We start from the raw sequence: 71,417 nt of genomic DNA on the forward strand, positions 1-71,417 counted from the left end.
TTATTTACTTTTTGAAATTGACTAGGGTTGAGGTGTTTTGTGAAAACTTAAAAATTTAAAAATTTAATGATTTTGTTTCTTTGAAAAAAATATTTATTAAAAATATAATATTTTTAAAGTAAAGTACGACATTATATTATAATGTCATTTTAAGTTATTTGAAAATGAAGATTTTGTATTATAATTATTTATTAAAAAGGTTTTGGGTAAAAATCTTTCGCAGCGGACTTTCATAAAACTACTTAGAAAATTACGGATTATAATTTTGTTTTAAACCACGTAAAATCGTAAATAATTTAAATAAACTCCATATTTTAAAATACTTGAAATCGCATAATTTTTTTATGCATGCATAGCAGTTCTAAGTTTTAAAATAACCAACAACCCAAAATAAAAGAAGTGTCCAAAGTCCACAAATAGAAACCATATAGTTTAAAAATCCATAAAATAAACCATTTGAGAGGCTCCACCGAATGTTGAATCCAAGCCCTATGTCCGAGTATTACCTAAAAGGTTATAGCACTAAAAGGGTGAACTTTTAAAGCCCAGTGTGGGTCTTTTAACAAATAAATGTAATTAAACACATAATGATCAATCAAGTAAATATTTCACTTTATGCACATGATCATGGTTATGTTGTTTTATAAAACATTTATGTAATTTTATTTAAAATATCTTACCCATCACCGATACACACCACAATCGAGTTCCCCAGAATTCGTCCATCCAAACATTCCAATTTGTGAACAGTGTCACAGTAATGCAGATAAACTACCACTTTATAATATTGTAGACAAGCCACCACTTTGGTAGATAAACTGACACTTCTTCATCCTTTCACATATCCCACACCATGCATGTGATATGGCCACAAAAATCACTTTTTCACTTTGGCATGTGAGACAAGGTCATTATATCACTTATCACTTAAAATCACATAGGCATGCTTAACATGCTGATCACATATTTACAATATATATCAATATTTCACATTTTATAAATCATATGAAACTCACGTATGCCATAACATCACATGACATGAGAATGAGATTTTCATACATTTTATATCAATAATAATAATCAAGATCACACATCATACAAATCACAAAAAAAAAAGTTTCACTTACTTGGATATTCTAATTTGATGGGTTTTTATTCCTCTTTTTGAATACATAGAGTATTCTTGATAAGCACTATTTAATAATACTAATAAAATTTCAACAACATGAAACATATTTTCATATATTTTTTAATTAATGTAGAACCCACACCTGATTGTAAATATGATGTGTTACAACTTTCTAAGACGCCTACACTTGGATCTATCCAGTGGATCACCTAGTCACACAAGCGATAGTCCTTCGTTAAAGTTTACCATGATCACCATAAGAGATAAGTTTATTGAAAGAATCTCCCATTTGACACTTACCCTTGTGAATTAAGAATCATGATTCCTTTCAAAAGTTTGACGATTTTCCATGTTGATGTTGATCGGCCCTTCAACAAGACATCATAACTAAAAGTTAATAAACAAGGAAAAAACTCACTATAACTCTTATGAATATTCGGTCAAGAGAGAAATAGTGAAGGAGGAGTGGTTCTAATTCAACCCTTGTACTTACTCTATCTCAGTTGAAAAGGAGAGATCGATAGATCGTCTTAATTTTGATTCGAAAAAATTAAACGATCTAAAAAGGGGGTTGATTAAGAGTAAGTTTACAAAATAAATACTTAGAATATAAGAAACTAAGTGAAATAAATAGTGCAGGATTTTTTTTACTAAAAGAAATGATGTAGGTTGAAAAATGATGAAGAAAAAAGAAGGAAACACAACCGTCAGCGGTGGTGCTACAGCGGCAATGATGGCGGTGGTCTGACGGCAGAGGTGGGAGTTCGACGGAGGAGAAAAAAAGAATATGGGTTCGGTCACTCACTTAAAGAAGAGAAATGAGAAGAAAGAAAAATAAGAAAAAGAGAGGAGTTACATAGTGGTTGCCATAGTGGTGGAGGTTAGCGCTAAGGGCGACAGTGGAACAAAAAGAAGAAGAGAAGATGAGGATGGGTGATGGAGTTGTGGTGTTTATGTTGAATGGTGGTGGCTAACAGTGGAGAAAATGATACCAAAATCAAAATAATGGTGGTTCAAGATGGTGCAAAAGGGGAGGAAGAGAGAAAATAGAAGAGCAAAGGAGAGGAATGACAATGAAAAGGAAAAAAATGAAAAGATAGAACAAAAGGAAACTAATTAAGCTCTTAACAACTTGACCACTCAGTTGCTTGTTATCATTTTAACAAAAAATATTTAAAAGCATGGGATGACATTTGCTAAGGGTTTAAAACAAATTTGCACCAAATAGAAATTAACGAGAGGAAAGGGATTCGAACTCAGATCATTAATGACAGCTCCACCACTACTCAATCACTATAATTGATATTTATTATCAAATGTGATAAGGTCATCTAAAAAAATTCGGATGTGACCATTCTCGGTTCATTAACCCAGCTTCTACTAACCCGATTTTTGGGATGTAACACTAGATATAAGATAAAAACAAAATCAAAAGATGTAATCTTCTTATATGTTGTAGCTACATCCCCACGGATAGAATAATTAAAGCCACTTTCAATAATATTTTGTAGAACAGAACAAGTAGCATCAATCATCGTTATCAAGCTACAAACATAACTAAAATGAGAGCTCCAATGGGTTTCTCTAGCTCGTTTCACAGTGCCAATTTGGTTAAGTCCTTTACCAATTTCAAGTTCATAAATTGCCAACATATTTGCAATTTCAAATGATTGGGCAACTTGTAATTGATCATGGCATTTGCAAGATGCACTAATTATATTAATAATAAAGTTCAAATCAGAGAAAAAATTATGAGTAGGAATTACCTCTCGAGAAACAGCAACTAGTGCCAACTAGAGTCGATGAGCCAAGCAATGAACATAATATGCATAAGGACAATCATTTAAAAACAATGCTTGCAAACTGTTCCATTCACCCCGCATGTTGCTAGCACCATCATATCCTTGACCTCAGATATTTTGAACATCAAGACAATGCCGAGAAAGAATAACACATACTTCCTCTTTCAAAGTTATTGGTGCAATATCTTGGACATGTACAATATCAAAGAAATGCTCTTTTATAAATCCTTTCTCATCAACATGTCTCAAAATAATAGCCATCTGCTCCCTTTTAGATTCATCATGTGCCTCATTAATAATATTGATAAAAAAAATTAGAATCTCCAATGCCTTCACGAATTTTATGATGCACTTTATTTACAAGAATATGTAAAATCTCCTTTTGGATCATATGAGAAGTACATTTAGCATTTTTTTGGAGCATTGTCCAAAACAACTTTGGAAACTTTATTAATATAGGAAGCTAACAGTGTAATCAATTCAAGAAAATTACCTTGATTTTTTGAATTAGAAGTTTCATCATGACTTCTAAAAGCACATCCTTGCAAAGTTAACCATTGAACAACATCAATTGAAGTCTTGACTTGTAAGCGGTTACCTTTTTTTTATCTAATGTGCATTGATAACCTTGTCAATGTGCTGAGATTAATTTAACAAATCTTGACAACTTTTCTCAGCATTATTATGTGAAGAGCATGGACCTTGGCCAATATGATTCAAGAAAGCACACCTTTTTCCATTATTAAGTTTTTCCCAATTATTAAAACCTTTAACAATGAATGCATCTGTTCCATGATGAACAATCTATTTTGAAAAAAAGATAGCATGAGAAATAATATGTTGCATCTTTAATAAGGGAATACTCCAACCAAGTAAATTTGCAAAACCAAAAAGACCGAAATCTTTGAGGATGCTTATCACCAAAAAGTAGATACTCAAAAAGTGGCTAAACTAGGAGATAACATTGGGACAAGCAACGTGAAACCAGGCCACAAACAAACTTAAGTGTAAAATTAGAGAGAAAACAAGCATACCAAAGGACAGACTCCCCACACTTGCAACCATTCATAGCCAATAATGGCGAAACACAGCCCAAGAAGCAGAGGAACGAACAACCCGAGATCAGAGGCACATTGGATCCTCCTTTAGACCCCACAGCAAGTAAACCAACACCAACAAGCCAAGATCAGTCATCGTAGTCGATCAACTTTCAACTAAGTTGATCTTATTTGTTTTTATATAAAATAGATACCATTTTTAATGAGAAAGTCATTCAACCTATTGTGTCTCGCACGCTTAGCGGAAATATTCATAGTTTTTGTAGGGATTTTTGTCATGTTTGGGGTCATTGATTGTTGTTTTTTATTTGGTTTTTCTTACTTCACTAGAGTCTTTCGGCTTTCGTGAATGTATTACTCAATGTGTATCATTTATATGAATCACCTTCATAGATATATGAATCTTTTTTCTCAAAACAAGAAAATCGAAATTAAATTATAATTTTTACGATAGTAAAAATACAATTTCTCCATTTTAATAACTTATATCTTTAAATTTTTTAAAAGATTAAATCAAAATTTTATTATTTTTAGAGAGGTGAAAGTGAAATTTTACCATTATTAGTTTAAAATTTAAAATTTTTAAAGAGCTTAAATAAAAAAATTTTTATTTTAGGGCCCCTGCTGGACCGTAGTTATGCCCGGACCAAAATATATAAATTTAATACATGTAACAGATTAAACCAAAAATATAAGTACTAAATTAGAAAAAAAATGAGAAACTTAAGCATCAAATCATAGATTAAGCCAAGTGAAAAAAAAATTAAAGGAATAATAGGATGAGTTTAGATAGGAGATTGGGTGCGGTGCGGTAACTTTAACTTACTTTTTATCTCATGCTACTTTATTTAATTTTATCGCTACCACTATTTTTACAGTAATTACAAATTAACGCACAGTATATCTAATCCCACCCATAATTAGAAAGAACAGCTAATACTCAGAAAGTTAGAAAACAATAATAAAAGGGACAAATAAATAAATAAAAACGGAGGGATCGCCTATCGAATATCGATTTAATTGATTGATTCAAAACAACAGAATCGAATGGAATGAATGTAAGAGTCAGTGGATTCAACAATGAAAGGCGTCTACTCGGCGCCCGGAGATTATATCCACTTCAAGTCCCAAGTCCCTCTTCACAAGATCCCTGTAATTTATTTTTTTATTTCGTTTTTTGTAATTTTTATAAAATTTTGATCATGGGTTTAATGATTTACGCTTACTGTGGTACTGGGTATGTTTTTGTTTTAGCTATGGTCTATTGTGTGGTTGTCATGTTGGTGATAATTTCGATTGCGGAATTGCCAAGTGTTGTTCGAGCTGGTCCTATAATTTGTTTAATTCTATGTTTTACTTTTATAAATTTATAAGTCAAGCTGTTGTATTAATTTTGTTTCATCTGTGAATGTGCTTTTCTTTATTAAGCCACTGATCCATATGAACTTTGATTTCCCCATTGAGAAATTTTTTTTAAGGGATTTCAATTTGATATCTGAAGGGTTGGTTTTGGATTATGTAAATTATTGAATTTTTATCTGCCCAGGTTTACTAGTTGACATTGTTATTTCACTGGGGAAGAACGTATTTTTATTCTATGAGAAGTTATTAACCAGTTTGTAGTTGTCTGGTTTTCGTTAATGCTGCTGAAGTTTTGTTATTATTTTTAAACTTCTATGCTTATGATTTTGGATTCCTTATCTTCTCTATGGTGTAACTTGGCAGCTGTTTTTAAGTATATGGTTGGTCATATAAGGTACATTTTGATTTCTGATAAGTATTATGCTTTTTTTTCAAGTCTAGGATAGTTGACCAGTCCTTCTTGGTTTTTATATTGCTTAGCATGTGTCTCGAAAGGAGACACACAGCAAGTCTCTGCTATTACTTCTTATACTTATTTTTGAAGTTTCATATTGTTTTCACAGATTGGCACAAAGCAGTGGCGATATTATGATTTTGGTCCCAAAGTAGTTCCTCCACTTATATGTCTTCCTGGAACTGCTGGGACAGCGGATGTCTACTACAAACAGATCATGTCCTTGTCCATGAAGGTTGTAAGATATTTATTGTAATCTCTTTGATAAAATCTTGGTACTTTTTTTCCCCTTGTTTTAGTTCTTGGAAGAATTCCTTTGGGAGCTGAGATAGGCTGTTTTATCTCTCTAAACCCACAAGAACAATAGAAGGAAACCTTCATAGGCTATCAGTTCTTTTTTATGGCTGCTATATTTGTCTCCTTATTGCTTTTAGTATTAAGATATACTGGATGTTTTGTAGTTCTGTAATTCCTTATAACCACTGCCAGCCTGAAAGGCTCCCATTTCATTTGTTGGTTGGTGGAAACATTTTACTTGTTTCTTGTAGATGGATTTTCAAATAACTATATGGTCTCTTACCAAACATTATGTTTATGACGGTGACGTATTTTTACTTGTTTCGTCTAATAGTTTAAATTTCACAAATGTTTAGGGTTATCGGGTAATTTCTGTTGATATTCCATGTGTTTGGAATCATCAAGAGTGGATTCAAAGTTTCGAAAAGTTCTTGGATGCCATTGATGTTCACCATGTAAGAACTTATTTAATTTTATGGCATATCCTTCATTCCTTCCCTACCTACAGCATCTGTCTTTTTCCTTTTCTGCGGATATTTGATATTTATTATTCCTTTTATATCTTTCGGAATGAAGAATAGGCTGCCTACATAAAGTGACACAATATTTTACTCAATTACTTTCATAGTAAGTTCGTTTCATGGTTCTAAAATGGCAATCTTATCCCAATTTGCTGGTTTATGGCAGCAGCTGTTAATTTGAATTCTAGCATTTGCGTAGTAAACTGAGTAACATATCTTTTACAGATACATTTATATGGCACATCTCTTGGAGGCTTCCTAGCTCAACTTTTTGCCCAACATCGTCCTAGACGGGTTAAATCCTTAATTCTATCAAATACATTTTTGGAGACAAGCCGTTTTTCAGCGGCAATGCGTTGGGCACCTATGTATGTCTCTACTTTCTTCTTATCAACTCTAGGCTGGATTATATTATAGTTGTTTTATTTGTTGGATTGTGCATGCAGTGATCATTTTCATGAGGTTTGCCTCATAGCGTGCTTTAAATTTATTGGCATTTTGAAAACAAATAACTATTCATGTGCAGTTTGGTGTGGCATCGAGTAAAGGACAATTTTCCTTGCAATGAGTCAATTCCTGTAAATTGACCACCTGCTTTTACACGTGCATTTATTGGGTGAATGAAAAAGTGTATTCATTCTGCTTTCACATTCTTTTTTCTATATGAGCTAGTATTGCCTTGTGATATAGGTTTACCTATTGCTATACATAGGTGTATATTAACTATTAAGTTTAATCAATACTTTTCAGTTTCTGCTCAGTTTTTTCTCCTTTCATGATCTTTATTACTTGTTTCTTGTAAAAATGAGTGTTCCTAAAATATTACCTTGTCACATGCAGTGTTGGTTGGGCCCCATCTTTTTTGTTGAAACGATACATCTTAACAGGAATACATGATGGACCTCAAGAACCTTTCATCGCTGATTCTGTAGATTTCGTTGTTTCACAGGTAAGTTTCTAGGAACATAGACCATTTTTCTTTTTTGGTTTATTGTGACCGTCATTTTGTGTGAGGCACGTGTTGCTTTCATATAGTTTTCACATGAGATCTTGAAGCAATCTTGCATCAAGTTTATAAATGTACAATGCATTTTTGGTCTTCTGCTTGGTAGTTTATAAATGTACAATGCATTTCACATCCTCTTCTGCTGTTAGAATTGGTCATCCTGGCAAGAAAAAGTTCTTGTTTCCGTAAGCTAGATGTAATACTAGTACAGTTTTGCTAGATTTTTAACTTTGTTCTATCAATTTAGAAATGTAATCAGGTAAGGTGGATCTCACTCCGTGTATCATCTTTATGTTCAGTGAAATTCTGAACGCTTTTACTTTTCTATAGGCTATTGCCTTTTCGGTTAGAAGTCTGCATTATGTATCATGCTCTTGTGATCTGAGGCCATATATGACAATCATTTCAGGTCGAAACTCTCTCAAGAGATGACTTAGCATCCAGGTTGGCTTTCACAGTTGATAATGCTTCAGTTGGACCTCTTCTACTTTCAGATTCATTAATTACTATAATGGATGTAAGTTGTCCGAAACTCACTTTTCATGGGTTTGTACACAAACATATTTCAAGTATTCATGCTTTTATAGGAAACAAGGGTTATTTCCTACGTACATCATTAGCCTTTTTTTCCTTTAAAAGTGAAGGAAATATATATTGTAATTCCTTTTAAGTGTGATTTTATAATAATTTTTCGTTGAGTTCTTCATTGTTACTTGGATGCTTAAAATAAGCTTTAGCTGATGGCTCTATTATTAACATTGACTATGTGGTCTTGTAGACAAATGACTACTCTTCAATTCCTCAAGAACTCAAAGATCAGCTCGGTGAGAGGTATCCCGCTGCTAGGCGAGCTTATCTGAAAACAGGCGGGGATTTCCCATTTCTTTCCCGCCCAGATGAAGTTAACCTACATCTTCAGGTACATAACGTGTAATACTTAAATACATGACTTCTCTCATAATGTTTAGTACTGTCAGTATGTTCAGAAGCCTGTTATTTCTACTGGTGTGTTAAACATGGCAGCTGCACCTTAGACGAGTTGGAGTAGAAGCTAAGCCAGATTTGGTTCGAACCATCCCAAAAGATGGCTTTGGTGGGAGCCCCGGCAAAGAGAATGATGAAAAGAAGGATCATGATGACCAACCAAACGGCCATGGGGGCAATCCCGAAAGTACTTCCAAAGAAAGCCAGTCACCTCCGGCTCCTGAAAGTTCAGAATATCACGGCCTATATGATCAGCTACTCAGCAGTGCAAAAGTCATTTCCATAGGTCGCGAAGATTCAACATTGATGAAGGATCAACTCATTTTAGCCACCGGAGTCCTCCTTCAGTTGACTTGGGAGTTCTTTATCTTCTCATTGCTTCCCATTTATGTTTGCTCATTGTACATTACGGAAAATAATGTTTGGAAATTCAGAAAACTGGTGTAAAATAGAACATAACTTAGCAGTTTCTTTCTCATTGTTGTTGCTCACTGATTTTTCTCATGTATTTTTTAGCTATTTTAGTATTGTTAACTGAGTTGATAATTTTTAAGAGTTTATTGATCATGAAATCACGTGTAATATAATTACTTAATCCGAGGTTAGGGTTGTTGAATTTTTTATATTTAAACATTATTTTAATTCAATGAAATAGATTTGCATTTGCAAATGTTATACTTTCTTCTTGCCTTTATTCTATTTCTTGAAGTTACAGCTAAACTGAAATTCAAACAAAATGGCATCAAAGCTCTCTTCTAGAAGAATTTATAATCTATGAAACACGGACACATGGAGGAGCCCCTTGTTCCGGTGTCTCGTACCATGTGAACAGCCAAGCCAGGCCAAAAACCTGGTGAACTTATCAATGCATGAAAGGCAGTCTATGCGACTGCTGTATGTTGCTGATCTCGAAACCATTCTGAGGGCCACCATTCTGCTCTAATTGCTTCAACCTTTATATCTTCCTGTCCCAGTATTGTCAATGAATCAGACCCTTCGAAGGCTTCTTCTAGCCGCAAGACACCCATTCCACAAAAACCAAATGCAGTGGTCACACTCCCTGTTTTCTTACCGGAGGCAGTGTTAATCACCTCCGAACCAGCAGTAACTTTCCTTTCTACCTCTGAAATAACAGAAAGGTGTTAGCCGTGTTGTCACAAAGATAATTAACTTTGTCAAATCCTACCCGAGGGAGATTACCTTTTCCGTTATTATCAAGAAACTTTAAAGGAAGCAAACGTTTGCGAATAACCCCGTGGTGTGCACGAGCTATAAGCTCTTGCCCAACATAGCACCCTTTATCGAAGCTGATTGCACTTAGGCCTGCAAAAATTGTATTCAAGTGGAATTGCCTCCCCTAAACAACATAATAACAATGTCACAAACAGATGCAAACTATAAAATCGAAGTTGAAACATGCAAGAAATATTCGAGAAACTTAAGTATACCATTAGCAGCAAATCAAACAAGCACCTTTTGGAATTTCAGTTGAGCCTTCTGCAACACCCTTTTCTAATCTCCACAAAAGGTATTTCTCTTCATCCGTTTCTTTATCGGACTCAACTAAAGGTGCTGCAACAGAGAAAATAATACATATAAGCGACAAATAGGTAGCATGCATGAGTGGTGCGACTCTTACGAAACAATACATCTTAAAACTGATTGTTATCTCAAAGCCAATGACGAAAGTTCGGTGAACTCACGCGTGGTACCAGATGGGAAAATTCCCCTAAAACCGAGACAATCCAATCTAGGATCCTTAAACCATTGCCATCCAACATCATTTCCATGTGAAGCTGAATTGCCAGAACGATCGTCGCCACCCCTCCAACCAACTGAAGCTGCCACTGGTTCTTCAACGGATGGGGTCTTTTCAGACAGACCCCGACCATACCTCTGCCAGCAATAGAAGTCTTCCGCCACATTCTCAATATCAACTTTAGACCTCAACCGGTATCTGCAACATTAAGTAAATGCAACAAGCAATAACAGCAATTTTAGAGTTCCTATTACTGTAAAAGACAAGCACACATCACACTAGTTGGTATAATGATCAATGCCTTAAAAGATACAAGAACAGTTTAGATTTAATTCAACAAACAATATAGAATTCATGCTGATTGTGAGTTAAAAAAAAAACAAGAACATACTAATTACTTATCTTCTTTAAACAACAACAAAAAAATTGTTCTTTGAAAATCTAAATTCAATCAAAATTATAAATAAATAAACAATCTTTAAGAAAAACTAAAAATACCCACTTCTTAAGAGTAGCCAACAACTCATCCAAGACCGATCCATCAACATCGGCCAAAATCTCCACCGACCCATTCCTGTCCAGCTTCTCCTCCGGCCGGGATTGTCTATACAAGAAGAAGTCATACAAAAACCTTCCTTGAGGAGTCAAAAGAGCTGCATACATATGCGGAACTACGGGCGAGTTATCTTCATGTGGGGATTCACCGAACCTCCGTACATCGTTGGATAAAAGACCCTGAAGGAATTTGATGGTGTCGGGTCCCGAGAATCGTATTACGGACCGGGACTTTAACTGAGAGCAAAGAGGACCGGCATTTTGAAGTTGGTGAAGGTGACGATGGTGGATGAGAAGACAAGGCCTGAAACGGTTCATTTTGGAGTCGTTTTGGGATGAAGATTTGGTTTGTAATATTTGTTATAAGTTAGTATGTAGGTTCACACGTAGCCTTCGCTCAAGTTTTAGGATCGTGACATAAACACGTTTGGAGGGTTTTTTACCCAATTAGGATAGAAAAAAAAAATGTCAGAAAAAAAATTATCAAAATGGGTTACTTTTTCATTGGAGCCTATTTCGTAGGCGCCAATGAATAAAATAATAATAATTTTTTTAATAAAATATAAATTATACTTTTTCGGGTTAGTATATAACCCGTATAATACATAGTATTGGCGTCTATTTGGAAGGCTCCAATGGTGGTGCCTATTTGGGAGGCGCCAATGGTAGTGCCTATTTGGGAAGCGCCAATGGTGGTGCCTATGTAGCAGGCGCCAATGGTGGTGTCATATTAGAAGGCGCAAATGCTGTGATTTTTCTCTATAAATACCCCCAACACAGACATAAATTTGACTACAAAAATGGAAGAGAGAAGAAGGAAGGAAGCAGAAGAAAAGAAGGAAGGAAAAGAAGAAAAAAAGTAGGTATTTTGGTTTTTTTTAAAATAGAATGTAGAGTTTTGTTAGTAATTTTATTATTTGAAAGTTATTTTGCCATGTTATTAATTTTGTTAGTTTCTGAATGAAAAATTTTACATTAAAATTTTTATGTATTTTGTTTACATTTTGAAACTGTTTTAAGAAATTTGAAATTATTTTTTTACAGATCTAGTATTGAAAATGAAGAATCAGTTTTTTGTATGCGTTTATTTCGATTGAGAAATTTTAACAACAACTGTGGGATGTATATTTGAATGTCGCAAACAAGTAGCAATGAGATTTGATAGAAATATCTTGTTTGATGATATGAAGGAAAAAATTAGTGAAAAAATTTATAGACGTTGTGGGAGAAGGATATCAAAAGTTTTCTACAAGTTTCCAGTATCAACAGATCCAATAAAATTTACCGAAATGGAACTTGTAGACGATGAAGAGGTGGAAACAATGGTCGCTCTTTATTGTGGGACTTCGAGTAACAAAAATGCACCGATTCAGTTATTTGCTGAGTTAGCCAGTGTGGAGGCAACTGAATATCCCACTCCATTAGGTGAAGAAGATGGAGTTGAAGCGCCGTGTATGGTGGTTCCGGTATCATATGTTGATAGTCAATCACCTATACATGGGATAAATATTGATCTTAATGATGCAGCCGAGACTGATGTGGTTGGTGATGATGTATACTATAGTAGTGATCCTGTTGATTACGAAGTGGATAGTGAGAGTGATCCCGACGCAGACGAGGTCCCGGATGATATTGACGACGAAGGGGTGAATGAGGATGAAAATGTTAATGCGTCTTCAGTCGGAAACCAGATTCGTCGTATTGTGATACACAATAATCCTGGGGCACACATGTCTCGGATAGACCCCGATGCGGCACGGGCAGCTGAGTTTCCGGAGTACCCTGAAATACCACATGGTTACCGAATGGGCGTATATTCTGATCCAGATGAGTTGCGCGTGGGCCAGAGATTTGAAAGTAAGGAAGAATGTATGTTTGTAATTAAGCGGTATAGCATGAATATATCAGTAGATTACAAAGTCATCGAGTCTAAACCAACATTATATATTGGAGAGTGTTAGAGGTCGGCAGAAGGCTGCAATTGGCGGGTACGAGCTGCATTTATGCAGAAGTCGCAGATGTGGGAAATACGAAAATTTGTGGAGCCCCACACATGCACTTCAACACGTATGACAGAAGATCATCGAAAACTTGACTCCAAAACTATCTGTACATGCATCATGCCAATGGTGAAGGACATGCCGACCATTAAAGTTTCGGTACTGATTGCTGAAATACAAGCACGATTCCAGTATCGAGTATCATACCGGAAGGCATGGATAGCTAAACAGATGGCAATGGAGCAATTGTACGGAGATTTCGATGCATCGTACAATGAATTACAGGGATGGATAGCCGCCATGAGGGAACACGTACCGGGGACTGTAATTGAGTTGCAGACACGATCTTATGACGGTCCAAATGACCAACTACAATCGAGAAAAAGAATTTTCCATCGGATGTTCTGGACTTTTGATCAATGTATATGCGCATTTCCCCACTGCAAACCATTTGTGCAAGTAGATGGAACCTGGCTATATGGAAAATACACACAGATCTTACTTCTTGCGGTTGCTCAAGACGGCAATAGGAACGTACTCCCGATAGCATTTGCCATCGTCGATAAGGAGAACATGGAATCGTGGGAGTTCTTTCTTACCAACCTGTGAAGGTATGTGATTAGCAATGATAATATTTGCATCATTTCCGATAGAGGAAAAGGATTAATTGCAGCCATTAGGCGTTCTGGTGTACCATGGCGATCTGTTTACTACATCCGGCACATCGCGGCTAACTTCCAGCGATATTATAAGAATGTAGACTGGAAGAGACAAGTTGTGAGAATGGGTAAAGAATTACCTTATCTTTTAAATATAAGTTTTAATGTTTTAGAGCAATATTGTAACTTAAATTTTTTTTAATACATATGCAGCGTACGAGCTAGAGCCACACATTTTTCGCCAAAAAATGGCCCGGCTTGAGAGTGACATGGAGGGTCAAACCAACACATCTTCTCGGCAGTGGCTGGGGACCATGGAGCCGTGGCAATGGACTCAAAGTTTTGACGAGGGCTTTCGTTATGGTCAAATGACTACAAACTTAGTGGAGGGGATCAACACTGTGTTATTAAAAACATGGCATCTTCCAATTTCATCTGTCTTCTCGGCAACGTTCTTCAGGTTGGCTACCTTGATGCCAAGAATGGGTCAGCAACAAGTGAACCAGATGGAGGCGGGTCATGTCTTTGTCGAAGGCATTAGGGATGCAATGGTTGTAAACCGTTGAATGGCGAGGTCGATGACAGTAGAAGTATATTCATGACATAATGAAACGTTTCGAGTTACAGAGACCATCGGTCGTCGACCCAGTATACCACCTAGGTCCTACAGAGTTGATCTCTGAAATAGACGGTGCGATTGCAGAAGGTTTCAAACACTTCATTTTCCATGTGCACACGTCGTGGCAGCTTGTGCTAAAGTTGGGCTCAATGTAGAACAATTTATCGATGAAGTGTACACCATCGAACGCACGTTGCGTGTATGGGAAAACGAGTTCCCCGTGCTTCCTGACCTATTTGCTTGGGAGGTACCTCCGGCGACCTTCGAGCTAGTCCCAGACATAAGGTTGCGTAGAAACCTGAAAGGTCGTCCGCAATCATCCAGAATCCATAACGAAATGGACATTAGGGAGAAATCTGACGGCAATTTGTGTGGCGTATGCAGATTACCCTATCATAATCGGAGTAAATGCCCTCTTCGAAACTACCATGTTGGACAATCGTCTCAATCGAGTAGAAATTGATATGTACTTCATTACATAAATATGGTTTGAATCACAAAATTGTCTACAATTTATTGCAGTTATGGAGACATTTCTAAACCATTGTAATTTTATTTAGATAAGAACTATCATTACATAAATATGCGGTTGTTTATTACAAAACCCCTAAAATTGATGGTTTGATGGTGTGGTTCTAGGGGTATATTTTTGTGGAGCTCGACGCTCACGTTGTGGGCGATTATGATTATCAACATTCTCCTCGACAGTATGTCAGGGTGTCTGAAACATAGATGAATAATCATATGTCTGAAATGACATCGATGAACTTGATCTGGGAGGAGAGGAGTACGACGGTGGATATTGGCCGGAAGGAGCGGAGTACTGAGGTGGATACGAGGCCACGAAATAGTCATCGCCCCCTAATTCTGGATGATAAGAACTATCCCTAGAATGTGGTTCTGGGTCTGGCTCCGGCTCTGGCGCTGGCTCTGGGTCTGGCTCTGGCTCCGGTGCATGATGCAGATCTCGAAGGGGTTGCATAATTCGTGTCGTATACGGAGGGACTACAATCGACCGCCCACCAAACAGAAATGGTTTCCCTGTCTCACAGTACCACTGCATATACTCTATCGAGGGCTGCAAATCCGGAGCACGATCCATCTGAGGTACCCTCCCGAACCGGTTGTTCCATATCGTAATGTATTCTTCGTGCACTTCTTCCCAATTATCTCCATACCTCCCCTTCTTGTTCATCCTATGGATCTCCCCCAATTGTATTGGCAGTGTCGGGATATACTGTATGCAACCGAATTATCGAAGTACTCGATTGCCATGATACCACTCCACTACGTTAAAATTGATAATGGGTGCACTAATACACCATAGGTTTGAGTGGACGTGGGCAGATGATGGGATAACTGCCATAATTTCTGGAGTAGAATACGGCATCCAAATGAACTGCACAGTTAATAACGTTGTTATATTAACGCTGGTTGAGTGAGATAAAATAATAAAATTAAGTTTATATCCTAAAAATTTACCCCTCTCCAGCATGATTCTCAATCATTAGACGATACATCGGAACCGTCTGTGACTTCCCGATACTCGGATTACTACTCCACCTACGAAAACAAAAATGTTAGAATAATATAATATAGAAAAAGTCAACTAATTATTATAATGAGTAAAAATTCATCACCTATTAACGAGTGGAAATACATATGATTGATGCCTAATGGATGCCAAGAATGGCATCCGGTAAAGTGCCCATGACTGCAGCAGTATGAGGCATCCGCCCATGTCAACCGCAGAAGGAGCTGTTGTCCGACAAAGTTCGCGATACAGCATGGCTAAAACTGCGGACCCCCAACTATATGAACGAGTGTTATGCAAATTGGATAATAAGGGTAAGTACATCAAGTGGACCTTACTGCCGTTTGCATCCGGCATGAGTACACCTCCTATAAGGTGCATAATGTAAGCTCGAACAGCCTGCATCACCTCCCATTCATTAGCAGTACTTGGCAAATGCTCAAAATTGGCATGTAGCCATGAAAATCTCAAACTGGTAAATTTCCCCTGACTTGGCGAGCGTCCAAGTAATTCATTGCAAAGGGTAGCCGGCCTAAAGATTGAACTTACGCCCGTGACTGCATTCCCGTCTATGGGAAGCCCGAGCTGTAGTGCAACATCCTCTAGAGTGACGGTACACTCTCCGCACGGTAGATGAAATGTGTGGGTCTCCGAACGCATCGCTCGACTAAAGCGGAAATCAAGTCGTATCGCAGTTCAAAAGTCTGAATCAATGCCGCTGATCCGAACCCGGCTAACTCTAAGTATGGTATTAGGCATTCATCTGGCTGAAACCCTACACTATTAACACGGCTCCTCAATGCGCGGTACGGACCCAGACATTATTAAATTAGCAAAATAATTAATACAATATAATTTAATTCAACAAATAACATGAATATCAAAAACAAATTTTATTACCATCTCATTAATAGTACTTGATATGTGATTATTATTATTAATTAGAGAACCCATTTCCTACAAATCTGCAATAAAAAAATGAATTCAGTTAATTTGTTTCAAAAAATCAATAATTTCTGTTAAATAAATACAAAATCAAATAAAATTTATTTATATAGAAGTTACATTATATAAAAATTAAATTTGTTAACAACAACTATATGATTAAAAAAGTCAGTTATAATTAAACTTTTAATAAAATGATTTTTAATTTATTTATAATTAAACTTTTAATGAAATGATTTTTAATTTTTTTATAAACTTTATATGTTAAACTCACCAAATACTAAACTAAACACAACAACTTATAGCTTAATCCTAAATTACTAAACACAACAACTTATAGCTTAATCCTAAATTACTAATAAATTAAATTTAAAATAATTACAAACACAAAATATTGTGAATTTTTCCCAAATTACTAACAAATTAATTATAAAATAATTACAATATTCATACAAAAAATTACAATATTACAATATATCCCCACATTACAATATTCATACAAAATTACAATATTACAATATTCATACAAAAAATTGCAATATTCATACAAAATTATAATATTACAATATTCATACAACATTACAATATTCATAAAAAATTATAATATTCATGCAAAATTACAATATTACAATATTCATACAAAAAAATTGCAATATTCATACAAAATTATAATATTACAATATTCATACAAAAAAATATAATATTCATACAAAATTACAAAATTACAATATTCATACAAAAAATTGAAATATTCATACAAAACTATAATATTACAATATTCATACAAAAAATTTATAATATTCATACAAAATTACAATATTCATACAAAAAATTACTAATCCAAAACTATAAATACAAATTTAATTATAAAATAATTACAATATTCATACAACATTACAATATTCATAAAAAATTATAATATTCATACAAAAAATTTAAAATATTCATACAAAATTCTAATCTAAACTATAAACACTAAATATAGATAATTTATAATTAATAATTAATAAAAAATTCACAATATTTTCTAAAATATATCCTAAAAATTTCACAACCTATAAACCTTTTAAATTATAAACAAAATTATTTATTAAAAAAATACATTACCTTTTTTTTTTCTTTCTTCTTCTCCTTCTCTTCTTCTCCTTTCTCTCTTTTTTTTTCTCTACCATGTGGACTGATTTTGGGACCATTTACTATTACTTATAGCAAAAATAAAAGCTTATGAAGGGACAATTCACTAGCACCAGCAGCAGCATGCAGGGGGGCTGACACCCATTGGCACCTCTCCATCAGGCTCCTTCATTGGCGCCTACTCGAGAGGCGCCACCCGACCCGACCCGTATTTTAGATCCGTATTTTTTTCAAAAAAATATTAAAAAAATATAAAATTATATTTTATTAAAAAAATTATTATTATTTTATTCATTGGCGCCTACGAAATAGGTTCCAATGAAAAAGTAACCCATTTTGGTAAATTTTTTTTCTGACATACTATTTCAGTAATTTTTTTTTCTATCCTAATTAGGTAAAAAACCCCCACGTTTGGAGCAAGATGACTACGAAGTACACACACAACAGATGTTCGACGAATTTCCTGAATGAGATTTGGAAATGTTTGGATTTGGGGCAGATATTAGGGTAAAGTACATAGATGATAAGTTTTTGGAACCAAAAATAAAAAAAAATTACAATTTAGAAACTGTTGTTATATATTTTTATCATTTTATTCGTTCTTCCTTAATTTGTCATTAAATACCTTCATTTTAGTTGGCCACTAATTTTTTTTTGTTTAGATTCAAGTTTTTTTTTTCAAAAGAAGACTTGGGTTTTTACAAGAATTTGATTTATTCCTTATAAAATTTTAGTTTTTTTTTAAACTAAAATTAATTTTAAAAAATTAAGTGACCAAAATGAGTGTATTTAATGGTAAATTAACAACGAATTGATTAAAATGATAAATTTATGTAATGACGATAATTAAAATATGTGTAACGACAATGCTTAAATTGCAAATTTTTTAGGACCTCCCAAAAAAAATTTAGAAAATTGCAATCTTATCTCCCTATAAAATATCAAATTATAAATTAATATAAGAGAAAATTATGTTTTGGCCCTCTAAAATTGAAAAATATTCTATTTAATCCTTTCAAAAATGAAAAAAATCTATATTTGACATCTCAAAAAATTGTAATTCAATTTTAACCCTTCAAAAAAAAATTAGATTCACCCTTGTCAACTGTGTAATTTACCCATATATTATATTGTCACATCAACTAAGTTTATTTATTCAAACGTACATTGCATTTTATTTCAATATCGTAAAAAAATATTTTTTTTAAATAAGTTTAAAATGGAAGAGGATTTTTTTTTTAACTCATAGCCAAATTTGTATTTGAATAATTTGTTGTTAATGAGATGATCTTATTTGAATATCGAGGTCAGTTTTTAGGATTCTTTTTTGAATTCTTATACTTAGTTGATATAGATTCTAAACAGATATAGCATGACCTTAACATCTACAGGTGTTTGAACTACACAAATTCAAGATCGATGCTGGACAAATCAAGCATAGGCATCCTTATTATATTAGGAGTTGCACAAGTTGTGTAGCTTGGGTAAGTTCACCAAGTACGAGAGCTTAAGCAATTTAAGCAGCATGGCCTCTGCCTTAATCACGACGTCACAGATTTCTTCGTTCATCAAGTTGGCCAACTTTGGCAGCTTCACCACACACTTTCATGTTCTTCTTTCGATGCCATGAGCTTGCATGAATTCTTGGAAAGTGAGGAAGATCTTTCAGTCGATATAGATATGGATTACCGTAAGCCTTAAACCATTTGTTATAAATTGAGTTTGGTGCAAAATTATCATCTTCTACAACCTCTGAGATATGCCCAGGGCAATTGGCCCGAAACATACAACAAATTGCGCTCCTCTTTTCTCTGTATCCATAGCAAATCCAATTAGCATGATACTGATAAAAGGCATGTCATAATCGTAGACTTCCTTCCAATTGTATGTTCCAACTGTTAGGAAATTAGCTAAAGATCATGGGAGATATGTTGAATGAACTTTGTTAAACTTTTATGGCAGCATCACACCTCCAATCAATGGGAGGATGTAAGCTATAGCAAGACGCTCAATATTAAAAGGAGTTGGATGTTGTGGGAGCTGGTTGAAGTACCTCCTTAACCATGTAAAATTAATTTAAAAACCATTGGAGTTGAACTTATAGTCAGTGCCCTTCTGAACACTTCAACTAGTATAGTTGCCAAATTATTATCAAACTTTCCCGTTAATAGTAGCTCGTTGACTAAAAAACTCATCAATAACATTACATCTTTCAGCGTTATTATAGAGAAAAACGTATGGATCTCAAGTCTATTGTTCAATCTAAACAAAAATAAATGCTAAAACGAAAGTAAAATCTTCTAACTTGATTAACGTGATGAAAATTATCACCTTTTAAGTACTAATATCGAGTCGAAAATTCATTTTATTTTCAAGTTACTACGATATCAAGACACTAAATATCTTTCCATTATGGTTGCATGGTAAGCGACATCATGTTCCAATTTCAATAAGAAGCAACCATTATACAACTTTAAAAATCAAATGTAGAAAATTTAAGGAGTACAAGATAGTATAGAAGATGTATAAAGGATTTTAGGATTTTGTATAGAAAAGAAACAATTGGGATAAGACTTCTGACACCCACGACTAGTGAGGTTGTTTTAAATTTATGAGATTTTCTTTTATTTTAAAAGACCAATTAAGGTTTGGGAGTTTCTTTGAGTTTCTAAAGAAATCTCGACAATCATGAGTGTCGAGTAACTTTAAATATTTTAAAAAAAATTTCGATTCAAACTAAATCTTAATAGATCAGGTTAAATTTTTTAAAAATTTATACAAAGATTTCGACTCTTTTAAGTGTCCACAACAAAAAGACTAAAAGAGAGATGTTACATTAAATAAACTTTGACATTTATAAATACCGAAATATTCTCCAAAAACAATTTATTCTAGCATATTTAAATAAGAAATCCTTTCAACATTTGTGGTGATAAACATCAAATTTAGAAATATTATCCACAGAAACTCAAATCCAATAATTAAGAACATTTGACTTGGCAAAGCTTATTCAAGCAAGGTATTCAAAGCTAAATCGTTTAGTTTTTGGAGCTTAGTGAAATTCAGGCTTTATCCAATTCATGATCATTAAAATTCATTTTTTTTATACTTAATATCAACACTGAAAACGACCACATATTATATACTCAAATTCAACAGCTAATTTTTAATCTTTTTCTATAGTGACTTAGGTTGTGTTCTCCAATACTTCATAGATGAGCTTTTCTATTAAAAAGTATTTTTTCTTAAAAAATAATAAAGAACAGACGTCATTGTAGAAAATTTTTTAACTTATTTTACGTGCTTTTTCACAGATGAAAAAGTAAAAATTTTTAGCTTTTTTCAGCCCAAAAGTGCTTTTGGCTGATATTTTATTTTTTTAACCTTACTATTCCTTCTTCCAAATAGACGTTAGAAGACTCTTTTTCTTCCCTTTTCTCTTTTGTCTGAACTTTACTTTTTCCTCTGGTTCTTTGTTCCTCTTCTCCACCGGTGAGTTTATCTTTTTCTTCTCTTCTTCTTCTCTTTAATTGATCATTATGCTTTAGTATTTAGTTATTTTCTAATTGTTTGATTTTATGAAATATTTAATTATTATATTTAAATATTTAAATATAGTTTATATATTCTAATTAAATTTAATAAATAATTAATATTAATTACTTAGAATATTTAAAATTAATATTATATATTAAAATATTAACAATAAGTTATAATAAATTATTTTTTATATTTTTACTAAAATATCATAATATTAACTAATTTAAACATTATTTAAATACATATTTGTTACTTTATAATATTATGTCTAAAATGGACATTTTATTTCTTAAAAGCACTTTTTGACAGCAATGCTACAAACACTTAAATTTGTCAAAAGCATTTCTCAAAAGTACTTTTCCACAGCACTTTTTAAAAGCACTTTTTAAAAGCATTGCCAAACTAGCCCTTAATATTTGTCAAAAACTTAATCATTAAATTCATCGTTTCGCCTCCACTAGGGAACTAATTAAATTACATTAAATCATTTTAACAAATACTTAATATAAAAATAAATAAGGGATCAATATTATTTTTTACAAATTATATAAAAATAAAAAATGATATACTTTAATTTATAAAGTAATATTTTTTAATTATTATTTAATTAACACGTAAAATTAATTTAATTAAAACATACAATAATAACACATTGTTGATATGGTAGTATTAAATTAATTTATATAAAATTATTATTAATTTATGGAAGTTTTATTGCTTTGGGATGATTAAATTAAGTGAAGATGATTCAATAGATATGTTCTTTCTATTTATTTTGCGTGCCAAAAATAAAATCCAACATTCACACTACCAATAAATGGGCTGCCATCATCTTCACATCACGTTCACATGGAAGCAAAATCACATCCCTACATATGCCTTATTGCTATCTACCTACACCTTTTTTAATTATCAATCCAAACTCATAAAAATTTGATCCTCCGAAGATATAAATTATTAAAATTGTACAATTATATTTTAGCTTTTATACAAATAAACAACTTAATTTATCCCTCAAAAAATTTCTAGCTTCACCCGATCCAGATCCTAATGATTTGAACAAATAAATCAAAATGATATATACCTAAAATGGTTAAAACTTGAAATTGACCCTAACTCAAAATTAACTTAAATCTAAAATTGTTAAAATCTGAATTAACTCATCGAAGTAAAATATCTTTGTATATTTAAGTAGAAAACTTTGATTTGGCTTAGACAATTACTTTTACATGATGACATTCAATATTCTTTTATATATATAGAATAGTTTTACGCACTTTAAAATTTTTTATACTATTAATATTTTAATAATTCAATCGTCATATTTCAGGTTTCATTTATATAAATTATGCATGTCAAGTTTAGAGTAAATTAAAATTTTCTAACTATTTATTTTATATAAAAAAATTTCAACCGTTAAATATATATTAATATAGACGTTTTTTTTTAAATCAATATGAAAAAGATCATGAATAAATTCAAAAATTTTAATGCGTGATAAATACAAATATCAACCGTTGAATTACTAAAATATTAATCATAAAAAAAATAATTGAATGTATAGATAACACAGTGTGAAAGAACAACTTACTATATATACCGAAGTAGGTTATGGAATGATAATATGAAGAAAAGTTAGAAATCAATATAATGAAAATTATGCATGTAAAAGTACCTAGACAGCGGCTAATAAACATGAAAACAAACAGCAAGCAAGATTGTACGTATAAAACACTAATTAATCAATTGATAAATAGGCTAGCATTAACTTCAACTTTAAATATTTTTCTCAAAGTAGGCTAAGCCGCGTAAATGCTTCCCTTTCATCTCTTTTGAATAATCAATTTTAATTAACCCAAGTTGCCAAAAATCAAGGCCAAGCACCGAGTAATGTTGCTTTGAAATATCCGTTGATCATTTGGGTTATCTGCAATGAATGTACTATGGAAACAGACAATTCCAAAGGTCATGAAATAACCAGGTTGTTTCACATCAGTCATGGTGGAAACAATCTACACGTTGGGTTTGTCTTTGTCTTGTTTTGTTTTAAACGGCTCAACACGTATCAGTTTTGATAAAATTTTGTTTTGTCTCCAATATAAAACCTGATACCTTACTGTTCTTTTCATTTTCGGATTTATCTTGAAAATCGTTGAAGAAATGAAGCTGGCTTGGTGTCCCGAGACAGCAGCCAAGGCTTATATTGATACTGTTGAACTTGTAAGCATTTAATTTAAGCAATTTTCTGAAATTTTTTATTTCATTCATGCCTGGTTAATTGTTTTTGTTTTGCAGTGCGGTGTTTGTAATGATTCTGGTATAGCGGAGCTTGTTTCATCAATGGCTGCTGGGTGGAATGCGAGCTTCATTGTGGAGGCGTGGTCACACGGTGGAGGTACCGCGACAAGCATGGGTTTAACTGTTGCTTGTAGACATACAAATGGAAGACACGTATGTATAGTTCCTGATGAAAGATCGAGATTAGAATACGTTAAAGTCCCGGAAGTGGCCGGCATGTCACCGGAAGTGATTGTTGGCGAGCCTGAGGAGTTAATGAGTGGATTAAACGGCATAGATTTCCTGGTGGTGGATAGTCAGCAGAATCGCTTTTCCAGGGTATTAAAGCTAGCAAAGCTTAGTAACAAGGGGGCAGTTATGGTATGCAAGAACAATAATTCCAGAAGTGCCTCAAGTTTCAGTTGGAGAAATGTTGTCTATGATGGATCGCATTGGCTCATACGTTCCATCTTTCTTCCGGTAGGGGAAGGATTGGATATAGCACATGTAGGGAGCTGTGCTGGAAATTCGAGTTCAAGAGAAGGTAAAAGGAGGTGGATCAAGCTTGTCAATCGACGAACGGGGGATGAATTTGCCATACGAAAGTAAAATAATGTCCAATTACTCCTCTTGAAAAGGAGACCATTCATTTACTTGTTGAATTGTATTTAGATTCTTGATTCTTAACATGATGAGAGATTTTAGACCTTAGAACATTCATATTAACTTCATTGAATAAATCACTAATGGTTTCCATGCAAAAATTTTGGTGTAATGTCTATAACAATGATGTGTCTCGGTAGCCTATGTTGGATATATGGTTATATTACATCAAGAGATGGTAGCTCTTTTGCCTAACCATGAATAACTTTAAGGACAAAATACTCCTTCAGGCTCCATTCCAGCCGTCTACTTCTCGACTGAGATTCAATGATCTTCAGACACTATGAACTTGAAGAGTTGTGACACCACATTTTAGTCCCAACTGTCCCGGCTTCTTCGAAATGCTTTCTTGTCTGAAAGGACCTTCTTGCTTTTAAGGCGTTTTTGCTCCCCAATTGCAGCCCTGCAAGAAGCATGGAAACACAAAATAAATTCGCAATTGGCACAGGTATTGCCAAACAGGTAAAACAGCTGCGCATGTGCACTTGTAAATGCAATGAAATCATACATCTTTGCGATTTTCTTCTTTTGTTCTTCCGATGGAGGTGGTGGCACATAAGCAGCAGCATCAATGATTGCCTGTTTGGTTCAAGCAAAATGGACAAAAATATGATCAAGTCATCACCATATTCAGAAACCCAGCAAATCATACAACTGCCAATATCTCACACTACGTCCAATTCAATTGCATCTTTGATGGATAACAACCAAATGCTAGGCATTAGAAAGACTGTTTACGAACCTGTAGTTTTGCCAAAGCATCATCGATGTTTCCCCTGAACAAAGTTCAATTCAAATGAATACATACATAACGCACTAAAAGGAAACAGAACAACAAAAATAAACAGGAGCAAAACAAACTTTTGCGTCCTAGTCTTGGTTGATGATATCACGATTTCTCCATCCTTGTTTATACGGTTCTTTTCCTGTTCATAGTGAGTTTAGGTTATTGAAAATTGAGAATTCCTGGACATAACCAGATGAAAGGAAATCTAAACTGCAAGCAAATGTGAATTAGTACAATCGAGGTCATATCTCTGAAACTAACAAAGCACTGTTAGCACTCCAAATTCAAGCACTTTCATCCATGTTGATGCTGTTTACAGTTCATTTGCACTTTCGTCCGTATAGCGTGATTTTCTTCTTGCCACTTTTATGACCTCTGATCATATCGTCACGCTTTTTCTTCTACCTTACGCAAATTCCCAGCAGACTTAACCTAAAGTACCATTTAAGTTCCCTTAAACAATCCTGAACTAGCCACGGTCTTCACATAACTACTATTATGTTGGTTTAGCTATGATCTCAGCAAACAGTTCTAAATTATGACTGTATAAAAGCTAAATTGCTTGATGATAATACCCTAACTCCACGAACAGGACAAGCTATAAATAGAAGAGAAAGAAAAAGAAGAAGTAATAGTTGCTTGCTTCTGCTAGTCTTGGCAAAACATTGCTTAAAGCCTTCTCATTTACAGCCATGGCACGATACTTTGGAGCTTTTCTCGATTATGTGAGAATCAAGTATAAAATCACAGGGTTGTAAAAGTAAAATCAATGCACAAGTACAAATCAGCTTCATTTCAGTTCTTATCTCGAAGGCAAACGATTAGCAATATCATAAATTCTTTAAAAGATAATAGATGGCAGTGACAAACCATTTGCATAATCCTCTCTCTAATCCTGTCACTAAGCCAATAAGCCTGTTTTACATTGAACCGCATGTCCACCTTGGTGTTAACTGCACATGTAGCAACAAAAGTAAATCCACTATAAATCTTAGCAACAAGAGATGACCTAGATTCTCAAACATGAAGAAGATATATACAATATACCCTTGTTTACATTTTGACCACCAGGGCCACCACTCCTTGCAAAACTCACCGTAACATGATCTGTAAACAAGAATTCAGCACCATAAATGTTTTTTGGCTCTTTGTAACTGCCCTAAAATGAAAAATTGAAATTTTAGCCCCTCTAAAATCTAAAAAGTTACGAATTCATACATGATAAAATTGCAGTTCAACCTCTAGCTCCTAAAATGATAAAATTGTGATTTTAGCCTTTCTAAAGATTATAAAGTTTAAAGCTTACAATAAAAATAAATAAACTTCAGGTCCATTCAAATTTTAATTTAATTTCGGCCATCCAAAAAAAAAATCCCGACTTCTCCTCTGACAGAAATAAACCCTATAACAGTAAAGCATATCGAATATCATTAGTTACCCAAAGTGATTTGAGGAGTGAGCCCATTCCCGGCGGAGCTGGCTCGCTCTTCCGCTTCCTGAAGGAGCTGCTGCATTTGCGAGAGACGAGCGGAGACTTTTCTGTCGGCATCGGCGTCGGGTGCGGCGCAACGAATGGGACTACAACTGATTCCACGATTGGGCGTCAGTCGGATGATGGGGTTACGGGAACAGGGAAGAAGCGGCCGACCGGAGAATGAGATGAAAGATAACGGCGGGTGATGGAGGAGTTGTTTCATAATCATGTTAGCACTTGTCCTAATAACTGACATTTGGAACTCTAGAAATGGCACTTTTGTCTTTAAAAACTTGAGAGTTTGTGGTTCAAAATGTTTCTGCACAGCAGTTGTTTCTGGTTTGGGTTTTGTGGAATTTTGGGGTTCGGGTTTATTTTTTAGGAGTATTTGAGTGAACTCAGTGGCTTGGGTTGCTGCTTCTTTTTATGTGTGTTTTTCGTTTGACAAGGCACGTTGTCTTTTTTGGATTATATTTTTTTTATACTAGTATAGGTTTAAAAATTAAGATTAAGCAAAAAAAATTAAATTCGTTTTCTAAATACTAAATAGGTCGGACCTCGTGTAAATTTTTTATCTCGGGTCTGACTCAACTTACCCAAATTTATGAGAAAAAAATTACAATTTTGTTTTGCTATCATTTCACCATCATATTGCTACTATTTTAATTTGTTTCCAATTATAAATTTAGTTTATTTTCTCCTATGTGATTATCTAAATTCTTATATTTTTTAAATTTTTAAATTTTAATCTTAAATTTATAAAAATAATAAATTATAAAAGGTTTGATGCATCAAATTTTAAAAATAACATAAATTTATTTAATAAATTTAATAATTATTATTTGATGAAAATCGAACTGAAATTTTAGTATTTAAAAATAAAAGAATTTTAAAAAATAAATAAAAATACAAGAATTAAATTACGAATTTAACCAAAACGAAGGGCAAATTGCAATACCTTAAGTGCCAAAATTCAAACATTTACATGTTCCAATACGTGAGCTAATGTACCGATACCTCATATGCGGTATTAGATTCAAGAGTTCCATCAACTAATTTCAAATATTCATATAATTCAGCCTAGATTCAATTTATTTTGAGATTAGTGTAATATTACAGGTTAAAACTGCCCTACACTAGATGACATCAAAACTTAATTCACAAATGTAACTGAATTTTCCAATTCAATTCAATTCACCCATTTAAGCTTTCAACAACAGGATCATATTCATATTCAACACAAATGCAAAAAGGAAGAAACCATGAAAAGGCAAAGTTTTATGCATTAAAAAATCCATATTATAATGTTGTAATATCCATAACCTAAAAGGGTGCCATTTGCAGAAATTGTCTATACCTCTCTGCATTAACCACCACAACACCAAAAAGGTCTTGTACTACAGAAACAGACACATGACAAAGATATGCTATCGATGGTCTGAAAACTGAAGAACTAGATGGGTAGTTATGTCCAAAAAAGGGCATGTTGATATGTTATATGAGAGAACACAATATAAACTCTCTAGATGATCAACTCAGTGCTTCAAAGTTCAAACTTGGTTCTTTTTCTTCCCTAGTGTCTGAGAAATCTTATCTTTAAGGGCTCCCAAACCTTTCGCCTTTGTAGAATTCTGGCCGCGTGATGGCCCTGCACTGTCTTTGGCATCCATCATTGCTTTTCCCGACTGCTGAGAACGCTCGGTAGAAGGAAGTGCCCATCCTCCATGACTTGCTTGCCCATTCTGACCCCAACTTGTCCCTGAGACAATATTTCAAGATGGTTAAATCAATCGCGAAGTCTAGGTAACACGAAAATGAGCATGCTTAATGCATTCGAAGACGAATCTTACCTGTTGTATCATGGACATTAGAACTTCCAGACCAGCCAGGCAAATGCTTTCTAGCATTTCCATTCCAAGCTTCTTCAAAACCAGAAAGCTCATCTGTGTAACATTCACAGATTCGGATCATATACATTAACTGCCCTGGACAAGTATATATGCCTCTACAAACAAGTATAACATACCCGACTGTCACATATAACTGTTCTTATCTTACCTTCATTCAAATTGTGCAAGGCCTGCATTGTTTCCACCCTACCATCCGAATTCAGCTTTCTCGTAACCGAATGACCCTACATCGAAAATTCTCATAAATTAACTCTACAATCACACTAATAGCAAATAACATTTTGAGAGGTACCTTGTCATGAAGTCCCCTTGAAACCCGGTGGCTTGCTTGACCTGTAGCTGTGTTAGCTTCTTTGCTTTCTTCAAAGGTAATCTACACCACAACAATGTAATGCGAAACACATAAAACAAATTCAAGGGCTTATAAATGAACATATCATTAAATACTTACCCCATCACTTCCACTCCTCCTTGTTTTGGATGAAGTATAGTAAGCCCCATTAGCACCACCATACGTAACGGTGGAGCTTTGAAATGTAAAGCTACGAGTTTGAGGTGGTTGCTGTTGTCGTTGATATGAACCATTATAGCCATTCATATACTGCAAATGCCCATTCCTTCTCTCAGATTGTTCAGTTTCATCATCTGGTACCTCGACATGAGGTTCATCCTTAGACCTACCATGTTTTCTGGGATTTTCTTTCATCTCTTTTTCATCATCAGAATCTAATTCTTGGATAATAGGACCGCTTGGTCGTTTTGGCTCTGGGGCTTGTTGTTCAATGAACCCAGATGGGTGCATATCAGGGAAAGGATTATGACCAGGGCCAAAGAAGCTTGATTCAAACATGCTATCAAAAGGACGTGTGAAGAAAGGATCATCAAAAGGGTCCCTTCCATTAAAGAAATTGGATAGTAAACTTTTATGACCCCCAAAACCACCAAAGGGATCACCACCAAATTCAAAGAATGGATCCCTTCCGCCTCTGCCGCCCTGCATTTTCTTTTATCTTCTAAACTCTGCAACGGAATTTAAAAACTTTTTTACATACAAAAAGATGAAGCGATCGTGTACCATTCCAGAAACGATAATTTCGATCAAAAACCACAAAAACCAACCATTTAAAGGAACATTTTCATGCAAAAAATCACTGAAAGATAATACATAATTAGCAAGATCAACGTGATCATCGTAACATATACGAAAATTAAACCCAAAAAGAAATAGAGAAAGATGGTACCTTTGAAATGAAAAAGCGGGGAAATTCAGGCAAATTTGGGGAGATGATCGAAAACCCAAAGTGCTAGGATGAATGATCGAAATGTGGTTTTAAGTGTCTATTTATTTGTATGGATTATTTTGAGGATTTTTTTTAGAAATATATGTTTATGGTTTCTCTGATTTTGTACGAAAGAGATGGAAGGAAAGTTCTAGTAGATGGCCGAGTTCTCCCGAATAATTAACACGTCGATGCCCACGTGTGAAGCCATATATATTATTAATCCCGTGAGTACTGTTCGATGAAATAAATAGTTAATAATGAAATATTTATTTAAGAACCAAGTTTAAGGGCTGGTAAGGGTTCGGCTCTCCATATAAATATTAAAATGATAAAATTATATTTTTATTATTTTAAAAATATACAATTTAATTTTGATCTAAAAAATTTACTAATTTTATTCCCAATTTCATTCTCATAAAAGAGTATCAAACTTCTAATTACTCGATTAAGAGATAAGGTGAACACCCAGTGCATCACATCTCATGATTAAGTAATAAATTAATATTTGAATTGTATCTAGGATAATAAAATTTTATTCCTATAATAAAAAATTTATTCCATTACTAAAATTGATAATTAAATATGGGAGATGTAAACCTTATTTTTTATTCATGATGCACCTTCTATTTTTATACTATAATTTCTTTTTGTCAATTGTAAAAATATGGTTAAATTTTGAACCTAAATAAAATAGGTGTTATTATTTTGACAATTTAAAACTGATGTTAAAACAATCTCAGCAATTCAATTAAGGATTTACCAACTCAGTAACCCTCCTTTATACACTCAATTGTGAATTTAAACTATGGATTCAACCATTAATGCAAAATAATAATAATAATAATAATAAAAGCATTAAGCATAAACTAGATCATAGTAAAATTGTTTAATAATTGAAATAGGATAAAACCAGATTAAGGCTAATAACTAGATCAATTATTTGAGATCATAATTATTAGTTACTCTAGGAGATAAATAGGTCAGTGAAAACATTAAGAAATACCATAATGGGATATTAATTGGTTTGAGAGAAGTAGATTTTTTTTTGGGCGAAATTAAGTTGTATATATGTACGATAGCATAAATGTAATTTTACTATTTTAATAATTTATGATTAAATGAATTTTTTATTATTTTTACCGTATACTAATTTAAAATTGTATAAATTATAAAAAGATTAAAAGTAAAATTTTTCATTTTAGGCCGGCCTCCTAACTTTACCTCTGTGGCTGGTCCTTATCGAACAATCTAGTCAATAACTGCCCAAGCTTAGTGATGCTATAAACGAACCATTTAGATTTTAACCTATAAGATATACAATAACTTAAGTTAGTAGACTCTCAATAATAATGATGGTAATGATCGATTGAGTATTAACTCAATTGGTATGAGTATTGTTGTCAATATAGGAGGATATGCGTTTGAGTGTACTGAAGCACATTATCAACGTTCGAGTGTACTAAAGCACATTATCGATATTTTTAGGCATTGCCTCAAAAATAAGACTACATGATTGGAGCATAATCTTTTTCCTAACTTAGGACTACGTGATTGTTCAGCCTTCTCCCATGAATACATGGTTCACAAGCTGGTCCATATCATGTATACCTCTGATTAACAACAACTTCATCTTGTCTCTTCGATTTTATTTTTCAAGAATTACTTATCTTAATTCAATCTAAAAAGATGGTGAATTTAGATACATAAAGTTTAAATTAAACAAAAATCTCAAATTCATTAAGAAAATAGATCAAAGATTACATAAAATTTAAGCGAAATGCCAACATCCATTGTAGCCCTAGAAAAATAAATTTAGTTCATGCTAATTAAAGAAAAAAACACAAAACCATGGAGTTTCACTATCATAACTCTCATAAGAAAGGATGTTTATGTAAGAAAAAAAATTAAGGATGTTTGAATTTGCCTAGATCGGTTAGTTAGATAGGTAAGATTGGAAATCAGTTTAAGTATTTGTTTGAAGAATGATTTTAAATCAGATAAATTGAGAGTTGACACGAATCAGTTGAATTGAGCTTTTTATTTTTTTTTATTTTTTAAAATTCTTAATGTTTTTTAATCGGACAAGCGATTCAATTTTAAAAACATTAAAAAAAAAGAGTTAAAGTAGAGATGTTAATGGATCAAGTTGGGGTCCAATCCTTAAAAAATGTTGGTCATCACCAAATAATAACAGTTAAATCATTAAGTTCTTTTATTTTCAAAATTTGATACGGCAAATATATTAGCATATGTGTAATATCATGTTACTTTATTAATTCTACATACTATTCATTGAAAATCTAATTAATCGATTAATGACGGTGATTTACGTCAAAACTAAAATTTCAATTTTTAAAAATTACACCGACTGAAATTGATTGAATTAAAGTTCCCACGACTGACATTAAATTTAAACTTTTATATTAATATATATATATTTTATTTTTAAATTTAAATAAAAATATTTTAAAATTATTGCCCAATATGGCCGAAGCGAGCGGGCCATCGAGCCCATGAACATGTGTAAATCAAGGTTCTTTGCCTCCCTTTTTCTCCAAATTCTTCTCCCTAGCAAATTTATTGATAGTTTGCTCTGTTCTTGAAAATTAAAATAGGGACTAGTTTAAGGACCTTACATGAATAAAACAAACTAGTCTAAGGGAACTTTTAGCATATTAGCCAAAATTATTCATAAATCATTGATTTCTTTTTTTTGGTTGCCCAAGGTACTGGAATTTCACATTCAGTAGGCTCATTAAGGGGATAAACGCTAACCATGAGTTTTGAAATTACTGCAAGGTGAAAATTAAACCCTCAACCACCGGTTAAAATAAGAGAGACCCTCACCATTTCACGTAACTCCCATGTTTATTTACCTATTACCACTATAAATAATAAGCACTAATAACCACATGCAAGATCTTTAACTACACCAACACACCATGACATTTCATGTACAAATATTTATAAATCACAGATATTTACTAGTCTTAATTAAAGGAAAAGTCATTTCAAATTAGCTTAATCCCAAACTATTCCAAAATTCAGTACATCAAATGAAAAATCATAACTAAATCATACATTTCATGAACTAATAATGATTTTCACTTCCTACCAAACCAACAAAGCCTAGCATGTCATTGTCATTTCTAACACAATATGGTTAGTGGTACTACAACCATGGAGTTTAGATAAAAGAGTTTCACAACAGACAGGCAGCGAGATGTTAATGTTGTTCGTTGCGCGGCTGCTTTGTCTTTTGACCCACCGGGCTTTCTGCTTTTCTCTTCTTGATTTCACCAACTAGTCTCTTGACGTAAGCTATGTATCCGTCAACATTGAATTTCCTTTTGCATCCAGCATAGTTCATGTATCGTATTTTCCCGAAAACAGGTCTCTCTCGCCATCCCTAATTTAATTGCCAGTGAAACAAATGTAGGATAGCACGAATGAGAAGGCAACAAGAGGCATTGTCATGAATCAAACCATAAGACAGAAACTAAAACAACAAAGACAAACCTGGTCATGCACGCCGCATATTGACCACATGCAACCAACGTAACCATTTGGATCCCTCCCATCAATTTCGTACTGCAACGAAGAGTTTCATGTCACTTTTGCATTGATATCAAGGGAAGGAAAATGCATCATTACTTACCTTGTCATTTAGATATATGCATATTTCAAGTGCCTCTTTAGGTCCCTTTGTCCACTCCAGAATCTTTTTTGCCCAATACATGCTGTATATGGTTTTGAAATTTAGAACAAGCACATCCCGAATAACTGAGAAGAGATATGCAAACTACATTCTCAACTTGCAATAAAAAAGAAAAAACTAGAGTTTATCGAGAAATCACTTGCCGCATAAAGCCGTGCATTTTCCCATAATGAACCATCTCAAGCTGTGAAGCATTCCAAAGCTGAAAGTAGGGGCAGAATAATAAAAACTTAGAGCGAAAACAAAAACCCTCGGCATAGCAAAGAACACAATGAAAGTCAACAGTTTGCTTACGGGATCAGCCGTTTGTGCCTTCTCCAATTGCTCCATCCTACAAATTCAAGAGTTATTTGCAATTCACTCGAAACAAAGTGAATGATCAAGACAACAGAAAACCACTCACGTGTAAGTATGTTCTCGTTTATCAGAGGCATGGTCCATCAATGTCTTTCGTGCCCATTCCCATGCCCCCTGCATAGCATCATAATTCGGCTGATAATAGCAAAAGTTATCGGCAAGTTCTCTGCGCACAATCAACTCTTCTAAAAACGTATCAACCGCCTTCAGCGTAGCAAGTAAGATGAAACAATGAACACCATGGATCAGACATTAAAAAAAGCAAGCTATAGAATGATTAGAGAATCAATTGCTACAAACCTGAGCATTATGTTTCCGAAAACTACGTGCCTCTAAGGCACATCTCTGTGCAGATATCTGACCAAAATGCAGATAAGGAGACAAACAAGAGAGAGCTCGCGGTTTTAAAGGATTATTCCGGTCCATACTATAACTCTTCAACCTTTTTGTCAAGAAACCATCTTTATTTCCCATCAATACTTCCATTGCTGCAGTTTCTCCGGGTTCGCACCATTCAATTTCAGGTACTTCAGCCCCATTCCTGGCCATAAAAAAACACCAGCATTATCAACCCAAAAGTTACTCTCATCTCAACTCCACCCAAATGTACAAATTTCTAACCTCAAAACATCGGCAATGAGACCATCCCAATCTAAAAACCGATCCGTTGCATCGTCCCATTTCTTATTCGGTGGTTGCAGAGTCGGAAAATCGATTAAGTACTCAGGAATCAGTTTATTTATCTTACCCCTAATTGTCTTAGCACTATACTCCAGCTTATCCGATGCAAGCCAAACAGGAACTACATTATGAGCATCAACCTCATGTATAGTCACTGAATCACTCACTCTTTTACAAATTTCATCTTTACATTTTCGAATCTGCCTTAATGGTGAGAAATCTGTAACTAAAAGTGAAGCTTTACATTCACCAAGAAACTTTGGTATTGTTTCTTCAGCTGTTCCCTAAAGAATAAACACGTAATTCACAACCTTTTACATGAACAATGCTAATAAAGTCATTCATTTAATACATAATTTACTTGAACATTCAAAACAAATTGGTGAAACACTTTGGACTATAATTTCCAAAACCCTAAAACAAAAAATGGGTTTAATTAAAAAAAACCATAAAAACACTTACTTGAAACAAGAAGAATGGAATCTGGGTATGTTCAATACTTTTCTGTAATTGACGTAAACCCTTAAGCATGAACCCTAATTGCCTTGCTTTAGCCCCTAAGAATTGATCAAAAAGATTGAAAGCTATAGCGACGGGCACATTGGCCTTGTTGGCTTGATCAACGGCGTGGATCAAAGCCCAGTTGTCGTTCAACCGTTGATCTCTAAACATCCAGTACACAACGGGACCATTTTGCGGTGGATGAGACCCTTCCTTAAGGACATGAATCCGACCCAGTTGTACGGAGGTTGGTTTGGTTGAAGCTGAAGGTAGAGAAGCCATGGAGAGGATAAAGAGGGAGGGAAGCGAAGGGCGTTTGCTAAAGTGCGCCAGTAGGGTGGAGGGCGTAGTTTAGCAAGGCGGGGGGGGATTGATTGAGGATGAAGAGAAATTGGAGGGAAGCTGGCAGCCAGATACCGTTTGAAGTTGTGGTTTTGACACGATATACGTGGATAAGATAGAAATCTGACACGTGGTACTTAGTCACGAAATAGACTTAATTTGGTTAATTTGGTTATTAACTTTACCTGCGAACTATAGGCTTCAACTGTTTTTTAATATATAATTATAGTTAAAATTTGCCACAAGTCCCTGTACGTTTGGAAATTAATAATTTAGTCCCTGTACATTTATTTCATGGAATTTAGTCCTTTACTTTTCACATTTCAAAATTCAGGTCTTACTGTTAACACTATTAATTTTTTTGGTTAAATTCAAGTTAATTACAAAGTTATTTTTTAATTACATGGCTACCAAGTGAGTATGTTTATTATTTTAAAAATGTCATAGTAGCAAATTTAACAAAAAAAATATCACTGTTAACAATTGGACCTGACTTTTAAAAACTAAAAAATTAAAGGGACTAAATTCCATGAAATAGAAGTATTTGGACTAAACTTCTAATTTTTGAAAGTATAGAGACTTATGACATATTTTAACCTATAATTATATATCATATGTTTATTAAAATTTTAATATATAATTATTGAAATAATTATTTTAAACTGGTCATAAACTTCAAAACATTCTAGTTACATCCTAAACTATCAATGTTATATCAATTAGGTATTTTTGTTATTAAAACCATTAAATGACACGTAAAATCTTATGCAGTTGACTTTAAAATAAAAATTTTGTAGAAATAGAATGTTGGCGTATAACTTTAAAAACTAAAAAACAAAGCAAAATGGGAAAAAAAGTGAACGATAAAGTTTCTATAAAAGTTTCGAAACCGTAAAATTAAAGTTTTTAAAACATCATTTTTACAATTTTCATTTTTTTAAAGTTTTCATTTAATATTATGACACATAAGATCTAGCATGCCATTTAACAGTTAAATTAACGATTTTTAGTAGTCTAGGGACCTAAATGATATAACCCTGATAGCTTGAGTTGTAATTAGAATGACTCTAATCATAGTTTGGGGATGTCATTTAAAGACCAATTTAGAATGAGGGTCATAATTTGGGGATGTTTGTGCAATTAAATCTAATCATAATAGGTGAAAATATTTTTATTGATTAAAAATACTTTTAAAAAAATATCAAATCAAATGACAAATTATTGCGAGTACAAATTGTTCTAGGTTAAATTATGGTTATGGTCCCTTTATTATGTTTAAATTTAAATTTGAATAGTTATACTTTAATTTGACATAATTTGATTCCTCTACTTTTATAATATTATTAGTTAATCCAAATATATGATACCCTTAATTATTCTGGTCAAAATATTAAGGTAGATTTTTTTTTTAAAGAAAATACTAATTCAAACTTATCATGATGAAATAATTTTTTTATGTGTGCTAGAAAGATATTTTAAAGAAAATTTGACGTCAATATTTTAACTATAATTGTTAAGGATATTAACTATATGGATTAACTAATGTCATTGTAAAAATAGATGAACAAATTATGTTAAAGTAAAATATAAAAATTAAATCCTAAATGTGAACAAAGAAGAGGGATCAAAATTGCAATTTGTAAAAATAGATTAGAAGAAACAATTTTGTTTTTCTTCATTGAATGTGATAGTGTCTTGGAGAAGAGCTACAAAGAGATGTTTATCTTGATTCTAATCATGAGATGGCGAGTTCTTTGAAGAAAAGACAAACTAAAATTTGCAGATTATTTAAGTGGATTCCACTTAAGGATGGGTGACATAATGTGGATGCCAATGGTGCTGTTAGTAATGTGCTTAGGAATGCTTCAGCTGGTGGTTTAATCTATGACCAACATGGCAATTAGATTGCTAGTTTTTCTAAAAATATTGGTTGTTGTTCTGTACTCAATGCCGAGCTTTGGGGTGCTTTTGAAGGACTACAAGTAACTTGGAATCTAGAGCTAAAAAAGGTGGTGCTTGAGATGGATAGTACTGCAACTATTCATTTGATTCAAGCAACTTCAATAGAACAGCATTGCTCAGCTGTGTTACGAGTTATTAAAGATCTATTCTAACTTCTTGGATGGTTCGAGTTACACATGTATTTAGAGAGGATAACCGGGTAGCCGATGGTTTAGCATCAATTGCATCCTCAAGACCTCCGAGTAGTATATCTACATACAACTGCCAGATGAAGTTCTTCAACTGCTACAGGATGATTGCTCTAGAATAGCTTGGCCTCGCCTTGCCTAGTTATAGTTTTTATCCTTCTTCTTGTACCAAAAAAATATCATGTATACAATTGTACCAAATCAAAGTTCGTATCAAATTACATATTTGATCAAAGCTTGTATATAGTTTTGAGATTTATTATTTTTTGTATTTTCATAATTTTCTCTATATATATAGAAATCTCTAACTTTTTTAAAGAATTTTATTTTTTATAATTTTTATATTAAATTAGAGTCAAATTCACAAAAAGTATAAAAGTTAAAAAACTAAATTTATTATTTTATTAGTTAAAAAAAGTGTCATGTCATCATTTTGTTAATCACTTAACGGTCAAGTGATATAAAAAATAATCTCAAAAATATTAATGATAAAATTATATTTTTTTTACTTGAGTGATGAAAAATGAAAATTAATACATAATTGAAAGACTATTAATTTAGTTTATCCTAATTTCTATTAGAGGGTTAATATAGGAGTGATGTTATATTATAAACTTAACATCTTTTTATAATTTATAACATATAAAAATAAAATCTATAACTTTTAAAAATAATATTTATAATGTATGACACTAATAGTAGCTAAGCCTAAAATTTATGTCTATTGTTTTTATGCACTTAATGTATTATAAATTTATATAAATTTACAAGTAAAGAATTTGTTTTGTGTATATTTTAATTGATAATGTGACTTGATTTAATCACAATAAAATTTTTAAATTCACAAATTAAAAAATTATCACGTGTTTTTTCTTTCTTATTTTTTACTACAAAATTTATATGTGTTACCCTTCTAATATATGGGATGTCTTTCGCATTTATTAGAAGTTTTGCAGACACTTAGGAAGACATTCGACGATTTACCAAAAAAGAGGTAAAATAAAGGTGACATCACAACAAGAAGACAAGCGGCGTTGTGACGAAACTCCAAATGAACATGGCGGCAATGTCGTGACGAGCATACATGGGACGTCACGACGATTTCTCTAAGTTATGCGGCCACATTTTAGACTCCAAGCAGGATTTCTTCTCCCAAGTAAACTCTGATTATTCCAGTGATATTTTAATATGATTAGAAATCTAATCTAAGCCTATTTAAAAGAGACTAATTAAGAGACAATTAAAGATGTAGTACTACAGAGCTTTTCTTTTGGGGGCGACAAGATGTAGTAGCCGATGAGTTTTGATGAGAGTTTTCGTGGCAACTTTAAGAGAATTTTGTGAAACCTCTTTTGCGAGAGCTTTGGGTGTGAGATTTGTATTCGAGGTTTGGGTTTTAGTATTCTCATTGTACTCTCATTTTACTTACTCCATTAATGATAAGCGAGTGCCTCATTTGCTCCTAGTTTTTCCCTCTTTGAGGATTTTTCATGTAAAATATTTATATTCGTTTTTCTCCACTTTTATTATTTTATTTTTATATGGGTTGATCCACAACATAATCCTATTTATAAAGTTTAAATATCCCATTAATACCAAATAATCTTATTATTTAAATTCATTTAAATGAGCACCGAGAAAATATGGAATCAAGTTTTGATACAATACTTACTTTTACACATAATTTTTTCAACCTTTAAATTAGAATTTTTTTTTATTTAAACACATTCCAACCGCATCTTTCTTACAATAACAATAATGTTGACTAAATTAAAATTGGATCGAAAGTTGGGTTGTAAATTCCAAGTTATGCATTTTGTTTTTCTAAATTTTGTGATAGTAGTTGTGCCATCATGATCAAAGGATCTCTTTCACATTAACTCTTTATCTTAATTATTTTATTTTATTTTAATCTAAGCACAGGCTTTACAATCGCAAAACATGCTTCCATTCTCGTGGTATAATTATAATTTTAATCCTTTTTAAATAATAATTTAATACAATCTCTTGCCTTCTTCATTAATAAAAAAAAATTACCTTTTTCAGTGTCAACGAAATTTTCAATTTAAATCATTTTGGTACAACTTATTAACTTCAACCTTCAAAATTAAAAAAAAAAATTATTTCGACCTATCACATAATTTCCCGTCGCTTTTGCTTGCAAGCTCTGCTGAAGATCATACAGCATTTAATCAGAATCCGACATAAAGCATGACTAAATTTGCTGCTTTGCTCCTTGTTTTCAATGTTGTCTGTCACTATGTCGTTATCATACACATCCAGTTTGCTTTAAAGATTTCAACTTTTGCTATATCTACTTCAAAACATCATACACTTTTATTAAGTTGGGTGCCTGAAATCTGCAGTAAATTCCATGTTCCATTTAGGTTTCTGTCACTTTCATTACAGCTAGAAAATCTTTCACACTTTTAGACATTTGTGTTCTTCTTGGTCGGTTTTGTAAAGTTATCAGGGGCTTTAGGGTTCTTTTTTTCTTCTATGAAACGAAATCATGATTTGGTGGAAAACTATTTAGAATCATTATTATGATATGAAATTAATGTTTTTTTTTTTATTTCATCCCTTACTTCAACTTTTTTTTACAAAACCCTTTCAGTTAGTTTCTGTTGGGTTTTGCTTGTTTTTTTATCTGTTTAATCAAATCATTGTCGGTTTTCGTTTAATCTATGACTTGAGAATCTTGATTTAGTTCATAATGTGCTTATTGACAAAGTTAATTATATCATTCCATGTTTTCCCAGTTGTTTAAAATGGATTATATCGGTTAGTTGGATTAATTGGATCAAAAAATTAAGGTATCGTTTTAAAGAGAGGTGAAAAAAAGTTTATTTGTGAATTTATACATATCGGTTAAATTAATTTTTTTAATTTCTTATAAAAAATTAATAATTAGTTAATTTGAACTAAATGGGCCGAAAACTAACAATCTGACTAATTCAAACACTGATTAATTCTAAAACCATTGGTAAACAGTCAAAAAACTATATATATACATACATATATGTTGAATCGTTAAGTAATAAATATATAGAGGGGCGAAACCATAAACTTTTTGGAGAAAAATTAAATTATTAAAATTCTATTAGAGTTAAAAATATAATTTCATCATTGTTTTTATAAAATTAAGTTATAATTTTATCATTCTTGAGATTAAAATGTAATTTTCATATATTAACTTATAAAATTTTAAAGAATTTAAAAAGAAAATTTTTTATTTTAAGAGATTAGGCACTCGTAAACCCCAATATCACATCACCTGTCTCGTAAATTAAATGACCAAATCTGTTGACACTTGAAATAAGCCTAGACAAGCAACCTCCCTACGTTAAATAATTACAACATTACAACATTACAAGTCAAAAACGTTGGCTACGCTATTATTTTAGGTTAGGGTTATTTTAGATTCAGTTTGGGTTTTTTTTTATTGCATTTGAATTTCAGATCTTTGACTTTCAAAAATTTCAAAGTTAAATTATTATGTATTTAAATCATTTCAAACTTTGGTTACTTCTAATGCAAGTTATTCGAGTTCGAATTGCTTTGAATTCAAATAATTTGTAGTTTAGTTTGTTTTGAATTTGTTTCTACAAATAAAATAATATAGTTTGATAGAGAAAGACTATATATGTGTGTTCTCTTAATAGTCTTGGAGTGGTTCATGTGGTAGATAATATCAAGGAAAAATTTTTATTTGAGATCACGGGATTAAATTATAAATCTGGAGGGGTCAAAATATAATGTTATCATTTTATTGATCTATAATTTTTAAAGAGATGAAAATAAGTTTTTTACCATGACCACATTTTAATGCTGAGTTTGAACATATATATTAATTTCGGTAGATGTAGACTAAGAATTGGAATTTAGTCTCTCTACGTTTTGGATTTTAAAATTCAAGTTTAATTATTAACACTGTTATTTTTTTTTTGTAAAATTTGGTGCTGTATTATTTTGAAATAAAAAACACTACTCACTTAACAGCCATGCGATGAAAAAAAAAAGATGTTGTAACTAAAAAAATATTAACAATATTAACAGTTAGGCCTGGATTTTGAAATCTAAAAAGTAAAGAGGACTAAATTCTTAGAAATACAAGTAGAGGGACTATAAGCATATTTTAACCAAAACTTGATATGTGATTGGTACAGAAATAAGATCTGAAACAAGGACTACATAGTATTTACTAAAAACTTTAGCAAGAAAAGACTGATATATTATCTCTCAGCTAGAAAGTCAAGGTTTGTGAGTCATTGTGACCCAATCCCAACAACTTAAAAAGTAAAAGATAGCAAAAGGAGGACACAATTTTCAACAAGAAAATTATGCAATCCTATGCTGACAAATTGAGCAACCCATAAGCAACTCAGTTGTGGCCATGGTTGGACATCTAAATTCCAAATTCGAATCCGAACCCAAAAATTTAATTTGATTAATATGTATCAATTTGATTTAATGATAATTACTTAATCATTCCAATATATTTAATCCGAGCTCATATGATTTGTATGAGTAACTAGAAATTGATTCAAACTCATAACATCTGAATTTGAAAAATCTGAATTTTTGAAATAGAGATATTTAAAAATTTGGCCGACTGATGTTTCGATTCTAGAAAATTATCCAAACTCAAACTTAGCTTGACTTGATTATCCTTAATGACTGATGTTTCCAAATTATCCTTAATGAAATCAATATCAAATAACACATATTTAATAATAGTCTACGAAACTTAAATTTATTTTGATTATATAATCTCGAATCTTTCAAGCTAAGCTAAAAGAAAAGAAAAAAATCGTTACAATTAATTAAATTAATTCCTTGTTCTTCATTGGGTAAAGAATTGATGAAAATAATTTTGAGAATTGATGAAAATAAATATCAAATTTATATATAAACTTTGATTTAATGTGCAATTTGATACATGAACTTTGATTTAATGTAACTATACACGTGAAACTTGAATTGTGGTTTATATGTATACATGAAAATTTAATTTTGATTCAATTGTATACATTTAAAAAAATGAATACATAAATTTATTTCACATTGAATGAATATAATTTTGTCTGTGTATAAATATATCAACATAAAATGATGCTAATTTCATAATACTGTTAGTGATTTATGAAAATTGAACCAAATTAAAATTTTATGTATAAAATCGCACAAAATTAATGTTCATATATGACAATGCACATTGGATCAAATTGCATGTATAATTTTAATATTTATCATTTTTCTTTTCAATCAACCTTAAGTTTCAACCTTCGTCTCTTATTTTTGAAAATTTTAATTTTTTTTATTCTCAAAATAATTTAATTTTAGTTAAATTGAGTTAGAGAGCTAATTTTATATAGATATATTTTACGTCTTTAAAAAATAATGACATATCTTTATTTTATTATGTCTTTAAATAAGGACATCTTTTTTAGGGTAAATTACTTAGTGGGTCACCTAACTTTTGGGGTATTTTTATTTTGGTCACCCAAAATAAAAAACTTTCAATTTAATCATTGGTGTTACAATAATTAATCGTTTTAGTCACTCAATCGTTTTTTCACCAACCACATTTGATGTGGCATTACACGTCATGTCCATATAAGCACTCCTTGTTGGTAAATAATTTCTCTGTTATTATGTGTATTTTTTAATCCATTTTATTTCTCCTATTTTTACTGTAAAGTAAGAATCCTAAACTCAAATTTGTTTTTTTTTTTTCCTGATAAGGTTCATTGTCTACCTCGTGAGAGAATAGGGGAACGAATTGAAGCCTCAGCAGCAACAAATATATATACTCGACAAGGGTTTAAGACGAGGCATTTCTACTTCATCAATGTTGTTACATCTCTTCGAATTCTTCAGCTTTCAAGGAGCTTGATCCTAGCAAAATGAAATCTCGTTACTCGAATCTTTTCATGAAACTTCACGATCAATAGTGTGACAACCGACCAGTCACCTCATCCAAAAATAATGGCGATGCTTCTAAATTTTCCAAGGACATGTCCACAAATAACGGTGTCCCATTTTTGGTAATCGAACAAAAAAAGAAAAATGATGGCAAAAATCAGGTTGCCTGCAATGAACAATGAAGAGAGGAAATGATTTATGGGGATATGATTTTCTCACTATTGCTCTTTGACCTACTTGCCCGATCCGGCCACTAGGTCAAGGTATTAGGATGCTACATTTGTTGTCAAAGCAACAACAGATGTGTTTTGTTACTCTAGATTTATTTAATGAATATTGCGATGTAACAAACTTAGACTTCTCAATTAATCTTCTATATTGAATTCATTCCGGTAAAATTTCGAGTAACAATTTGTTTCAAATCATTTTATTAAGTATAAAGCTACTTTTTGGAATCAAAGTATTAGTACTTTTTTATAGGGTATCGATACCCCTAGCCCAAGTATCGATACCCTTGCTTGGTATCGATATCAAATTAAGCATCGATGTTTGGAAAAGTTTAGCAAAAATCAAAAGTATCGATACCCTTGTCATAGTATCGATACCTTCCTCAAAGTATTGATACCCTTGACAGTATAGATACCATTTTATGGTTCGATGTTTGAAAAATTAAGGGAAAATTTTGCCTAAGTTTCAAATCTATATCACTTAAGTCCCTGCACTAAACTCAAAATTCAACCAATCCAATTCACAATTCAACCACATAAGCTCAATTTCAATTTCAATAATCATATAATTCATCATAAACTCTTTTGGTAAGGCTAAACTTTTAAGATTAAAAAAAGTATCCAAGTTCTACATTTAGGTCCATTAAAACATTTCATTTATAACCAACATTACCTATGTACAAGCCAAAAGTAATTAAGTAATTATCATTTAGTCCTTCAACTTTCTCTACAATACCATGCATGATTCATACTTTACTTTGGTAAATATTTCATTTCTGGTTCTTCCTCCTTTTTCCTCTAATTCAATGTAATCATTTTAAACTTTTGATTTTCTTACTTTTACCCCTACATTTTCCATTCTCCTACAATTAAGTTAATACCTTGAATTAATTTTTCTCATCTCGAAAGTATTTCTAATTTTCTACCAGCTTTAACTACTTTCTATACCATTACTCGAAATTCCTATTTTATCTATTTTATAAAATTCTCTAATATTCTTGACCCAACTTAATATTGTTCCTGTTGACACCATTTTTTTGAAAAACGGGGTCGACTTGGGTTTTGAAAAATGAAAACGAAAGTGGGAGTCGCCACCAATCTTTTTTGATGAGGTGTGATCGGGTCACCTTTAAAAGCAGTTGTTTTTAATAAACAATTTGATTTTATTAAAACAATGAGTTTGGTCTACGAAATTCAGAAAACGGGTTCGGGAGTCGGTTACGTACGAGGAAGGATTAGCACCCTCGTAACGCCCAAAATTGGTACCTAGTTGATTAGTTAGTGTCTTAATGTCGAAAATTAGAAACTCGAAAAGAACTTTAAAAATATGATCCCTCCTTATATCGTGTTATTTTAAAAATACTCAAATAAATCAAAATGGAAAATGCCTTCTTATCTCGAAGTAACAAGATGTTACATCCAGTAAGTTAGGACACGACACCTCGTATTTTTTAGAGTAAGCTTGCCTTTCATTTTTTTATTTAAACATCATTTATTTTAATTTTAAAAGGATATTCGATTACTTAGAATCAACGAGAAAAATCGAAGCTCAGTAAGTTAGGGCACGATTTCTCGAATTTTCTAAATACGGAATATTGCCTTTACTTTCGAAAAATCCTCATATCGAGAAAACCACGTGTCATATCCAATGCGTTAGGACACAACATATTGAAATCCCGATAATGAGTTTTTATTTATGTTTTTTATTAAAGAGCATTCTCGAGTATTTAGATTCAACAGAAAATTAGAACCCAGCACGTTAGGGCCCAATTCTCTCGAAGATCCCAAGTATCGAGTATTACCTTTATTTCCAAAATTTTCCTTTTTTACGAATTTGGGTAAAAGTTGATGTGACGGAATAACAATTACGATAATGCGAGTAAAAATAATACGAGCAAAAATAACAAAAATAAATATATAAAAAATCAATTATATACAATAACAAGTAAATAAACAAAATAAAAAAACTGAAATATTTTTTTTAAAATAATAATGGACACATAAATAAATAAATAAACATAAAGTAAAACAATAATAATAATAAAGAAATGAATAAAATTTTAAAAATGTATGTATGAATTTTAAAAAATTTAAAATACAAAAAAAACTATATAGGTATATATATAATGAAAATATGTATGTCTATACGTATATATATGTGTATGTATAAGAATTATAAAATATGAAAATATAATTACATATATATAAATAACATGCGCATGTGTGTATATATATTACATAAAGACAAAAAAAATATAAATATGTATGTTATAAAAATAAAATAACGTAAGTATGTACATACATTTATAAATATATGAATTAAAATATGTAAATATATAAGTATATACATATGCATGTAGAAAATATGAAATATAAAAAATATATATTTAAAATAAATAAAGAATATGTACATGTATATAAATTATAAAAAGAATATGTATGTGCATATATAATGACTTAAATCAAATAATACAAATAAAAAGAAAGATATTAGGTAAATAATAAATATATATATAACTTAAAATAAATAATAGAGGAACTCCCCTTTTCTAAAAAAAAATAATTAAATGAACTAAAGGATGAAATTAAAATCAAATCAAAATCCGGGGGTCCAAACTGTAAATAAATAAAAGGGATCGCCGATGACTGAAATGAAACGTGCTCAAAATCAAGGGACCGATTGTGAAAATTCCCCTTCCCTTATGCGCATCGTTTTGCGCAGGACTAGGTTGGAATAGGCGCCAAATTATATGGCCAAAATCGGAAATAATAAAAAGGTCAAATTGCACCTCAGCGCCAGATGGAGGGACCAAATGTGAAAATTACCCATTAGGGCAAAGAGGCGCGGGTCTCTCCCTCAAATGGCGCCGCTTTAGCTTCTATAAACAACAAAAAAACAAAAAAAAAACAAAAAAACAAAAAAGTCCTCTCCTTTACTTTTAGAAAGAAAAAACAGAGAGCCAAGGGTCTCTCCCTCTCAGCCTTTCCAGATCCGGCCAACAAGGCCATTGCCATGCACCGTCGTGATCGCCTTGGACGGTGGCCGTCGCTGCACATAGGGGCTACTTTGAGCCCCGTTTCAGATCCTGTTCAGAGGCCGAGCTTGCTTGGCCTGAATACCGAGAGAAAGAACCTTTTGGCCCCGCCTTTAGAGCCGATTTCGGCGACGGAGAGGGCTCCGACGACACGGCCAAGGGCGCCCCAGGTATTTCTTTCCTCCTTTTATTTTCGTTTATCAAAAATAAAAAAAACAATAATAAAAAAAATAATGGTAAAAGAATATAGAAAGATTGAAAATAAAGAGAATCCTTAAAACTTTGTTTCTTTCTTTTTATTTCTCCAGATTTGTCCAAGAGAAGAAGCCGATTACAAGTCTTTCATTTTTGGCTTTATAGCCAATCTAAACAACTTCTTAATTTCTATTTTTTGTCTGTTTGCTGTTTGTTTCTTTTGTTGTTGCGTGTTACTCGTTTTGCAGGTGTCAGACGCGTTGGTACAGGCGATGGCAGAGGCGTGCGATGAAGGTGCCTGGTGGCTGGGGGTGGCAGACGAGGAGGCCACCCGAGGCATGCGGCTCCTAGGGTTTCTTTTACTCATTTCTGCTGAAAATGTTAATGTTGTTTGGGCTAGGTTTTTAATTTTTGGGCCCATTTGTGATTGGGTTATTATTTTTACTAGGCCAGCAAATTTGGGCTTCTACAGCTGCCCCTCTTTGCTCGTTTTCGTGTAACGAGAACAGAGCAAAGACTAAGAAGGACCAAATTTATCTGGTCTCGCCGAGGCTTGGCTTTTTTGGGTACTGCTCCAATCCACTTCGTCTTATTATTTTGATCCTCTTTACGGCATCTTTAGAGAGATATGACTCCAATCTACTCTGCTACGATTCCATGGGAATGAGATTTGTGTTTTTAGTCTGCTCCACTACTACTTAGGGAGATAAGACTGGATGTGATCTGCTCCACTACTGCTTAGGGAGATAAGATCTGTGCTCTTCACTCTATTCCACTGTTGCCTAGGGAGATAGAACTACCAGCTTCAATGTACTCCACCGTAATCAGTGGGAGGTAAAATCTGCCATCTTCGATCTGCTTCGCTGCCAAATACAGGAAGGCAAGATCTGCAATCTTCACTCTATTCCACTGTTGCCCAGGGAGATAGAACTACTGGCTTTAATGTACTCCACCGTAATCAGGGAGGTAAAATCCGCCATCTTCGACCTGCTCCACTATTGCTTAGGGAGATAAGATCTGTAATCTTCGATCTATTCCACTGTTGCCCAGGAAGATAGAACTATCGGCTTCAATGTACTCCACTGTAGTCACAGAGAGGTAAAATCTGCCATCTTCGATCTACTTCGCTGCCAAATACAGGAAGGCAAGATCTGCAATCTTCAATCTATTCCACTGCCAAATACAGAGAGATAGAGTTATCGGCTTCAATGTACTCCACTGTAGTCAGGGAGGTAAAATCTGCCATCTTTGATCTGCTTCGCTGCCAAATACAGGAAGGCAAGATCTGCAATCTTAAATCTATTCCACTGCCAAATACAGGGAGATAGAGTTATCGGCTTCAATGTACTCCACTGTAGTCACATGGAGGTAAAATCTGCCATCTTTGATCTGCTTCGCTGCCAAATACAGGAAGGCAAGATCTGCAATCTTCAATCTATTCCACTGCCAAATACAGGGAGATAGAGTTATCGGCTTCAATGTACTCCACTGTAGTCACATGGAGGTAAAATCTGCCATCTTTGATCTGCTTCGCTGCCAAATACAGGAAGGCAAGATCTGCAATCTTCAATCTATTCCACTGCCAAATACAGGGAGATAGAGTTATCGGCTTCAATGTACTCCACTGTAGTCACATGGAGGTAAAATCTGCCATCTTTGATCTGCTTCGCTGCCAAATACAGGAAGGCAAGATCTGCAATCTTCGATCTACTTCACGCCAATACATGAAGATAAGATCTGCTTTCTTCGATCTACTTCGCCACCAGTATGGGAAGACAAGATCTGCAATCTTCGATCCACTTCCTATCAATATAGGAAGATAGGACCTACTATCTTCGATCTACTTCACGCCAATACATGAAGACAAGATCTGCTTTCTGTGATCTACTTCGCCACCAATATGGGAAGACAAGATCTGCATCTTCGATCCACTTCCTACCAATATAGGAAGATAGGATCTGCTACCTTCGATCTACTTCACGCCAATACATGAAGACAAGATCTGCTTTCTGTGATCTACTTCGCCACCAATATGGGAAGACAAGATCTGCATCTTCGATCCACTTCCTACCAATATAGGAAGATAGGATCTGCTACCTTCGATCTACTTCACGCCAATACATGAAGACAAGATTTGCTTTCTTCGATCTACTTCGCCACCAATATGGGAAGACAAGATTTGCATCTTCGATCCACTTCCTACCAATATAGGAAGATAGGACCTGCTATCTTCGATCTACTTCACGCCAATACATGAAGACAAGATCTGTTTTCTGCGATCTACTTCGCCACCAGTATGGGAAGACAAGATCTACGTCTTCGATCCACTTCCTACCAATATAGGAAGATAGGACCTGCTATCTTCAATCTACTTCCCGCCAATACATGAAGACAAGATCTGTTTTCTGCGATCTACTTCGCCACCAGTATGGGAAGACAAGATCTGCATCTTCGATCCACTTCCTACCAATATAGGAAGATAGGACCTGCTATCTTCGATCTACTTCACGCCAATACATGAAGACAAGATCTGTTTTCTGCGATCTACTTCGCCACCAGTATGGGAAGACAAGATCTGCGTCGTCGATCCACTTCCTACCAATATAGGAAGATAGGACCTGCTATCTTCGATCTACTTCACGCCAATACATGAAGACAAGATCTGTTTTCTGCGATCTACTTCGCCACCAGTATGGGAAGACAAGATCTGCGTCGTCGATCCACTTCCTACCAATATAGGAAGATAGGACCTGCTATCTTCGATCTACTTCACGCCAATACATGAAGACAAGATCTGCTTTCTTCGATCTACTTCCTACCAATACATGAAGACAAGATCTGCTTTCTGCGATCTACTTCGCCACCAATATAGGAAGACAAGATCTGCATCGTCGATCCCCTTCCTACCAATATAGGAAAACCGGACCTGTTATCTTTGATCTACTTCACGCCAATACATGAAGACAAGATCTGCTTTAATGACTTCAATCCATCCCACTGTAACTTCAGGGGTATAGGATTTGTTTCTTTGATCTGTTCTCTGGGGAACATGACCTGCAAAATCCATTTCATGGACCTATTTATGCCTAGTGTTTAGGATGACATGATCAGAATGAATCAAATGCTCCTAACTAGATGTGTATGTATTATATTTGTAGAATGTAATGAGAATGATCCATTTCTAATGCTTAGGTTGTCATTCCTCATTGTTCATCAAGGTTCTATCGCTGATGCCTTCTTGTTCAGCCAGTACCTCTGACAGAAAACCCAAAGAAATAGTCGCTATTTAGACTATCATTTCTCAAATGTTTCCAACCCTTAGGTTTGGTTAGTTCTAAACAATAGTCCTGTTTCAGGTCCTCGTATTATTTAGAAACTTTCAGAGTAATATGCAGAACTCCTTCTGCATGTGTATTGTCAGTCCATTAATCGTTATTTCAATGAAAAATGCTTGAAAAAGATTATCAAAATGGACAAAATGAAATTTTGTTGAGAGCAAAGCTCTAAACAAACAAATCAATCAAGATAGCAAATTTTGCTGAGATACGAGATGAATAAGATGGAAAATATTATCACAGTGGATAAGATGAAAATTTGTTGAGAGCAAAGCTCTAAATGAACACATTAATCAGGATAGCAAATTTTGCTAGAATACAAAATGAGAATAAATTAATCAAGATGATGTATTTTGTCAAAAATACAAAAAATGAATAAAATGGAAATAGGTGCCCCAGATATCGTAGCATGAGCTTCTCTGCCCCAAACTTCTTAAGGACCCTTTTGAACTTGATATGTGTTTAGAAGTCCTAGAAGGCTTTGTTGATGCCCCAAGATGTAGCATCTCTCCTTCTTATTAATTCAGAAAGGGCGAGACTACCGCATGCCCCACCTTTGAACAAAATTTGAACTGCCCATTCATGGGTTTTCAATTCAAAACCCTTTGGTCTCAAGGCGCCCTTTGCGGGTTTTCGCCTTGGCCTCTCCTTTTTCTTTTTCTTTTTTTTCTTTTTCATTTTTTCATTTTTCTTTTCGTTTTTTTTAATGAAGTATTTATTTCTTGAATCAGAATTCTCGAGATTAGGCAGGTTCTTGCCATCCATCCTGTCAATATCAACGCTTTTTCAGATAAGGCCTTCCACATAAGGTCCTTTCCAGTTTGGCATCTATTTTCTTCTGAAGTCCTTTTGTATGGCAAGAATATTCTTCGACATCAGGTCCCCTTCTTGGAATTCTCTGGGGCGAACTTTTTTTGGTGAGCTCGCGTATTTTATTTTTGGTACTTTTGACCAAGACGGATAACTTTGAATCTTTCCTCTTCAATCAAATTTAACTGATCATATCGGGCTTGGATTTGCTTCATCCAGATTCAGCTCTGACAAGACTTGAAGGGTAGAAATATCAACTTTGATGGGTAAAACTACCTCTATTCCATATACTAGTGAGAACTGAGTTGCTCCAGTAGAGGTTTTTCTTTTATTTGGTTTTTTTTGTTTTTTTTTCTTTTTATTTTCTCTTTTTTTTACTTTTTCTTTTTTTTTTTTGCCCCCACTGAACTGTTCATTTTGAGGCGATATAGTGTTAATCTTGAACAGACTGCAAACTTCTGATGTCGTGCGGTTGTTCAAATTCAATGCATTGTCTAATATGATCCTTTTTGGCATTCCTCATTCACATATGATTCTTCAAGAAATTTGTCGAGTGTCGACTTTATGATATTGGCATATGAAACAACCTCTACCCACTTGATAAAGTAATCGACGAACACAAAGATGAATCGATAACCGCCAAAAGCTTTTGGTGAGGTCGGCCCAATGACATCCATGCCCCTCATAGAGAAAGTCGATGGAAAAGTCATAACATGAAGAGATAAATGAAGCACATAAATCTTGTCTCTGTAAATTTGGCCCTTGTGGCGTTTCTTGGTATAACTGATGCAATCCCCTTCCATTGTGGACCAGCAGTACCCATATTTCATGATTCACTTGGCCATTACAATATCAATGCATGTGTTCCTCAAACACATTTTTTTAGCCTCAACAGTGTCCGCACGTCTTAGTAGCTCAGGCATATCTTGGTATGGTCATGTGAAAACATCATTGAATGACATCTCGCTTTGTCTCCGCGGTGATACAGGCTCTGATAATCAACTTTTTCTCTTCTCTTAAGCTCACAATTTTCACTGATTCTTTGTAAAGCAAGATCTGTTTCTCGACTTGTTCTACCATCCTTAACAATCAGGAGATAAGCTACAGTCTCGATCGTCTTCAAAGTTTTGAGGTACCTCTGGACACATATCTTGCTCAAAAGGAGATTCTGAGTCAATAGCAGTGTCGCTCATATCATTGATATCTAGAGACCTGTTATAGGAACGAAAGAAGACTCAACGAACAAATGAATCCAAGGATAATTATCTGTGTAGTATGAGCATGAATGAAATGGAAGGAACAAAAGGATGTTTGCCAAAACAAGACACAAAGATGCATTTCGTTGAAATAAAGAATAATGGACATGTGCCTTTTTCACAAAAGGATTTTCTATTGCTCCCAGGCTTAGAGCAATAAGAGTGTTCTGAATATTACTCTGAAATGGTCCTAAAAATTACAAAAATCTCCTCCACAGTCCAGTTGTTTAGAACACCTCTAGGGATTTAGAAAATGATAGGTTTTTTCGTTTTTTAGTTCTTCTTCAAAGGCACAAACACCTTTCCTTTCCATACCATCGATATCTTCAGAGAATTCCAAATCTTCATCATCTATCTGTCTCTGTACTAGAGTTCTGAACTCAATGCACTTTTGGATTTTAGGAAATTTATTGTATGCAATGAAATGTAATGTTAATGAATGAAAAAAATGCATGCAATAAAATGTAATGCAGATGCATGAATGCAAAAAGAGACGCTGATTCTTGATTCAATTCTATTAGAACAACTTTACTAGAAAACAAATCTCTTTACATAAAATGGATATATACAGTTTTGCCCTCGTAGGCGGAGTCCTTCGATCCTCTTCTTCAATCGAGCGTTAAGGTAAGTCTCATGAATTCTTCAAAAGGGACGTCGCTTCTATCTCCATTTTACTTGATTCGGGCCGTGACTCGTTGCTCACTCAATCTCGTGATCCTCGTTGGCTTCTCTTTTAAGAAAGTTCAGCAGCTCTCAAATAATCTTTGTCATCTTGAATTCTCAGGCAACGGAGCAATGGTTGTGTAGTCCTCCATTAAATTACCATCCTTCTCTTATCATGTTTTCTTGGACCATATTCGGACAACCGTATTATTATCCACTTTATCAAGAAACTCATTTCCTTATGACAAGCTCTCTATTTAACAACCGAACGTGAATCAACACCTCTTTTTATGATGAAAACGCAATGCAATCATAACAAAAGAAAACATGTTAGTACAAAGCAAAAGCAAGCAAGAATAAATAGAACACCTATTTGGGTGAATACTAGGGGTTCGAAGTGGTTCTACCTAGGGTGGGTTCCTAAGGTTCACTACATGAGGTTTGGTTCTAAAGTAAGGGTACCTGAACCAGCATATTCCTCGATCCTCACCCATTATAGGCTCATATGGACCGAGTTCAGTTCAGGGGAATACATTTCCCTATGGCCATGCGGAGGTGAAAACCTCACGAAGACATAAGTACAGATGTATTCCGGAAGCGATCCCCTAGCCCATGCGGAGGTGAAAACCTCACGAAGGCGTAGTTTCTCACTCCCACTTAAAAGGGTATGACCAGCGGTCATGCAATGCAATGTGCGGAGGTATAAAATAAAATACAGAACACGATAAAAAATATAACTCAAAACAAAATAGATGCAATGAGAGGATCGTAAATTTAAATCGAATTTTCAACTTTCGACAAAAAGACAAGAAATAATCAACACGTGGCTTGACTCTCTTATTGTCCCCAGTGGAGTCGCCAAGCTGTTGACACCATTTTTTTGAAAAACGGGGTCGACTTGGGTTTTGAAAAATGAAAACGAAAGTGGGAGTCGCCACCAATCTTTTTTGATGAGGTGTGATCGGGTCACCTTTAAAAGCAGTTGTTTTTAATAAACAATTTGATTTTATTAAAACAATGAGTTTGGTCTACGAAATTCAGAAAACGGGTTCGGGAGTCGGTTACGTACGAGGAAGGATTAGCACCCTCGTAACGCCCAAAATTGGTACCTAGTTGATTAGTTAGTGTCTTAATGTCGAAAATTAGAAACTCGAAAAGAACTTTAAAAATATGATCCCTCCTTATATCGTGTTATTTTAAAAATACTCAAATAAATCAAAATGGAAAATGCCTTCTTATCTCGAAGTAACAAGATGTTACATCCAGTAAGTTAGGACACGACACCTCGTATTTTTTAGAGTAAGCTTGCCTTTCATTTTTTTATTTAAACATCATTTATTTTAATTTTAAAAGGATATTCGATTACTTAGAATCAACGAGAAAAATCGAAGCTCAGTAAGTTAGGGCACGATTTCTCGAATTTTCTAAATACGGAATATTGCCTTTACTTTCGAAAAATCCTCATATCGAGAAAACCACGTGTCATATCCAATGCGTTAGGACACAACATATTGAAATCCCGATAATGAGTTTTTATTTATGTTTTTTATTAAAGAGCATTCTCGAGTATTTAGATTCAACAGAAAATTAGAACCCAGCACGTTAGGGCCCAATTCTCTCGAAGATCCCAAGTATCGAGTATTACCTTTATTTCCAAAATTTTCCTTTTTTACGAATTTGGGTAAAAGTTGATGTGACGGAATAACAATTACGATAATGCGAGTAAAAATAATACGAGCAAAAATAACAAAAATAAATATATAAAAAATCAATTATATACAATAACAAGTAAATAAACAAAATAAAAAAACTGAAATATTTTTTTTAAAAATAATAATGGACACATAAATAAATAAATAAACATAAAGTAAAACAATAATAATAATAAAGAAATGAATAAAATTATAAAAATTTTAAAAATGTATGTATGAATTTTAAAAAATTTAAAATACAAAAAAAACTATGTAGGTATATATATAATGAAAATATGTATGTCTATACGTATATATATGTGTATGTATTTATGTAGTGTAGAAAATAGTTTTATTATCATTCTTATCATTTCTAAGGTATGCATATACTATATATGTTCTATGTATGTTATATGGATTTTTAATATCGCTAAATATATATGTCATCATCTTATATATTATTTATATTAAAATATTTTAATATTCATAATTTCAAATTGTTGATACATTTTTATAATATATTTACGTACATACTTTTCATTTATTATAAATATACTTTTTTATATTTTTATATCTCATATTTTTATGTACACATAGGTATAAGCATAAATACATACATCTTAATTCATATATATGTATATATACGTACTTATACATACTTAAATATATTTTTCATATTTCATAATTCTTATATACTTACATATATTTATGCATATTTTACATCATATACATACTTATATATATTCTTTATATTCTTAAAAATGCTTTTTGTATATTTCACATATTTTATAATTCACATACATATATTTTATATTATCACAATTTGTAAATATATATAACACATTTACATTTTTATTTTTATAATACTTACCGATTTTATATATATATGTATATATTTATCTATGTTTCATATTCTATAATTTATATGCATTTCTTATTTTATGGCTTTAAATTATACATGCATATACATTTTTACATAAGTGTATTTATTGTCATCATTGTTATTTGGTGTTTGTTTATTTATTCATGTACACTTGTGCCTTTTTTAAATGTTAGTTCTATTTATTTATTTGTATGCTTTGTTTATGTAATCGCCTCGTCATTTCATTTTGCCTATTGCATTGTTGTTACTCACTTTACTTTGCTCACCTTGTCGTATTCGTTATTGTTTTGTCAAGCATTGACACTAAACACCAAAAGGAAAATTTTTCTAAATAAGGCAATATTTCGCGTTTGGAAACTCGAGAAAACGTGCCCTAACGTGTTGGGTTTCGATTTCTCGTTTGACTAAATAGCCAAATATCCTCTTAAAGCTTCAAAGTATGGTTTCATTAAACTATAAGGTGATCTTGGTTTCGATGGTTTAGAGTATCGTGTCCTAACATGCTGGATGTGATATTCCTTCGGAACAAGAGAATCTTATGTTTCAATTCACGATATCAGATTTTCTTTTAAGGATCGTATTTTTTAAAACTCTTCAAATTTTCAATTTTCGACACTAAGACACTAATTAATCAACTAGGTACCAATTTTGGGCGTATCGAGGGTGCTAATCCTTCCTCGTGCGTAACCGGCTCCCGAACTCATTTTTCTGAATTTCGTAGACCAAAATTGTTGTTTTAATAAAATTAAATCATTTATTAAAAACAACCACTTTTTGAGGTGACCCGATCACACCTCGTCAAAAAAGGATTGGTGGCGACTCCCGTTTTCATTCTTTTTTAAATCCAAGTCGACCCCGTTTTCATCAAAAAAATGGTGTCAACAGTTCCTAACTCCAAGGCATAACGAGGATGTTACAATATAGCTTAAGAGTATCAAAGTGGTTGGGTTCAAGACATAAGGCTGCTTCATAGTCTCTAACTACGGATGCATGATCACCCTTCGAATCATGGAAAGCAACTCAAAAATGTGGTCTGGCTTGCAAGCTAGTGCTCTTGTGAGATCTAAAATTGCTTCGTTTTCTTTGTGATCTAGAAAGGCAAAAACTTTATGTTAGGGGCTGAATATGCATATATGGCCCCAGCTATGAGTAAGGAAGTTGGCAAGCCACAATAGCACATTGGGATAGCATTGGGTAAACCAATTTGTTGTCATTGAAGCTTTAATTTCATTTCCCTATTTTCCCACGAGGCAGACAATGAACCTTATGGAAAAAATATTTTCTAGGTTATGGTTTTTTACGATAAAAATAGGTGAAATAAAATGAATTTTAAAAAAATTACATGATTACTTGGAAACTATTTACCAGCAAGGAGTGCTTATGTGGACATGAAGTGTAATTCCACATCAAACATCATTAATAAGAAAATGGTTGGGTGGTTAAAACGATTAATTATTGAAATGGCAATAGTTTTTTCATTTAGGTGACTAAAATAAAAGTGTCCAAAAACTTAGGTGATGAACTAAGTAATTTACCTTTTTATAGGATGCCTCCTTTTACGCAGTGGCTTGGCCTTAAAAAATGGGAAAATTGTTATGTTATCCCTTTAAATTTTATAATATAAATTAGTATAATAAAAATTCACATTTTGCCCCTAGTAAGTCAGCATTACCAACCTTTTCTAAGCCTGGCTAATAAGTTAGCATTACCAATAAATATTTTTCTTCTCAAAAACCTTTTTCTTTTTGGAAATGACGAAAATACCATTGTGGAAAGAATTTCAACCTAGGAAGTAGAGGACATTTTAAGATTTTGTAATGTTAAATATTAGGGGATATATAGGTCTAACTTCTAAGTTGATGAAAATAATGGGTTACCAAATCCTACCCCTAATGTTACTATACTTGTGGACCCACTAAAATAATTGTACTCATAAAGAAATAATAATAAAATCAACCAAGATTGGCAATTAGAATTTCTTTAAAAAAATAAAGTAAAAGGTAAAATATGGGATTTTGAATTTTTGGTCAATCAAATAATGTTAATTGGAGACCAAGGACTTTTTCAACACACCCCAGTAAACAAGTCATTGAATCCCACTTTCCTCCTAAAAATTAACCTCATTTTGTGATATTTACTTTTTATTTTATATTTTTAAAAATTTAATCCTCATATTTTTCATATTCTTTTTATTAAATTAGTTGGTGTGACAATTTAAAATAAAATAATACTTCCTACCTTAACCAGTGGTCCAGGGTTCGATCTTCGCCCTGAGTATGAAGCAGCTTTAAAACTCATGACCAACATTTACTCCATTAATCTACAGAATGCGGATGATTAGTTACTGGACTCGTTCCAGTAGATACCTTAAGAAATGACAAAAAAATAGAAGTCATTTAATATAATATATATATTAATAAACTAGAATTTAACAAAAAAATTTACTAGAATTAACAATTAGACTTAAATTTTTAAATCTAAAAAATAAAGAGATTACATTCCTTAAAATAAAAATAAAATAAAATAAATTCCAAATGTATAAAGAACCCAAAGAATTAAAATATATTTTAACCACTAAGAAGTGGTTGAGTGTAATGATAAAACACATTGTACTTCGAAAACAAATATCTAATTTCAAACCTTGAAAACAACCTTGTTGAAAATTACAACTATAAAGCCCGATTATAAAAAGAAATATATTTTAACCTATTAATATTTACGGACAGTTAGTGAACCAATCTACTATAACATTAAAATTGGTAAAACTATAACTAAAAAAAAATAGCTTAAAGATTTGTTTAATCATTGTGATTAAAATAATAAGTAAAACAAATTAGTTATGAGATTAAGTGAAAATAAAATATGGTTGGTTGGTTATAATTGAAAGCTAAGCTTCAAAAAAGAAGGTTTTTATTACTTTATTATGATTGAAATTTTATTCTATTGAAAAATGATTTTTATTTTTTATTTTTTAAAAAAATTGTTTTAATTAAAGTAATAAAGAAGATACTTTTTCTTGTGATGATGTATGACTCTTTGTTGCAACATATTGAGTCTGTCTCGAAATTCCCCGGACGGTCACATGGGTGCAATTATTTAAGAATGTTTGATATAATTATTATAATAATTGTTAAATTACTTTACAATATGTATACTTTATTAGAGACTCAAATATCAGTTTCTTTTTACGATGATATATATTGTGGAGTGTGACTCGTATTTATTAGACATGTTGCAAGTATTTGGACTAGAGTCGACGAGCATTCGAAGAAATGTCAAAACAAGCCTGATGTCAGGACGACATGACGAGAAGAATGAGATGTTGTGACGTCACAACGTGTTCTCCTATTTGGTAACCACGTTTTAGACTTCAATTAGAATTTCTTCTCCAAATTGGACTCTGATTATTCCAGAAATATTTTAGGATGATTAGAAGTCTAATCTAAGCCTATTTGAAGGAGCCGTTGTCTCCTTGTTTAGACACGCCAATCAACTACAGGGCTTTCTTTTTTAGGCGACAAGATATAGTCGCAGATGAGTTTTGGTGAGAGTTTTCGTGATAATTATGGAGAATATTTTATACTCCTTTTGTGAGTGTCTTATGAAATTTAGGGTTTTATTTACCGGTTTGCTCCTTGAAATTTTGAGTTTTTTATTCAAGGTTTTGGGTAATGTACATTTAGGTTTATTTTCTCTATAGTGTTCTCTTATTTGTTTACTCAATTAGTGAAAAATCAAAACTTTCTTTGCCCGTGATTTTTCTCCTCTTTATAGGAGTTTTTCACTTAAAATATTTATATTAATTCTTTTTCATTTTTATTATCTTGTTGTTTATACGGTCGATCTTTACCATATATTATAATTAATTATAATATAAAAAAATACCTCACAAATTAGAAAACGGGACCAACAAAAACGCTTTAGGCACAGTCCTGTCTCCCTGGGGGTGTCTACTCCAATTAATCACATGCAATGATCAAGGACGATGCTAAAGGGAAAGGCAAGGGCCTTTGCTGCCAAAAAAAGGGTATATTCTCATTTAATCCTTATAAAAATTGTAAAGTTTCTATGTAATACAATAGTAAAATTACACCTTAATCCCAAAAACCCTATCCTAAAAATGATTTTAGTATGCTTTCATTCACCTTCATCATCTCTTTAACCTTACAGTTACTCCTTATTTCCATCATCTTCCTCCCCTAAATTAAGCATCGAAAAGAGTCCCAAAGAAAAAGCTATAGCACCCCCATTGTTTACCCTTCATTTTGCATGATATCGATCCTTAGATCCCAACAAGCAACTTCCAAGCCAACCTCTTTCGAGGAATAGTTGAGTTAGTGATTATTGAATAGTAGCGGATATGTGGAAAAGTAAATTAACGGCCCATGTTGACGTCCATTAGCAAGTTAATGGAAGAGTGACTTAAATGATCAACTTCAAATATGATTGGTATGGTTTACCATAAAATAAAAAATAATTCATTTAAATATGATTAAATTTAGATAAACTATTGTTCTATTTAAATTCAATAGGAGACGACAATGTTTTTAGAACTCAGTAGGTCATCGAACCAGTTAGACCGCCACTTCAATCATCCAAAATAATTAAAAAAATAATCAGAAAATAGAAAAAAAAATCTTTTAAGAAAAACTACAAACACAAATAAATAACAATAATGATATAAACATAAATTAAACATTCTAAATTCAATTAAAATATTAACATTATTATTCCTAAATCATAATTGAAATTTTGAAAATTAAATCACCAAAACAAACATTAACAACAAAAATTCAAGTAAATAACATAACTAATCTCTAAACTCGAGTCAAGATGCATATAAAATCTAATATCATCCACCTAATTAAAATCATTTCGAGAAATGGATGCATTGACAAAGTCAACGACTAATTATTAAGTCACCTAAATTTTATAAAACTTGCTTTATTATACTTAATATTTATTTTAAATTAAAAAGATTTATGACTCGATTTTTTTCTTTCGACTTGACTCGATAAATTTTCAAATCAAATTTGATTGAGAAAACAAGTTTTCCCTAATAAATTTGTTTTAAATGTTTTCATTTTATTTAGAATCTAAACCATATTTGATATTAGGGACGAAACTAGGAGCTGGCTATATTTTTCATTTAAGTCCTTTAAAATTTTTAAAATTTTAAATTTATAAAAGTAAAATTACACTTTGACTCCCCTAAAAATGATAAAAGTTTAATTTAATCTTTTAAAAATTATAAAAATACATACGGATGAAAATTTTAACCTCCTAAAAGAATTTTTAACTTCACCCTTATTTGATATCTAAACTAGGAACCTATCCGAAATAATTCCAACAACATATGAGAGACCATGCATTGATTGCCAATTTTTTGCCTTAAATGTTAGTAGCACATGATTTGAAAGTTATAACTTTTACACTAAATTGACGGCATTGAGTAAGGTATTATTATTCCTCACCCATCATCATACATCATACATTTTGTTTTGAGGGGTCATACATCATACATAAACGAAAATGGGTCCGGGTTTTTTTTTAATAATTTTATTATAGATTCTGTTTTTTTACACAACGTCTAGAACTACTTATAACTCCTCCTAAATCCATAGCCTCTCATGCATCGATAATAATATTAATACCAATTGTGCTAAGACTCAATCGACCAACTGAGCTAAAACTTAATCAACTTTTTTTTCTCCCAAGATCAACAATCATCATTAATTATCGATTTAATCAAATGATTTATAATTGAATAAAAATGGAAGGATTTGTTTTATGTGTAGCGAATGAATAAGCAGATCCAAATCATCCAACTAGAATGGATTCTAATAATATAAATAATAAAACCTGCAATATCGAATTAAAAAACATCTCATAAAAAAAAGTGACGTAAGGTGTGGAAAAGAGGGTGGCGTGGATGGTACGGAGATTGACCAATAAGATCGAAATCCCATGAATAATCATCCCCCACAGTCGTTGACCACGTGACTATTCTCAATTTTATTATATACTCTAGTCTTTTTTTAGTTGCGTCAAGGTTCCCCTCTTCCTTTTGTTACTTTTCCCAAACGCACTACGCCCCAAATTATATAACCTATTATTAAAATGGGTAAAACAACGTTTAGCCCCTCAACTTTGTAATTTTTCAACTTAGTCTCTAAATCCATCAAGTGAATGTCAAAATATCATATCATCAGATGAACCAAAATTAAATTTAGTTGCTAAATTCCATGTCTAATGTAAACCCAAAAAATTTAAGAAATTAAGATGAGAAATTTTGTCCAATTTTAAGATAAATGTTTACTTTATTAAATTGGAAAGAAAAACGAACCAAATTTTCTCTATTTGAATCTATTTATTTATGAGTTACTTGTTCTCATATTATAAAAAAGTAAAAAGTAAATTTAATTAAATGAGAGTAATTATGCTTTTTCTTTCATTTTAAAACTTAAAAGTTAGTCGATTGAGTTTTAACTCGATTAGTATGAACATTGTTTTCAATGCAGGAGGACATAGGTTCAAGTGCACTAAAACGCACTATCCTCCTATTTATGGGTTAAGGAAAAGGTATGAGTAATTTTAGATATTGTCTAAGAAAAGTAGATATGATCATAAAAGTTACACCAAATTACGTATATCTCAATACAATTCACACATCGAACAAGCAAATGTATATAGTAAAATTGAAAATTCATACATAACAATTAGGTATGAAAAACTCGAGTTTATGTATTTTGCCACCAATGCCAAGATGTGGTTGATGGAATAAAAATATTTAAATAACAAATTTAATAAAAACTGAATTTGTTATACCTTTGTTTGCGGTGAGGTGGGGGGCCTAATTTTAAATTGAAAGCTCTTTGTGTGCCGACAGTCAACATCTGAAAATAATTTTTATAAAACCATCAGGGCCGTACACGTGGTCCCTCTCCAGAGGTATAGACGGCTCTGATGCGTATCGTAGCTCATCAAAGTTGGGGCTAAAAATAAACCCACATGATGATTTCTTTCACATGGACCCCTACCGTACGGTAACATAACCATCATACAAAGCACATGATTGTGACACGTGCCGTCGAATTATATGTAACACACCCCCATATCATTATTAACCCCCATATTTATTAATTAATTAATTTTTTTAATGATGTGACACATCATTATTTTAACGCGTAAGTATTGAAAAATTCTTAAATGTAGAAGTGATTCTAATTGGAGAATTGCGATCTAAACAGTTGACTCTAATTAATTTTGTTTTAAAGAGTTTGAGCTGTAATTATGAAAAATAAAAATCATAATAATTTTTAATTAATTAATATAGAAATTCATACTAATTTAATTTGATCTTTCAAAGGTTCGACTTGCATCCTATTTTTACAAATTTTTTATGAATTAATGGTAGGAATTCAATTTGAAATCAACATTTCTTAAATAATAATAAAATATCAAAAATATAGAAGTAATCATGATTTTTTTATATACATGAATTATGGGATCTATAGGCATAGGACCACATTGTAAAAAAGTACATAATTGTTTTTTAAAAAAATGTTCATATCTTAGACAGATGAAGACATAAATAATTAACTCAACTGAGGGTGCAGGTAAAAGAAACATAAAGAGGTAAGGCTTTTTGGCAGTATGTAAAAATCTAATATAAAACAATCTAATTTTACTCAAAACAATGGCTTATTATTATATGTCTAATATCCCCATGTGAGGGAACAGTCACTGAAAATAACTCAAGTATGAGGCACATTGATAAACACCTCAATGCCCTCTAAACATCATCTCAATTCTGTATAATAAAAGTAAGGGTTTTTTTTTTTAGGTATAAAGTTTAAAGTTTGAATCCATTTAAATATGATCTTGAATTTATATAATACAAGTAACGTTTAGGATTTAAAAGTTAGAGTTTTTTTCAGTGTCCCGAATTTGTATAGTATAGAATTTAAAGTTTATGATTTATTTTAGTGTTCGTAAACATGACCTTAATTTTGTATGATTTTGTTTGGACGTATAAAGTTTTAAGACTTATTCGATGCCTCTTGAACATAATCTCAACTTTGTATAGTAAAAGGAATGTCTTTTTATGTATACAGCATTTAGGGTTTATTTCGATGTCCCATACACATGATCTTGAATTTGTATTGTAAAAGTAGTGCCTTTTTATGCATAGGGTTTAAGGTTTAGGGTTTATTTTAGTACCCTCAAACATGATTTCGAATTTGTATAGTAAAAGAAATGTTTTTTTATATATACAGTTTGAGGTTTAGGGTTTTTTTGGGTACCTTTAAACATGATCTCAAATTTGTATAACAAAAGTAATGTATTTTATGTACAGGGTTCAAGGATTAAGGTTTAAAGTTTACTGTTTAGGATTTATTTTAGTACCCTAAACATTTGTTAAGTCGAATGGTAAAGAACTCAATATCCTTTAAACATAATCTTAACTTTGAGTTTATGAATAGAAAAATAATATCGAAACGATTTTCTCTACTTAAATATTCGATTTCACTCGACTTCAAATTTAATCAACCGATTTATATTAGAGCACCAAAATAAAAGAAGACGCAGCAGACAAAAAACTGACCCGGCTGAGACAATTTTAATGGAGGTAGCTAATGGGCAGCTGAGAAAATTTCAAAAGAGAACAATGAGCACTTCAATGAGTAAAACCAAGAATAAAGTGCAAATATGTATAAAGAGAGGGTGTTGTATGATGATTATTAAGCATTGGTAGATGCAAAGATTCTTTGTATAAAGAAAAGTGTCTGTCGTCCTATACTAATCATTATATTTTCTTTTCTTTTCTTTTCTTTTTAACCAAACAGAAAGAAAAAAAAAACGAGTGGAGTAAAGCATACCATACGATGAGAAAAAGAAAAGATTAGTAGATGAGTTTGGTGAGCAGTCAGCATTAAACAATTCTTGCCGACAACAATATCTGTATATATTTTATGGTAAAATAGAACAGTAATTAACATAAATTTACTTCACTTTTTTTTTTACCATATTTGCTTTTTTAACTGTGGATGGGTGGGGGGTGAATCCAATTCTGTGGAAGCATTATGCACCAAGAGGGAGAGTTTTCAAAAAATTTCTCTTAATTTAATCTTTAGTTTTTAGTTAAATTTAATAATTAACATTTTAAAGTGAAATCATTTTTTAACGAAAATATTTACTAAAATATTGATTTTTTTTAACTATAGTAGCGTGGCATATTACTATTTATCTTTTATGTCAAATCAACAAATAATTTAAAAAATAAAAATTATAAAAAATAGCATGAAGTACACAAATTGTCATGCAAACTTATTGTGTTTTAAAATTTAATGTATTAATCAATATTTCTGTTTAAAATATATTTAAAAAATTAGTAGTGAGGTTAACTCTTAAAATAGTAGTGAGGTTAACTTAAAAAAAAAGACTAAATTTAGCTTAAAAAATAAGGACTAAATTGATAATATATAAATATTAAAGGCTAAATATCACATTATAAAAAAAAAGGAAAGCTGGATAGTTTCTTGAACAATCCATATTTGGTTTGCATGAAGGGTTCCAACATTGAACAGTGTTAGCTTACTATAATTAGAAGAAAGTGCAATATGGTTGATAACCTGCCATTTTCAATTCACTCCTTATCTGCCTCCTTTAATATCTACAATATATATATATATCTGCTCTGCAACTCAATGCCCTTTACTCTTTTGAGCTTGCTTTTCTTTTTCCCTTTTTTTGACACAAAAAACTACCTGTTGTAATCTCTTCCACAGCTTTCTCACTGACCCAACTTTTTTACAGTGAAGATATGGTAAAAATGGCTTAAGTAATGGAGGAACCAATGTAGGATCTCTTCTCCATGGTGGTGTTTTGGAGGGTCCTCTTTTAAGACCTTTCTTGCAATCATGGGGTGATGGCATTAACCAATAACATTGCATGTACATTATGAGGTTTGGAATGTTTAAAAGACAAGTTACCCCTCAAAGATGATTTGATGTGTAAAAAAAGAGGGGGGGGTGGGGGGGAACAAACCAAAGCTTAGAAAAAGACTTCCACTTCTTCCATGGTGGGACAATCTAATCTCCCCCAAAGACAAAAAACAGGAGATTTGTAAGATAAGATGGAAACAGTTAGAAGTGGTTCTCCAGCTAGAATGGTCTGGTCTTCGGTGTCCTTCTGAGGTTGCCTGTCCCACATCGCCTTTGCAGTGTCCACCCAACCGGTTCATGGGCAAACATATACTTCTTTCTGCCCAAAAGCAACCGTCTTTGGTGGTCTCTCCGGCCTGACAATATCTTAAGTCACATGCTTCGGCCAAACCAAAAGAGACATTTGGGAGTAAAAATATCATGGAAGCCCTTATACTAAGTGTGTTCAAAGAAGAAATGAAAACCTAACAAAAAATGCTTACTTGCATCACAAGTCATAGAAACTAAACACACTTTGACATACAAAAGGCAGAAACCTTATGGAATTCGGGTATCTGTTGGACTGATACGAGCGTGGTCCAGGCAAATGACCTGTCTTTGGTGCAAGAACGAACCTAAGCTTGGAACCTGTCTAAATATCACATGTAATGGACCATTAAGCAGCAAAATTTCTAGTACCAAAGACTAGAATTAGTCTTCCTCCCAATCATTTTACCATACACTCAAAAGGGCAAATGATAACGAAATCGGACATGTGTGAAATTTGTATAAACAAAGAGTGTGGATCAAGCTAAAGGAAATGAGATGATCAATCATACAAAGCACCCACAAATTTCAAATAAATATTGAAAAGAAAGAACAAGGGACCAGTTATGTTTCCATTATATCAATTATAAAAAGTTTCAGTTCATCTAAATAAAGAAAAACCTTTTTCAGACAGAAAGGTCATTTGTCTTCAAAAGATTGATTACTACATCAAATAACACACTAAAATGGCGAATCCGCCTAGACGAGGAACCACTTTTTCGCGTTCATACCAAAATAAATCTTTCCCCTTTATAGATATTACTTTGTTTAATCAAAAATGCAAAGAGGAAAAGAATTTACAAATGTTCTTCCTGTTCTTGAACTTGTATATTCAAGCAGCATTTGTGTTTCTTAATAAACAAGAAGACTTTTTTTTTTGCAAATCCAAAAGCCCCAAAATCAAGCTCAACAGTGGTGGGAAATATACAATGTTTAGTTCACAATCAGTCCCTTTTTTCCTTCCCACTTGACTCTCTTAAAATCTTCTAAAATAAGTAAAACTAGTAAAAAGAATTTCAAAAAATCCTAATTTTTTTATCAAATTTCTAAAATGGTGAAAAAAAAGGTCACACTGAGGATGTTTCAACAAGAACCTCATTTAGCACATCATCCTCATTGTTTGCTAATGCGAAAAGCTGTGCATCCTTCTCTTCGTCGCTGGAAAAATCGCGCCGCTCGAGCTTGTTATGTGCTGCGATAAATATCAACTTTTGAGCTTTTTCAATGCTTACCCTTGAATGTCCATGAGCTGCTATCCATCTTAACATGGACCAGTTGCATTTGAATCCACATGAAGTTGCGTGTAGGAATATAAGCCTAGCTGCAACTTTTCCGAGGAACTTGAACTCGGTTAGATACGTTTCCCATACGAGCCTACTGCTTTGCGGGTTAACAATTTTCATTTTCCCAGTGATGGGATCTCGCTCCTTCATTTGTACTGCTCGTGCATATACCGGATCAAGCCCTTCAGTTCTCCATTTCATAAGTTCCATAAGTGCAATATGAGCTTCTTCCGTTGATACAAGCCTGGTTATGAGCTTGTCAACATCTTTTTCTTGCTCTGGTGTCAAGCATTTGAATGGAGGAAGGTACTTTCCACTCATGTCTTTTATCAAATAAAGAGGATCGAGAATATATGCGGCGGACCAAGCTGGGTGGTAGTTCTTCTTGAACCGCCTTTCGATCACTTTCTCTACCGGACCTTCTGGAATTTGAAACTTTGAACACCATTCCTTCACTTTGGTTCTAAGTTCATCCCAAAGTGGTAAACATTGTCCAACAAGTGGTCTTTCGGTTTCAATCTCATGAGCCATTTCTTTGATCAATTTAACCAACGAATGCACCGCCTCTAAATCGTTCCAAAACCCCATATCTCGAATCATCTCCGCGACTTCCCTAGCAACTGGATCTTCCATGGATACCAACTTATACGTTTCATCGAGTAGAACCAACTGAAGTGCTTGAGAAGAGTTCAGCATATCTTCAACCATTGTGTACACCGGTCCAAATTCGTGATCACGCAAAGGCACTCTCAATAACCTAGCAATCCCACACTCCTGCAATTGATACTTTTGAAAACTACTTTGGATTTGACTGGTGCTGTTTATGAAATTTGCAACCTTCAAGGCATTCTCTGTCACTGTCTTGAACAAGGGAAGTTCCTTGGTGAAGTCCTTCATTAAACTGTTGAAACCTTGAAATTGACAAGAAAGGTTAACCATCCAATGATGCTGACTCTCTAAATTCCTTAAAGCTTTAGACTTGAATTTATCAGCAACAATCCCTGCACATTGTTGAACAGCATTCCCACAAATACCTGTTAATGTCTCCAACAAGACCTCTTCTGCATATTTAGAAGGGACTGAACCAGTAAAGAAAATTGCTTTTCTATACAAACTAGTCCCATTAGGCAAATTCACAGTCAAATTCACCAAGCTTTCTTCTCCACTAGAAAAGTTCTTAACTTTCCATCCATCAGCTGCAATTTGAAAGAACATGGCATCTCTAATCCTTGCTTCTGATTCAGCTTTCACTTCCTCGTACTTAACATCCAATCTAGACCCAACAAGCTCCCTTGTTGAAACTGGTGGTAACCCAACTTGGTTAAGAAAAGCTCTGAACTTTGGATGTTCAAGACTTGAAAATGAAACCGACCCACAACATTCATACATCCAATCAGCTAAAAAACCAACAGCACACTCAATTTGGGATTTGCTTAAAGTTGGTCCAGGTGATGCTTTAGGACTTTTTAGCTTCTTCACTCTATCTTCCAACATAGCCAAAGCACCTAAATCTTCTCTTCCACCAGACAAAACCAAATGTTGTTGTTGTGGTAACAAGTTTCCAGTTCCACCACTTGCTATCACAACCGCCCCTGGTGAGGGTGAATAAGCTAACTCCCCACAAAACCTTGATGGGTCAACAATAGCCAAAGGAGTAGCTTGATAAGAACAACCTGAACCTGAAACAGAACCAGAACCCGAAGCAACAAGGACACCACCAGCGGCTGTCACTGTAACCGAAGATGAACTTCGTTTTCTATTACTTTGTGTTGCTGTTGGAGTTGTCATCGCTGTCGGAGATGGTGAAACAGATGAAATGGGTTTAGCAAGGGAGTTAAAGTTAGGACAAGTTCCTCGCTTTAAATGTTCTGAAGCTGTTCTTGAAGGATTGGAAGCTGAGAAAACGGCGTCGCACAAAGAACACCGGAGTTTCACAGCTTTGGGAAGTCCGGTATCGGTGTTGTGAACAAGCATAGGCTCAAGATGAGCCCAATACCAAGCTCCTTTACCTTTTATTGCCTTGGTTCGAACCATGACTAACCCTTCGTATCTCTTGTGTACTGCCTTGGCAGCTAATTCATCGGCCGACACTGAGTCCGGCGGAGTAGTTGTCGTATTAGTCGTGGCAGCCATTGCAAATAAACTCGAAATGAGAAAAACAAAAACAAAGAAATTTTGGCAACGCTTCTGATTATATAAACGACAACATTTTAAGGGTTCTTGCATTTAACCGGGAAAATCCACCGGCAACGGCCGGATCTTGATTTCCCGGCGACTTTCCATGCAGTTTTTTGTTATTGAGTCTCTCTCTCTCTTTTTTTGAAATTTCAAAGTAAAAAAAGAAAGTGAGAGAGGTGAAATGGGTAGGGACGTAGGGTAAGGTAAGAGAAGAAAAAAAATAAAGAGAAAGAATACGAGGGAAACAGAGAGAGAATTATACAACCACGCGCTTCAACGCGCCGTCGAGATGAGCGTGGGGAACAAGTGAAAGAAGGGATAGATGTTGATGTCTTGATGTAAATTGGTGTAATGAAAGTAACACCAAAGTCCAAACGTACGAAAACATTTACTATCTGACACTGGTTGTCACCAACAGGTGATTGGAGAGTATACTTCACGCGCTTTAAAAGGGTTCTAGTTTTGGTATCACTTTCATGTTTTTCATCCCCCTTTTTTTTTTTTTTTTTTTCTTTTTTGTGTTGTTGGGGTCTTGTTTGTCCTTGTCTTCTTTTTTATTTTATTTTATTTTTGATAATTTTCATATTATTTGAAAAATAAATAAATATTTCTTTCTTTCTTTTTGGGCAAACAAAGTATAGCAGTATTGAGTTAAAATGGGTTTCCTTTTATTACCTGTTGGTGTTGATGTATGTGTTTTTTTTATTACAGAATATGGACATAAAAAGGGTAACCTAGGAATTTAATGAATTTTTTTTTCCCTAATTTCAACCATTTTTCCTTCTTGGTTTTGGACAGTGTTGACCAAAGTTAACCAAAACTTGGCCTTGAAAAAGTTCCACCAAACACCCTACCCCTATATAATCAAGCTTTGGTATTTTTCACTTTTCATTTTTCTTTATTTTAAATAATTTATTATAAAATTTAACGAATTGTATTTTTTAATTATTTTTCGTCATATTATTACATGTTATGATAATATTGCATCGTGATAATCGATGAGTGTTTTGTGTAGTAGTAAGATATATTTCATTATCAAAGAGTATTCAAGCTTAAATCTTTGAGATGATAATGTTAATTGAAACACCCATGAACCTTGAAATGTTTAGTCATAGTTTGGTAATCGAAATGAGAACAATTGGGATGTCGATTCAAAACAAGAGGTTGTATTATTTGACTGAACATTTTGGGTTCAGTTAAAATGATTTTACATTGACACTAAATATTTGTTGGATTAAGAATCAGTCGAGATATCAATCCGAAGAGAGGTAAAAACTATTGACCTATGAATCGGTACGAATCAGTTGAACTAGGCTGAAAAAAATAATTGAACCAAATTTTATTTGATTTAAACCAGATAATCCAATCAAATCGATGGATACAACCACCAATTTTCAAAAATATTGTTTAAAATTCAAAATTCAAAATAATGTAGCAAGTAATTATGGTTTTATTTATATTTAATTTCAAAACACATGGGTTACTAATTAATTCCTCATCATACACTCATGACTGAAATTTAATGGGAAAATTAAATTTGATTTGATTTTGATGGGAGGCTCCCTTCATTTATCAATGAAAAAGGAAACTACTTAAAAGGTAAATTGATTAAAATGGAACAAAAGAATTAAGAATTTCAAATTAGCTATTTAATCACATCAATAACCTTTTTTACTTTCTTTTTCAACTTAAATTTTTGTAATAAAGCTAAATCATGGCACAAATACATTAAGTGATGTCATCATAGACACAATCATGCATTTCAGATTGTAATCTAAAAATAAATCAATATTTGTATATTCTTTTTCTTTTTCCATGTACAAAATACCCCCAATTGGATTATTTATACTCAAGGAACGAAATTTTTGGAAGATTTGTCATCTAGGGACCGGTTTGAGAAATCTTTATTTTTATATTGTAAAATTTAATAATAAAGGAGTCATGTTGTATATTTTATAATCTTTAAAGGATTAATGTTAACGATTTACTTCTTTTTTTAAAAAAAATTAGTTGTTAAAAAAGTTTAAATATGTCAAAAGTTTTTGTACTTTTGTGAATTTTTTAAAATTTAATCATTGTATTAATTTTAAGACATTGAATTTTTATACTTTTTTGAAATTTAACATCATTGGCCCAATTGTTAATATTGCCTATTTTGCGATTAATGAGGTTGAATCGA

General features: G+C 32.9%; 7 protein-coding genes and 1 pseudogene across 10 annotated transcripts; 3 read left to right on the top strand and 5 right to left on the bottom strand.

Moving 5' to 3' along the window:
- The first annotated feature begins 4,920 nt into the window (after nucleotides 1-4,920).
- LOC107920610 (maspardin) lies at nucleotides 4,921-9,159 on the top strand. Its single transcript, XM_016850405.2, has 8 exons — nucleotides 4,921-5,141; nucleotides 5,915-6,040; nucleotides 6,459-6,557; nucleotides 6,849-6,991; nucleotides 7,464-7,572; nucleotides 8,039-8,146; nucleotides 8,408-8,548; nucleotides 8,653-9,159. Exons 1-8 carry the CDS (start codon nucleotides 5,070-5,072, stop codon nucleotides 9,058-9,060), a joined length of 1,206 nt encoding a protein of 401 aa, XP_016705894.1. The 5' UTR covers nucleotides 4,921-5,069; the 3' UTR covers nucleotides 9,061-9,159.
- Nucleotides 9,160-9,283: 124 nt separating this feature from the next.
- LOC107920611 (putative transferase At4g12130, mitochondrial) lies at nucleotides 9,284-11,280 on the bottom strand (annotated as a pseudogene).
- Nucleotides 11,281-23,210: 11,930 nt separating this feature from the next.
- LOC107920773 (uncharacterized) lies at nucleotides 23,211-24,244 on the top strand. The gene is made up of 2 exons (XM_016850618.2): nucleotides 23,211-23,578; nucleotides 23,654-24,244. Exons 1-2 carry the CDS (start codon nucleotides 23,519-23,521, stop codon nucleotides 24,242-24,244), a joined length of 651 nt encoding a protein of 216 aa, XP_016706107.1. The 5' UTR covers nucleotides 23,211-23,518.
- A 90-nt stretch (nucleotides 24,245-24,334) lies between these two features.
- Nucleotides 24,335-27,169, bottom strand: LOC107920772 (peptidyl-tRNA hydrolase ICT1, mitochondrial). Of its 2 annotated transcripts, none has more exons than XM_041090515.1 (7): nucleotides 26,524-27,169; nucleotides 26,133-26,244; nucleotides 25,956-26,038; nucleotides 25,160-25,224; nucleotides 25,041-25,074; nucleotides 24,807-24,877; nucleotides 24,335-24,701 (listed from the first exon to the last, which is right to left on the bottom strand). In XM_041090515.1, exons 1-7 carry the CDS (start codon nucleotides 26,632-26,634, stop codon nucleotides 24,611-24,613), a joined length of 567 nt encoding a protein of 188 aa, XP_040946449.1. In that variant the 5' UTR covers nucleotides 26,635-27,169; the 3' UTR covers nucleotides 24,335-24,610. The 2 variants fall into 2 exon arrangements, with proteins under 2 accessions (XP_040946449.1, XP_016706106.2); XM_016850617.2 differs by having other exon boundaries at nucleotides 26,133-26,192; nucleotides 26,524-27,150.
- A 655-nt stretch (nucleotides 27,170-27,824) lies between these two features.
- LOC107920699 (myeloid leukemia factor 1) lies at nucleotides 27,825-29,938 on the bottom strand. Its single transcript, XM_016850521.2, has 6 exons — nucleotides 29,711-29,938; nucleotides 28,921-29,489; nucleotides 28,762-28,842; nucleotides 28,618-28,693; nucleotides 28,410-28,502; nucleotides 27,825-28,318 (listed from the first exon to the last, which is right to left on the bottom strand). The coding sequence occupies exons 2-6, from the start codon at nucleotides 29,467-29,469 to the stop codon at nucleotides 28,110-28,112; spliced, it is 1,008 nt and encodes a 335-aa protein (XP_016706010.2). The 5' UTR covers nucleotides 29,470-29,489; nucleotides 29,711-29,938; the 3' UTR covers nucleotides 27,825-28,109.
- Nucleotides 29,939-32,746: 2,808 nt separating this feature from the next.
- Nucleotides 32,747-35,437, bottom strand: LOC107918467 (deoxyribodipyrimidine photo-lyase). Of its 2 annotated transcripts, XM_016848039.2 has the most exons (9): nucleotides 34,971-35,437; nucleotides 34,449-34,792; nucleotides 34,128-34,368; nucleotides 33,874-34,031; nucleotides 33,765-33,801; nucleotides 33,614-33,672; nucleotides 33,411-33,492; nucleotides 33,272-33,343; nucleotides 32,747-33,161 (listed from the first exon to the last, which is right to left on the bottom strand). In XM_016848039.2, the coding sequence occupies exons 1-9, from the start codon at nucleotides 35,289-35,291 to the stop codon at nucleotides 32,979-32,981; spliced, it is 1,497 nt and encodes a 498-aa protein (XP_016703528.2). In that variant the 5' UTR covers nucleotides 35,292-35,437; the 3' UTR covers nucleotides 32,747-32,978. The 2 variants fall into 2 exon arrangements, with proteins under 2 accessions (XP_016703528.2, XP_040946451.1); XM_041090517.1 differs by lacking the exon at nucleotides 32,747-33,161 and having other exon boundaries at nucleotides 33,267-33,343; nucleotides 33,411-33,535; nucleotides 34,971-35,408.
- Nucleotides 35,438-46,294: 10,857 nt separating this feature from the next.
- Nucleotides 46,295-47,401, top strand: LOC121215601 (uncharacterized). 2 transcript variants are annotated; one of them, XR_005911539.1, is made up of 2 exons: nucleotides 46,295-46,861; nucleotides 47,000-47,128. XR_005911539.1 is itself a non-coding variant. In XM_041090518.1 (2 exons), the coding sequence occupies exons 1-2, from the start codon at nucleotides 46,670-46,672 to the stop codon at nucleotides 47,384-47,386; spliced, it is 444 nt and encodes a 147-aa protein (XP_040946452.1). In that variant the 5' UTR covers nucleotides 46,538-46,669; the 3' UTR covers nucleotides 47,387-47,401. The 2 variants fall into 2 exon arrangements, 1 of the variants encoding a protein (XP_040946452.1); XM_041090518.1 differs by lacking the exon at nucleotides 47,000-47,128 and adding an exon at nucleotides 47,135-47,401 and having other exon boundaries at nucleotides 46,538-46,861.
- Nucleotides 47,402-66,505: 19,104 nt separating this feature from the next.
- LOC107920689 (uncharacterized) lies at nucleotides 66,506-69,586 on the bottom strand. Its single transcript, XM_016850505.2, has one exon. The coding sequence runs from the start codon at nucleotides 69,284-69,286 to the stop codon at nucleotides 66,845-66,847; it is 2,442 nt and encodes an 813-aa protein (XP_016705994.2). The 5' UTR covers nucleotides 69,287-69,586; the 3' UTR covers nucleotides 66,506-66,844.
- Nucleotides 69,587-71,417: the final 1,831 nt, after the last annotated feature.

The sequence above is a fragment of the Gossypium hirsutum genome, chromosome D03 (assembly GCF_007990345.1).
Source record: "Gossypium hirsutum isolate 1008001.06 chromosome D03, Gossypium_hirsutum_v2.1, whole genome shotgun sequence".
Classification (NCBI taxonomy): domain Eukaryota; kingdom Viridiplantae; phylum Streptophyta; class Magnoliopsida; order Malvales; family Malvaceae; genus Gossypium; species Gossypium hirsutum.

Excerpts from the sequence above, each read along its gene's own strand:
- LOC107920689 (XM_016850505.2), bottom strand. The coding sequence starts at position 69,286 with ATGCAAGAACCCTTAAAATGTTGTCGTTTATATAATCAGAAGCGTTGC.
- LOC107920773 (XM_016850618.2), top strand. The coding sequence starts at position 23,519 with ATGAAGCTGGCTTGGTGTCCCGAGACAGCAGCCAAGGCTTATATTGAT. Across the intron at positions 23,579-23,653 it reads ATATTGATACTGTTGAACTT|TGCGGTGTTTGTAATGATTC; the intron begins GTAAGCATTTAA and ends TTTGTTTTGCAG.
- LOC107920699 (XM_016850521.2), bottom strand. The coding sequence starts at position 29,469 with ATGCAGGGCGGCAGAGGCGGAAGGGATCCATTCTTTGAATTTGGTGGT. Across the intron at positions 28,843-28,920 it reads GGAGGAGTGGAAGTGATGGG|ATTACCTTTGAAGAAAGCAA; the intron begins GTAAGTATTTAA and ends GTTGTGGTGTAG. Across the intron at positions 28,503-28,617 it reads CTTGCACAATTTGAATGAAG|ATGAGCTTTCTGGTTTTGAA; the intron begins GTAAGATAAGAA and ends AATGTTACACAG.
- LOC107920772 (XM_016850617.2), bottom strand. The coding sequence starts at position 26,815 with ATGTCAGTTATTAGGACAAGTGCTAACATGATTATGAAACAACTCCTC. Across the intron at positions 26,039-26,132 it reads TGGTCAAAATGTAAACAAGG|TTAACACCAAGGTGGACATG; the intron begins GTATATTGTATA and ends CTACATGTGCAG. Across the intron at positions 25,075-25,159 it reads ACCAAGACTAGGACGCAAAA|GGGAAACATCGATGATGCTT; the intron begins GTTTGTTTTGCT and ends AACTTTGTTCAG.
- LOC121215601 (XM_041090518.1), top strand. The coding sequence starts at position 46,670 with ATGCACCGTCGTGATCGCCTTGGACGGTGGCCGTCGCTGCACATAGGG. Across the intron at positions 46,862-47,134 it reads CACGGCCAAGGGCGCCCCAG|GTGTCAGACGCGTTGGTACA; the intron begins GTATTTCTTTCC and ends CTCGTTTTGCAG.
- LOC107918467 (XM_016848039.2), bottom strand. The coding sequence starts at position 35,291 with ATGGCTTCTCTACCTTCAGCTTCAACCAAACCAACCTCCGTACAACTG. Across the intron at positions 34,369-34,448 it reads CTCATTGCCGATGTTTTGAG|GAATGGGGCTGAAGTACCTG; the intron begins GTTAGAAATTTG and ends TTTTATGGCCAG. Across the intron at positions 33,344-33,410 it reads GCATATATCTAAATGACAAG|TACGAAATTGATGGGAGGGA; the intron begins GTAAGTAATGAT and ends TCTTCGTTGCAG.
- LOC107920610 (XM_016850405.2), top strand. The coding sequence starts at position 5,070 with ATGAAAGGCGTCTACTCGGCGCCCGGAGATTATATCCACTTCAAGTCC. Across the intron at positions 5,142-5,914 it reads TCCCTCTTCACAAGATCCCT|ATTGGCACAAAGCAGTGGCG; the intron begins GTAATTTATTTT and ends TTGTTTTCACAG. Across the intron at positions 7,573-8,038 it reads TAGATTTCGTTGTTTCACAG|GTCGAAACTCTCTCAAGAGA; the intron begins GTAAGTTTCTAG and ends CAATCATTTCAG.